Here is a 72,089-nt window from a genome sequence, read left to right on the forward strand (position 1 = left end):
TAAACAGTTCCCTAAGTCTTCTCCACCGTCTGGAACACACAGAGATTCACGGAGTTGGGTAGAGAAGAGAAGGCGGAAGGAGGAGACAGAGGCAACCTGGTGGAGAAAAAGGAGAGTTCAAAGGAGGAGAGAGCAGTCAAGCCAGTAATCTCACTCTCAAGTAAAAATGGGTACTGAAGATTGGGTTTTTAAGGGTACAAAATTGATAACAAATACCAAAAAGCAAAGATTAAAAATCTAAAGTAGAAGTTGGATTTTCAAAAATACAATATTAAAGAAAAGATGAAGAAGAAGAAAGAAAAAAAAAGTCACATGAAATTTAAACACACACACACACACACACAAAATATATATATGGCATTTGCTTTAAGAACTTAAAAGTTAAAAAAATGTTAAAATAAAATAAAAAGAAGAAAAAACCAAAATAAACAACAAAAAAGGAATGATCGTAAAAATAGTAAAGGTAAATCTGGGACTTCTCTGGTGGTGTTGTGGGCAGTGTGGGGTCAGTTCATTTTCAGAAAGTTCCTTGGTCTGGCTTATATTTCTTAAGATCTATACTTCCAAGGTGGTTCCCTCTCTTTTAGCTTCTTCTGTTTGCTGGTCTCTTCAGTGTCTGTTTTCCACCCTGACACAAGGGGGATGGTGGTGGACACTTTTTTTTTTTTTTTTAGGCTCACTTGTTCAGTTGTGCTGTGGGGAGGGAGGGATGCTGCAAACAAATAACACTGGCTTGTGTTCAAAGTGTCTCAGCCCCCCTGGGCCTGTCCCCACTCATGGCACACACTGCTCAGGCTCTAGGTTGCTCCACCGGGAACCGTCTGAGGCTGGCCCTGGGCTGCATGTACTTCCCCGGTCTAAGCCGCTCAGGCTCAGGCACTGCGTAGACCTCAGAGGTTCAGACTCGGTTGGGCCTGAGTTTTGTGCCCTTCCCAGGTCCAAGCAGCTCGGGAGTTTGGCAAGTGCAGTCGCTGCAACTTATCGCCTTTCCCGACCCTGTTGCTGAGTTCTCTGGGTGTACAACTGGCGTCCTTATTAGGCAGATGGTAACTGTCCAGAACCCCAAGAAGTCTTAGTTAGCAAAGAAGCTTGCTTGCAGTTTGGAAGTTTTTCTGGGGCTGCGATTGCCCCCTTCTGGCCCTTCTGGCTCTGGCTGCCTGTCACTGGAGGGGGATGGTCTGCAGCAGACTAATTCTGTTCTGTCCTTTGTTCTGTGCGCAGTCCTGGCAGTGTCTTATGTTAGAGCTTTTCACGCAGTAGCTATCCCACAATCTGGTTTGCTAGCCCAAGTTAGTTCGCTCTGGTTACGACTGGGCCATTCCAGCCCGATTCTTGAAAAGCACTGCAGCCTGTGCCTCCCTGCCCTGCCCCCGCTTGCTAGTGGTGGATGCAGGCATCTGTGCTGCTTCTCCACTGCTTCTCTGCTGACGGAGTTACCGTTCAGATCACAATCTGTTGCTTTTAATTATTTATTTATTTTTCCTCCCTGTTATGTTGCACTCTGTGCTTCCAAAGCTCACCACAGACTCAGCCGTGAGAGTGTTTCCTGGTGTTTGGAAACTTCTCTCTTTTTAAGACTCCCTTCCCACGACGGAGCTCCCCCCACCTCTTTTGTCTCTTTTTTCCATCTTTTATATTTTTCATACCTGTTTTTGAGACAATGATCTGCTTTTCTGGGTGCCTGATGTCCTCTGCCAGCATTCAGAAGTTGTTTTGTGAAGTTTACTCAGTGTTGAAATGTTCTTTTGATGAATTTGTGAGGGAGAAAGTGGTCTCCCCATCCTATTCCTCCACCATCTTCTCCTGTCCCCCATGTCTACAACTATTATGTGGTGGGGCCCTCTCCATTTTTGACCCTCAAGAAGCTTTCTTGCATGTGTGCAGGTAGAGAAGTCTTCCTTGACCTCAGGACTTTATCTCTTTAGTTGCTGCTGCTGCTGTGAAGCTGCTTCAGTCGTGTCTGACTCTGTGCAGCTCCATAGATGGCAGCCCATCAGGTTCCTCTGTCCCTGGGATTCTCCAGGCAAGAAAACTGGAATGGGTTGCCATTTCCTTCTTCAATGCACGCACGCATGCTAAGTCACTTCAACCATGTCCGATTCTGTGCAACCCTATGGACAGCAGCCTGCCAGGCTCCTCCGTCCATGGGATTCTCTAGGCAAGAATACTGGAGTGGGTTGCCATCTCCTACTCCTATCTCTTTAGCAGGGCTCAGCTTTTTCCACTAGCTTTGTCCTTGCAGTGTCTGAGTGACAACAAGGCTTGAATTTTATTACACTGGACATATACCAGGTGTTCAGCCCAGAGGCCCATCTATCTCCTACCTCAAAATCAGAGAACTAAATCTCTCAGCCAGAACTCAATCTTTAAAGTACACCAAGTAAACTTCTAGGTCAAAATGGAAGCAAAAATGAGAAAATACACTATAAAAGACTTTTGGAGTTTTGCTATAACTCACTGAAGTTCAAATTATTTTGTGATATTAATTTTTTTTTTAAAAAAAGAAAAAATATTCAAGCTGTGCTCTCATGATGGCTTTGAGAGGTAACCTATCTTTTCAAGGCAATAAAAGTGCTGAAGCATCAGGGACAGACTCTCAGTGAAGAGATAAAATTTATGAATCAAGTAGATAATGGGATTGTTAAGGCTTGAAGGGAAAGTAGTTGGCAAAATTCTCCTGAAGGGCTTTTAAAATTTAGTTTGGCTGCTAAATATGGAAAATCAAAAGTAGCTTTGCTTATTTCAGTTACATAGGTAATAGCAGAATGAAATATGTCTATGTTCTATGGATATTGTGGGCTAGACAATTGGAGAAATACCTACTAGACACATAGAAGTGTAGGAATAAATGTTCCAGAGGATTAAGGCCTTTTTGTATCCTGGACAACCAGTCACTCAAGTCAGTGTAATTTTATAAGAGAAAAATCTCAGACTTTAAGGGCAATGCTCAAGGTTATGTCTTTCATGATGCTGCTTAATGATTTGTTTCATGTCAATAGCTCATTGTAATCCCATACCCAGAGGCAAAACTAGAAATTTCTCCTCCTTACAACATCAATATTTTCAATTTTTAATTATTAACACTCCCAACTTTTGCAGTCAGAAAATAAATTACTGATCACAGCACACGAAAATGATGGTATTTGTCTGACATTGGCAAAAGGTACAGGTCAAGACTTCTAACTTGATATTTTGAAACCCGCCTTTGAAAAAAGAGAAAGAGTTATTTCTAGGACATATATTTACTTCTACAGGAGCTTCCAGAGAACTGCTAGTTGATTATATGGTCCTCTCAGGTATTACAGATGAGAAGTCCCAATGTAAAATCCTGAAACAGATATACACTTGATCTCTATTTCACTTATTCAAAATGTGTTCTCTCAAACATATGACTTGTCCCATGCAAGAAATGGATAAATATATGATAACTTGGATATAGAAATGGATAAATACATAATAACTTTAAATTTTAATATGAAATATTCTTATGGAAAGAGAAATATAATGCCATACAAATTACACCCAAATCATTGTACTACTTAAAAGAAGAAACCACTTTTTATTGTTTTGATCATTCACAATTATTGCAGTTTGGTAATTTTCATCTAATACCTGTCTTTGATATTCTCATAGTTATTTGTCCCTTCATTTGTATATTTTTGTTGTTGTTGTCATTGACATAGCATTTCACTAGGTTTCCATAAATTATTTGTTCTCTTCTATAATATTTCCTTAGCACAAACTTTATAGACTTCATACTACTTCCATATGACTCAGATCTTTCCTTAGGTAAATTACATCTCATAATCTATAACATGTCCCTTCTGACCTACTGTCTATTAATGTCAAACAACCTTTATGGATGAACAGATGAAGCACACTTGGTTTAATAGATAATTTCATCTTCCTTGATTTAACCATATGAAAATCATACCCAGTTGAAACTTTATGAAACATAAGAAAATACATGTATATGTATATATACATATATAAATCTATGAATTCTAATATTGTCTTAAAGTATATTATTTACCATTAACCTTTGGAAAAAATACTATTAGTTTTCCAAATCCTCCTCTAAATACTCATAGCTACCTCAAGTCCACCACAAAAATATAGAAAACATATGTTCAAAAAAATTCACAGGTTTTTTATTAGTAGTAAGAATTTTATATTTAAAACACATTTTGTTTCCAGCCCATTAACTATGCTGTATTTCAAGCACCTAATATAATGACACACATAGTAGGAATTCAATGAATTTTTTTATGAAGAAAAATGTGAATGGCCACTCACTTTTAAGATTGTTAGTATTTTTTGAATAGCTGGATTAATGGAAGCTCTAACTGTTCTATATCCACCTGGTTTTGATTAGATATTTTAAAGGCTAGATTGCTTCTTCTCAAGGGGATATTTCATCACATCAGCTATATGGGAGAAACTACTCACATTAATCTAAAATAAATTATCCTATTTAAAAGTTCTTTCATTAAAAGATCTGTAGTCAGAACCAACAGTGAGACTCAATTATAGAAACCAGTGGTAACTCCACTGGGAGATATACTGAGTTGGAGGTAGACTTGAGCTCAATAAGAGATTTAGAATGTGTTGTTATAGCCATGATGACATTTTAATCAATCTCTCTAGGTTACAGGATATGTATCCTTCTTTTGTCTACACTTAGGGCCATGCAGAGTTCTAAGAAAAATTTATGAAATATAATACAAACTCAACAGGTGTTAAATGTCCTGTGACAGTAATTATCCTATATGTCATCCACTGTAAGATGCAATATACTGAACATTTTATTGTCTTCAGAACTGAATTGCAATTTACCATTAACAGCATTGTATACTTTCTATTGACCAGAAGATAGTCATGACTTAAATACCATCTATGCAGGCATCAGTTTGGTCAGAGAGTTCATACTGTAGCCACTGCTATTGGCTTGCATGCATTTTTGGCATTTGCGATGCTGAGTGTAATTTCCATTAAAATTATTCAAACAATTATTTAAAAAATGAAATTCTATTCACTGTATTTGCATCAAAACAAAAAGCTATTGAGAATGCAAACAGTTACGGAAAATAATAGAAGGTGATACATTTTATTAATAAAACAAGTCAATTACAGAGTGATTTATGACACCCAAAAGAGGGAGATACAAGTACTTGAAACTATGTATATTTTGTTATTGAAATGAAATAAATGAGTTCATAAGAAATTTCCAGTATCTCAGACTAGAGAGGAGGTATTTCAAAGCAAGTAGAAGTTAATTAGTTCAAAACATATGCCATACTGGACTACTTTTATATTTTAGAATCATTATTTACTTGCTTTTAATAATTGGAATATAAAGTGTGTCTTACAAGTGGATAGCTTGGATTCAGTGAAATCAAATTTAAAATTTAGTTAAAATTTATTGAGCATCCTGCCTATGCTAAACAATCTATGAAATTATTTATTTGTTTCAGGACAAATTTAAGGCATCTTTAAACATTGTATTTAATCTCCAAAACATAATTCAAATTAGGTGCTATCTTGCCCATTTTATATTTATGTAGAATGGATTCCATAAATAAACTATGCAAAGAGTATATACTAGAACTAGGAATGGGATATAGTCCTTTTTGGCTCATAAACTTGTATAAACGTGCATCTATTTTAATTGAAATTAATGCCAATATGTACTATTCTAGTAGTCAAAATATAATGGTAAATTTAAGTGAAGAGTTTAGATTTTGCTTAGATATAGAAAGCACAACTACAGTCACACATATACATTCATGTACTTTTGTTTATACAGGCGTTCAACATTTTCTGAAATAAAACATACTTTTGTATACTTTAGTATTTGGCATATTGTTTTGAATTTTTGTATTTCTTCACTGATTTGGTTATATAGGAACCAACTATTGCCAATTTAATTCCATCAATTTAGTAAATTTTAATAATTTAAAAATTTTCAAAAGACAAGTCCATGACTAAATAGTTGGGGAAAATCTCTAAAACTGTTTCTTGTATGTCCCTGTATTCTGGGAAAGTCAGAGTATCTTCTAAGGACATTAAAGTGGATCTCATTTAGATTTAGAAATAGAGTACTCATGCTAGATTAAATAACAGTGCCACTCAGATGCCTGGGAAGTTTTGCAGATTCAGCCTTTCCATGAAAGAAAACTGATTTTCAGAAATTTTCACTTCTGATTAGAGTCAACTAGAAATCCCTTAGGGCTTCCATCTGAAGTGCACAGAAATTCCACAAAAGCCCTATGCTTACAATGTTCTGAGCACAATTATATTCCTTGTATACAATTCACTTCTTTTTTATCAAGAGTGATGATGTTATCTTGACTGTGTGTGTGGTGGGAAAAAATTATTTAAGGCCAAGGGATATTTACTGGTTTACAGTTTAGTACTGGTCCTTCAATATAGCATCTGTGGTATTAAAATGAAAGCTTTCTCATCCCCAAATAAATGCCATCAAGTATATTGTGTTGTGTTCTAATTTTATGATTTCATGGTTCCCAAACACACAGGTTTTGTTTTGCATACCAGTTCAGAATTCCAAATCAATTAAACTTTGTGGAAGAAAGAACTGATTTCTTAATGCATAGACATGGAAGAACTGATTAGGTATGTGCAGACTACAATTTGTTCTAATGGTTTATCTTTGTTTCTAACAATTCTTGCTTCTGTATATTTCCACCTGTTAAATTACTCTATAATTTACTGTTTCCTGCTATTTGACAAGAAAACATTACAATAACAATATAAAGTAATTTAAAGCTATTACCAATCAATGAAATATGTCCTGATCTAAAATGAGATTGAAATAATTTATGGGAATTTTACAGTCAAATTAGAATGGAGATTATTCCACAGGGGGGAATCAACTTCTGCAAAACTGCAAGCATCATATATTTCCTAATAAGTTCTCACAGCTGAAACGTGTCATTATTGGAAGGCAGCACAGGAAATTTGATGCAATCAGAAGAATCTTACAAATAAATGCTGGCAAAAAAAGGATATTGTGGACCCATAATTCAGTAATGACTTTGCAGTTAATGTGAGATGAAGTTAATGCAACATTAAACCTAAGAGGCACATCAACTTTAATGCTGGTGGTAACTCACCACAAATAATGTTTTTTGACTGACTTATTATACTTTTAACCCTAGAAAACCTTTCCTAACAGTAGTTAGCAACTTAACAATGGTGTCACGTTTGCCCACTGTGCACCAACACACAAAACTGAAATATCCTAGAGAGGAAACATTTTATTTCATTGTTGAAAAGCAATTAGTCAGTTCCTCTTTTTTCTGGCAAATGTAACCTCTGAGTTTGAAGGCTTCATGAGCAATGACAAGATTTGAATGCATTTGTTCACTATTTTATGTTGAGAGCTCATGCATTGAATTTTACTTATTTATAAAGCAACACACATTCATCAAAAATAGGACAATAATTGGAAAAGACAAAAATTTTAAGGAAATAAATTTTTAGGAACAGTTGGGCATGATAGACATGTATTGTAACCTTTTGTTTTCTTTATTCTCTACTCTCATTCTCCTTTCCCTCTGTTACTTGTTTTCACCTCCCACTTTAAGCGTGTGATGTTTTGTCAGTCACCTTATTGAGAGTAAAGAATTGAATTCCCCTAGTAATTCTGACAAATGGATACTACACTATTGTGGATAGGAGATCAAGATTGTTAACTAGTCATATTCCTTGAATGTGGAGTTACTTAATTCACTAATTTTTTTTTTTCAGCTTAGATCTGGACTCTTCCTACTTTCTATGAGATCTGTTAAACACAAGAAATGATCATGAGAGAATTAGTGGAATAAGGTGAGGGACAATACTTTAGTTCAGTTCAGTTCAGTCACTCAGTCATGTCCGACTCTTTGCGACCCCATGAATGAATAGCAGCAAGTCAGGCCTCCCTGTCCATCACCAACTCCTGGAGTTCACTCAGACTCACGTCCATCAAGTCAGTGATGCCATCCAGCCATTTCATCCTGTCGTCCCCTTCTCCTCCTGCCCCCAATCCCTCCAAGGACAATACTTAAATAGGAACAAAAGGAGCCAAGGAGCTTCTTAGGAGAATGCAAGTTGTACCAAGTATGAGATTATTTTAAGCAATTACTTTCAAACTAATCTTAACTCCCTTGAAGAAATATTGTACTTGGCTATTTCTATTTAAATTCAGATATAAAACTCTTTCTCCCAGAAAATCTAGAATTAGAGTTAAATCAGAATATATATAATAGATATTACTTTATATTCCTGCACATTATCCTGGATTTTTTTTTTCATTTAAAATTAAAACAAACAAACAAACAAAAAACCCAAAACCTCAAAATATCCACTGGGAAAAGTGTGCACTGATTTATTTATCCTTTAACTGAGAAGACACTTATTGTGCTGCTAAAAGGTAGTTGAAATAAAGACAAAGTGTAGCCTCTACATCCAAGGAAATGCCAAATGATAAGAATACAATGATATAACAAGCATAAAATCTCCTGTACATTTTCTTACAGAGTAATTTGAACTCTCATTTGCTTGATGTTTGAATAGACATATGTATGGTAGGTTATACCATTGTATCTTCTGATTTGTACATTAGCAGTGGAACTGTTGAGTAATGCCTTTGAATAATCACATAGGCACAGACTATTAGAAAAGATTATATTTGTCATAAGTTTCTTCAACTCAGTAAAGTTATTCATGCAATTATTAGAAGATGAAGATTGCCTGAGTGGACATAGGTCAAAGCCACTTTCAGCCTGCCACTGGATAAGCAAATAAACCCCTACCTAAATGACTCCAAGTCCTTCTAACTCATTGATTGTGAAGAAAATTAACAAAACTTACAAGTTCAGAACTATAGAGGAAAACAAAATTTATAGACTGCCATCCTCCTTTCTTATGATATAAATGTCAAGAAATTCATTTCCTTCATGGTAAATATCTCAGTCCCACTAGCCACAAAGTTTATTTGCATATAAAGAATATTTAAATGTCTATATTGATTTCTGACCATAATGTTCATAAAATAACAATGAAATGTTCTATTACTATTATTTGCCAAAGAGTTACATCTATTTTTCTTTATCTTCCCAAGAACACTATCAAGCATATATTAGTGTCATTCCCAATTTATACATGAAAAAAATAGGATATAGAATTAGAAAATTGCCCATACTCATGTATTCAATATTGGATGAATTGGGGCTTAGTTACAGATTTGTTACCAAAAGAATGTTTATGCCTCCCCTAGTCATTGTGCTTCCCTAGTGACCTAGACAGTACAGAATCTGCAGAAACCCAGGCTCAGTCGCTGGGTCAGAAGGATCCCCTGGAGAAGGGGGTGGCTACCCACTCCAGTGTTCTTGCCTGGAAAATTCCATGGACAGAAGAGCCTGGCAAGCTACAGTCCATAGGGTCACAAAAAATTGGACATGACTGAGCAACTAACACTTGTGTTCATATGTTGAAATCCTAACCTCCAGTGTCATGGTATTAGGAGGCAGAACCTTTAGGAGACAATTGTAGCTGACCTTGGACAACTCAACAGTTGTTGAGAAAAAAACAACAAAAACAAAAATACAAGTTTGTTTGTTTGTTTTTAATAACTACATACAGTGCTACATATCTGTGATTGTTTGAGTCTGAGGATGCAGAACCATATGGAAGGCCTGCTGTAAAGCTACGCTCAGCTTTTCCAACGTGGAAAGGGTCAAAACCCCTAACTCAGCTGTTCAAGGGTCAATTGTAGATTATGAAGATGGAACTCTGATGAGTAAAATTTATATCCTGTTAACAGATATGACCACATTCCAGGATGTCTGGCTGTAGGTGAGTGCTCAAACCATTGTGATTATCTTGGTCATGAAGATATTTTTGTGCAGTTCTGTGTATTCTTGCCACCTCTTCTTAATATCTTCTGCTTCTGTTAGGTCCATACCACTTCTGTCCTTTATCAAGCCCATCTTTGCATGAAATGTTCCCTTGGTATCTCTAATTTTCTTGAAGAGATCTCTAATCTTTCCCATTTTGTTGTTTTCCTCTATTTCTTTGCATTGATTGCTGAGGAAGGTTTTCTTATCTCTTCTTGTTATTCTTTGGAACTCTGGATTCAGATGCTTATCTTTCCTTTTCTCTTTTGCTTTTCACATCTCTTCTTTTCACAGCTATTTGTAATGCCTCCCCAGACAGCCATTTTGCTTTTTCACATTTCTTTTCCATGGGGATGGTCTTGATCCTTGTCTCCTGTACAATGTCATGAACCTCATTCCATAGTTCATCAGGCACTCTATCAGATCTAGTCCCTTAAATCTATTTCTCACTTCCACTGTATAATCATAAGGGATTTTATTTAGGTCATACCTAAATGGTATAGTGGTTTTCCCTACTTTCTTCAATTTAAGTCTAAATTTGGCAATAAGGAGTTCATGATCTGAGCCACATCAGCTCCCAGTCTTGTTTTTGCTGACTGAATAGAGCTTCTCCATCTTTGGCTGCAAAGAATATAATCAATCTGACTTTGGTGTTGACCATCTGATGATGTCCATGTGTAGAGTCTTCTCTTACATTATTGGGAGAGGGTGTTTGCTATGACCAGTGCGTTAGAGTCAGACATCCTGGAATGTGAAGTAAAGTGGGCCTTAGAAAGCATCACTACGAACAAAACTAGTGGAGGTAATGGAGTTCCAGTTGAGCTATTTCAAATCCTGAAAGATGATGCTATGAAAGTGCTGCACTCAATATGCCAGCAATTTTGGAAAACTCAGCAGTGGCCACAGGACTGGAAAAGGTCAGTTTTCATTCCAATCCCAAAGAAAGGCAATGCCAAAGAATGTTCAAACTACTGCACAATTGCACTCATCTCACATGCTACTAAAGGAACACTCAAAATTCTCCAAGCCAGGCTTCAGCAGTATGTGAACTGTGAACTTCCAGATGTTCAAGCTGGTTTTAGAAAAGGGAGAGGAACCAGAGGTCTAATTGCCAACATCTGCTGGATCATGGAAAAAGTAAAAGAGTTCCAGAAAAACATCTATTTCTGCTTTATTGACTATGCCAAAACCTTTGACTGTGTGGATCACAATAAACTGTGGAAAATTCTGAAAGAGATGGGAATACAAGACCACCTGACCTGCATCTTGAGAAACCTGTATGTAGGTCAGACAGCAACAGTTAGAACTGGACATGGAACAACAGACTGGTTCCAAATAGGAAAAGGAGTATGTCAAGGCTGTATATTGTCACCCTGCTTATTTAACGTGTATGCAAAATACATCATGAGAAAGGCTGGGCTGGAGGAAGCACAAGCTGGAATCAAGATTACAGGGGAAAATATCAATAACCTCAGATATGCAGATGAATACACCTTTATGGCAGAAAGTGAAGAACTAAAGAGCCTCTTGATTGAAAGAGGAGAGTGAAAGAGTTGGCTTAAAGCTCAACATTCAGAAAACGAAGATCATGGCATCTGGTCCCATCACTTCACGGGAAATAGATGGGGAAACAGTGTCAGGCTTTATTTTGGGGGCTCCAAAATCACTGCAGATGATGATTGCAGCCATGAAATTAAAAGACACTTACTCCTTGGAAGAAAGGTTATGACCAACCTAGATAGCATATTGAAAAGCAGAGATTACATTGCCTGCAAAGGTCCGTCTAGTCAAGGCTATGGTTTTTCCAGTGGTCAGGTATGATTGTGAGATTTGGACTGTGAAGAAAGCTGAGCGCCGAAGAATTGATGCGTTTGAACTGTGGTGTTGGAGAAGACGCTTGAGAGTCCCTTGGACTGCAAGGAGATCTAACCAGTCCATTTTAAAGGCAATCAGCCCTGGGTGTTCTTTGGAAGGAGTGATGCTGAAGCTGAAACTTCAGTACTTTGGCCACCTCATGCGAAGAGTTGACTCATTGGAAGACTCTGATGCTAGAAGGGATTGGAGGCAGGAGGAGCAGGGACGACAGCGGATGAGATGGCTGGACGGCATCACCGACTCAATGGATGTGAGCTTGAGTGAACTCCAGGAGATGGTGATGGACAGGGAGCCCTGGTGTGCTGCAATTCATGGGGTCGCAAAGAGTTGGACATGACTGAGCGACTGAACTGAACTGAACTGAAGAGACATGACCGATGATTTTTCAGTTGACCATGTGAAGATACTCCTAAAAGAAAGCCATGAGCAAACCTGGAGGTGTGTTCACATCATGCACCATGTCTGCCAGTACCTTGATGTTGGAGTTCCCAGTTCCCACTGTTCTTCAGAACAGTGATGAGAAAAACATTTTATTTATGTTGCACAGTCTATGGTAATCTATCTTAGCAGCCCATACTAAGACAAGGACTGAGCACTAAAAATAATTTTGAATGTTGCCTATGTTAAACTTGTGATTATCTCATGTGTAAAGTAGATAACACTTACATAGACTAAAATCCAAATTATTTTACTTTAAAAATTTGTAATATTTTCCATCTTCCTAGAGCATTTTATTTATTTATTTATTTTACCTATACTTACAAGTATTTTCTCAGGAATACACTACTTATGCATAAAAGTGGAAATGACATCATAAAGACTATAGGCTCTAAACAAAAGCTGTCCTATTCAATACTTCTATTTGGGTTTTGTTTACCTTCTGATATATAAGATAGAAGGATAACATTAGATCAAGAAAAAATACTAGATCAAATCACACATTTTCTTGGACAGAGAAAACATTTACTAAATTATTCTAGGTTGAACTATGCTTCATAATTTTCAGTGTAATCATGAGCATTTAAGAAGCATGTGAGAGAACGTAATTCAGTTCATTGTTTTTGAAAAGTTTACCATATAATGCTGCTGCTACTAGTCACGTCCATCTCTTTGCAACTCTATGGATTGTAGCCCACCAGGCTCCTCTGTCCCTAGATTCTCCAGGCAAGAATGCTGGAATGGTTTCCCAGGTCCTCCTCCAGGGGATCTTTCCAATCCAGGGATCAAACCCATGTCTCTTAAGTCTCCTGCTTTGGAAGATAGGTTCTTTACCACTAGTGCCTCTGGGGAAGCTCAAAAGTATAATGCACTCAAGTAAATGTTGTTATGATTGGAGGAAAATCAAAGCTTTGTATTTGTATTCCACAATGGTTCCCTGCCTGTGTCTAGATTCAGTCTGCCATTTACTCACTGTGATCTTGGGCAATATTCTTAACCTTTCTCTAATTACATCTTCTCATCTATTAAATGAAAAAAAATGGTATCATGTTTTATAGCAATATTCTAGTAATTAAATAAGATAATGTGTTTAAATTACTTAGGACTCTGTCACATGAAAGACATTAAGTATTCAGGGCAACAATTTCTACATCTATTATTACTAGAGTGCTACTTACTGTGTGTAACCCAAACCCTATTGAATAATTTTCTGTTTTTCAAAATAGCCATGTAAAGTTGAAAGTGATTCTTGGAATATTTAAGCTATTTATGCAGTATTAAATAGTCTTAGTTCCATTAAATTTTTTGAATATTTAATATTTTGCAGTTTTTTTCCACATATACATTATATATTTTTTATTTGACAAAATATGATTCTGAGAAGATATCTGAATAAAAAAGACCAGTGTATATTGGAAATAGTTTACATTTTTCATTGCTTAATACTCACCATTATTTCCTTTTTTTTTTTTAATGCACAGATGGCACTTCCAATTATGTTGAGGTATTTATGTCTTACCACAAAAAATTCTTTGCTTGAGGTCAAGAGAAAGCATATATTCTGGCTTATACCTTTATGAATTCCATAATTATCCTAATTTATAATGGACCACTTATTGATTTTTAAATATATCATTTCCCATTATAAAGCCTTAGCAATTTTAAGTTTAGCATATTATAAAAATTTAATGGGCATATTACCATTTCATCTACCAAATAAGGATAGAAATATTGAGTATTCTTATTGTATTTAAAGTCATTCCAAATACCTGCATAATTTGTTCAATGATAACTGCTTTATAGTTTCAGTTCAGTTCAGTTCAGTTCAGTTGCTCAGTCATGTCTGACTCTTTGTGACCCTATGGAATGCAGCACATCAGGCCTCTCACCAACTCCCAGAGTTCACCCAAACTCATGTGCATCAAGTCAGTGATGCCATCAAGCCATCTCATCCTCTGTTGCCCCCTTCTCCTTCTGCCCCCCATTCCCTCCCAGCATCAGGGTCTTTCCAATGAGTCAACTCTTCCCATGAGGTGGCCAAAGTATTGGAGTTTCAGCCTCAGAATCAGTCCTTCCAATGATCATCCAGGACTGGTCTCCTTTAGCATGGACTGGTTGGATCTCCTTGCAGTCCAAGGAACTCTCAAGAATCTTCTCCCACACCACAGTTCAAAAGCATCAATTCTTCGGTGCTCAGCTTTCTTCACAGTCCAACTCTCACATCCTTACATGACCACTGGGAAAACTATGGCCTTGACTAGATGGACATTTATAGATAAGATAATACTTAAAACTAAGATCACACCTTTCTAGTTTAATAGGGATATTATATTTTAAAATTAAATTTCACATAACCAAACTGTGTCTTTTATATACATATATATATTTCATAATATTTCATATTATAAAGCACATAAAGTGGTGTGAATTAGCTTTCTATTATATGTTATGTTGATAGATTTAAATTCTAAACGTGACTTTAACCTGCCAACAAAGTATAGGATTCCTTCAGTATCTGCAAGGGAATTGGTTCTAGGATAAGCCCATGGACACCAAAATCTGTATATGCTTAAGTTCATTACATAAAATGGCATCAGATTTGCATACAGCCTACCCACATCCTTCTGCATACTTTAGATCATGTCTTGATTACTTACATAATGTGATATAAATGTTACATAAATAGTTGCCAGAGTACATCAGATTCAAATTTTACTCTTTAGAACTGTCTTTTTCTAGATATTTTCAGACCACAGTTAGTTGCATCTGCAGATTTGGAAACCACAGATATGGAAGACCAACTGTATTAGCTGTTACAGTGATATCCTAGCAATGATCATTTATATTCCTAGTTCTAGAATTTGCTTTTAAATTAACTTTTAGTGTAATTATAGTAGAATATCATGTTTCAGTTCAGTCGCATCTGACTCTTTGCGACCCCATGGACTGCAGCACTCCAGGCCTCCATGTCCATCACCAACTCCCAGAGTTTACTCAAACTCACGTCCATTGAGTCAGTGATGCCATCCAACCATCTCATCTGCTGATCATGTTTAAAAATTGCATTTTAAAACTTCAAATTGTCTTACTATATATGTACCACTGTGTATAATGAAAACTTCGACTGTCACTGTTATTTCCTGGTTATAATTCTCCTTTTATTTGACATTGTTAAGATTTTTTTTCTTTATAATTAATGTTTGGTAGTCCAACTGTGACCTATCTTGGTCTGATTTTCATTATGTTTATTCTATTTAAAGTTTGCTGAGATTCTTGTACCAGTTTGATATTTTTAATCCAATTTGGAAAATTTCATCGATATCTCCATATTTTTTCAATCCCACTTTCATCTCTCATTTCCTTCTGGAATTCTAATTTCATATATGATAGCCCATTCAATACCCACAGATCATAGAGCTTTGTTTAGTTTTAATCAACTGAGTTTTAGATAATTAATATTAACTTATCTCCAAATTCACTTATTTTTTCTTCTATTGTTGGCAATACGGATATTCCCATACAATTAATGTTAATTTTAGATGGTGCAGTTATTAGTTTTAGAATTTTCATTTGGTTTAAGAGACTTTGTATCTTCCTCCAATTTCCCTAAGTCCTCAGTCCATTTTCTTTTTCATTTTTCCTGGAGGTTCTTTATTTATTATAATTACTTTAAAGTTTATGTATGTTAATTATGCCATTTGGATTATCTGTTAGTCTGTTTCTACTGTTTTGTTTTGTTTTACTATACATTATTTTACTTTTAAAAACATATCTAGTATCTTTTTGTTGTGTATTGCACATTACAGATGATATATGCTGCAATTCTGGATTCTATTAACTCTCTGTAGAATGTTGAATTGAATTAAATTACTTAAAACTAACCTTGACCTTGCAGAAGCTTGGTTTTAAATTTTCCTAGAGTGGATAGATTTCAACTTTGCTCATATTCCTAGGGTGAAAATTTAAGTCTTAGAATATGGTTCTTATCACTAAATTGTAACCATATCCAGAGTTTAATGGAATTATTAAGTCAAACTCCTTTTACTTCTCAAAAATTGAACTCTAAAATCTGGTTTCCCAGTGTTAAGTAGCTGCTTAAATCATTTCACAACTTTAAAATCATTTATCCATTTTTCCTCCCCCACTCTGAGTGGGACTCTTGCTTTATTCTTAGTTCAAACTGAGTGTAGTGTGCACATAAATTTGAAAGGTCTTACACTTTAGTTCTTACTTTGATTGAATATAAGCTCCTTTTTAGTTTTTGGCAGCCTGAAATTCTGACTTCTGATCTCCCACATCAATAAGATTATGTCTTTCTTATTAAACTTTCTTTTCTGTATGCCTTACTTTAAGTAGTTCCCTTATGGTGGAAACTGAATTAATATATTAACATCATGCAATGTGTTTCTTTCTTTTCTTGGGTTGAAGTTTCCCTAGTTTCTGTTTCTGATTTTTTCAAGTACCTGAAATATTGGCTCCTTCCTATTTCTTCTCTCTTTACTCCTTCTGGAATTATACTTTATTTATTTTTATTTATTTACTTATTATTATTTTTTAAATGTTTATTTTTACTTTATTTCGTTTTACAATACTGTATTGGTTTTGCCATATATTGACATGGATCAGCCACAGGTATACATGAGTTCGCAATCCTGAATCCCCCTCCCACATCCCACCCCATATCATCTCTCTGGATCATCCCCGTGCACCAGCCCCAAGCATCCTGTATCCTGCATTGAACATAGACTGGCGATTCGTTTCTTACATGATAGTATACATGTTTCAATGCCATTCTCCCAAATCATCCCACCCTCGCCTTCTCCCACAGAGTCCACAAGTCCGTTCTATACATCTCTGTGTCTCTTTTGCTGTCTCGCACACAGGGTTATCATTACCATCTTTCTAAATTCCATATATATATTTTAGTATACTGTATTGGTGTTTTTCTTTCTGGCTTACTTCACTCTGTATAATAGGCTCCAGTTTCATCAACCTCATTAGAACTGATTCAAATGTATTCTTTTTAATGGCTGAGTAATACTCCATTGTGTATATGTACCACAGCTTTCTTAACCATTCATCTGCTGATGGACATCTAGGTTGTTTCCATGTCCTGGCTATTATAAACAGTGCTGTGATGAACATTGGGGTACACGTGTCTCTTTCTATTTTGGTTTCTTCAGTGTGTATGCCCAGCAGTGGGATTGCTGGGTCATAAGGCAGTTTTATCTGCAATTTTTAAAGGAATATCCACTCTGTTCTCCATAGTGACTGCACTAGTTTGCATTCCCACCAACAGTGTAAGAGGGTTCCCTTTTCTCCATACTCTCTCCAGCATTTATTGCTTGTAGACTTTTGGATCGCTGCCATTCTGACTGGCATGAAATAGTACCTCATTGTGGTTTTGATTTGGAACAACAGACTCGTTCCAAATAGGAAAGGAGTACGTCAAGGCTGTATATTATCACCCTGCTTATTTAACTTATATGCAGAGTACATCATGAGAAATGCTGGACTGGAAGAAACACAAGCTGGAATCAAGAGTGCCAGGAGTAATATTAATAACCTCAGATATGCAGATGACACCACCCTTATGGCAGAAAGTGAAGAGGAGCTAAAAAGCCTCTTGATGAAAGTGAAAGAGGAGAGTGAAAAAGTTGGCTTAAAGCTCAACATTCAGAAAACGAAGATCATGGCATCAGGTCCCATCACTTCATGGGAAATAGATGGGGAAACAGTGGAAACAGTGTCAGACTTTATTTTGTGGTGGAGGGGGCCTCCAAAATTACTGCAGATGGTGATTGCAGCCATGAAATTAAAAGACCCTTACTCCTTGGAAGGAAAGTTATGACCAACCTAGATAGTATATTCAAAAGCAGAGACATTACTTTGCCGACTAAGGTCCGTCTCGTCAAGGCTATGGTTTTTCCTGTGGTCATGTATGGATGTGAGAGTTGGACTGTGAAGAAGGCTGAGCACCGAAGAATTGATGCTTTTGAACTTTGGTGTTGGAGAAGACTCTTGAGAGTCCCTTGGACTGCAAGGAGATCCATCCTTCCATTCTGAAGGAGATCAACCCTGGGATTTCTTTGGAAGGACTGATGCTAAAGCCAAAGCTCCAGTACTTTGGCCACCTCATGAGAAGAGTTGACTCACTGGAAAAGACTGTGATGCTGGGAGGGATTGGGGGTTGGAGGAGAAGGGGACGACAGAGGATGAGATGGCTGGATGGCATCACGAACTCGATGGACGTGAATCTCAGTGAACTCTGGTAGATGGTGATGTACAGGGAGGCCTGGCGTGCTGAGATTCATGGGGTCGCAAAGAGTCGGATAGGACTGAGCAACTGAACTGAACTGAACTGAACTGTGGTTTTGATTTGCATTTCTCTGATAATGAGTGATGCTGAACATCTTTTCATGTGTTTGTTAGCCATCCATATATCTTCTTTGGAGAAATGTCTATTTAGTTCTTTGGCCCATTTTTTGATTGGGTCGTTTATTTTTCTGGAATTGAGCTGCAGGTGTTGCTTGCATATTTTTGAAATTAGTTGTTTGTCAGTTGCTTCATTTGCTATTATTTTCTCCCATTCAGAAGGCTGTCTTTTTACCTTGCTTATAGTTTCCTTTGTTGTGCAGAAGCTTTTAATTTTAATTAAATCCCATTTGTTTATTTTTGCTTTTATTTCCAGTATTCTGGGAGGTGGATCATAGAGGATCCTGCCGTGATTTATGTCAGAGAGTGTTTTGCCTATCTTCTCCTCTAGGATTTTTATAGTTTCTGGTCTTACATTTAGATCTTTAATCCATTTTGAGTTTATTTTTGTGTATGGTGTTAGAAAATGATCTATTTTCATTCTTTTACAAGTGGTTGACCAGTTTTCCCAGCACCACTTGTTAAAGAGATTGTCTTTAATCCATTGTATATTCTTGCCTCCTTTGTCAAAGATAAGGTGTCCATAGGTGTGTGGATTTATCTCTGGGCTTTCTATTTTGTTCCATTGATCTATATTTCTGTCTTTGTGCCAGTACCATACTGTCTTGATGACTGTGGCTTTGTAGTAGAGCCAGAAGTCAGGCAGGTTGATTCCTCCAGTTCCATTCTTCTTTCTCAAGATTGCTTTGGCTATTCGAGGTTTTTTGCATTTCCATACAAATCTTGAAATTATTTGTTCTAGTTCTGTGAAAAATACTGCTGGTAGCTTGATAGGGATTGCATTGAATCTGTAGATTGCTTTGGGTCATATACTCATTTTCACTATATATATTCTTCCAATCATGAACATGGTATATTTCTCCATCTATTAGTGTCCTCTTTGATTTCTTTCATCAGTGTTTGATAGTTTTCTATATATAGGTCTTTAGTTTCTTTAGGTAGATATATTCCTAATTATTTTATTCTTTTCGTTGCTATGGTGAATGGAATTGTTTCCTTAATTTCTTTTTCTACTTTCTCATTATTAGTGTATAGGAATGCAAGGGAATCTTCTGTATTTCCCATTTATTTATCTTTCAATATTAAATTCTTAGTAACTTCTTCAGATATATTCTTTGTCTCACTTTGGTGTATCTAAACGTTTATTTTTTTAAGCTTCTTGCATGTTACTAATCATTTTATGTGCATGCTAAGTCACTTCAGTCATATTTGACTCTTTGTGATACTGTGGGCTGTAACCCTCCAGTCTCCTCTGTCCATGAGATTCTACAGGCAAGAATCCTGGGGTGAGTTGCCATGCCCTCCTCTAGGGAATATTCCAGACCCAGGGATGGAATTCACATTTTCTGTGTCTCCTGCATGCAAGCAGATTCTTTACTTCTAGTGCCACTTGGGAAACCCAGTAATTATTTTACCTCATTTATTTTAAAGTACTTTACACATAATTATTATATATCCTAAATTTGGTAATTCAGACACCTACAATATTTATTCATCTGATTTTGTTTCATGTTTCTGGATCTCATTAATGATCTATTGTAAATGTGTGTGTGCAGTTTTTTTTTTTTATTGTTGTTTGTTTGTTTTGATTTGCAACTGTATGCTCATGATTCTTGAAATTATTTCTGTGCAAATATTTTAAGACTATGGTTGGAAAAAAGTTTTGCATTTATATTGTAGCTTAGGAATCTTAACACACCCAAATCATGTGAATTTATGTTTATAAATTGATAGTGAATTTTTTTCCTGCTTAATCTAATGTCGAGTTTCAAGGCATGCATATGATGAATGTGTTTGGTCTCCACAGGTTCTTAACTTTTTACTGGATCATAAATACATTTATTTACTTTTTATGTAAGCTATTTACTTGTTTTCAACTAGGTATCTGTTAAACAGAATATGTAGTTTATACAGTCAAGTATTAGAAAGAAAAGTTTTTCATTATTTGTTGAACAGTTCCATGCTCCAAATTCTTCCACATTCCATGTAGCTAAGTCAACAAAGAAACAAGGCAGAAATATTTTCAAATGTTAAACCTCCTTTTTCCAGTAATAGCATTATCCTACAAAGTTACAAATTATACTAATTTTACCATAAAGATTTTTAAAGCATACTTAAAAAATGGAAGACTAGGTAAAGAGAGGTAAAATGATATATATTTTTTTCATAAATAGAGTATTTGTTGTGTACTTGTTGACTGGGCTTCTCAACTGGCTTAGTGGTTAAGAATTCATCTTCAATGCAGGAGACCTAGTTTCAATCCTTGGGTTAAAAGAGTCCCTGGAGAAGAAAATAGCAACTCACTGTAGTATTCTTCCTGGGAAATCCCATGGACAGAGGAGCCATTTTTAGTGACTAAACAAAACAAACAAACAAAAAACAAGTTGATTAGCATCAATGCATACAGGATAATATGGAGTAGGATTGGAAAATTTGGGATTAACTAAAAATAAGGAGATGACACCCCACTCCAGTACTCTTGTCTGGAAAATCCCATGGACAGAGGAGCCTGATGGACTGTAGCCCATGGGGTCGTTAAGAGTCGGATACGACTGAGCGACTTCACTTTCACTTTTCACTTTCATGCATTGGAGAAAGAAATGGCAACCCACTCCAGTGTTCTTGCTTGGAGAATCCCAAGGACTGGGGAGCCTGATGGGCTGCCGTCTATGGGGTTGCACAGAGTCAGACACGACTGAAGCAACTTAGCAGCAGCAGCAAAATAATATTAATTTATGGCCAAATCTCTAAAATTTTAAAGTTACAAGTATGACCAGTTGTAAATAAAAGCCCCAAAGTTCTGCTTCATCTAAATGTTGGAGAAACATTAGTTCTATATAGGAGTTACAGTGTGACTGGCCTAAAATGAAGATTAAAAGAAAAATTCTATATCTTGAGACCAGAAAGCATAGCTATTTTGTGATATTTTCAGCCTTGTAGAAATTCCTGTTCATCATATCCTCTGTCTTCTTCACTGAAATGGAAAGAACCAGAAACTTCAGTTATCAAACAAGAGAAATAATAGAGATGCCAAAGAAGGATTTCTATATAGGATGGAGAAAGTATTGAAATTATGGTTAATACCTTGGTAATAATAAGAAAAATATGGAATATTTAAAATTGTATTTTTGTACAGAGTTAATAAAGAATGGTACATGCCAGGGAATTTCAATAACCTCAATTACAGACAAAAAGGAGTCCTTATAAGAAGAAAGTGAGATCTGGCAGCTTTTACACTTTATGTGGATTTTTAGCCCAGGCAAAGTTAGGCAGAAAAGCAGACCTGTCATAAATAGAAAGACTTTGCAGGTATGAGTAAACATCTGCCAAGTCATGAGAACTCCAGGCAATGACTCTTCTCTAACTCAAATAGTGGCATTCTAAAAATGACAATAGCACCAATAATTGGATGTTGCTCATGGATAAATTTAACACATTTATAGCTGAAGGCCAAGAATCAGTTCAGTTTCATTCTTAGAGCAATCTGAATGACCATTACTATCCCCAGTAGAGGAGAGGAAAGAAATTTTACTTGTTAAACGTAATAATTGTGACTTATTTGCTACTGTCCTTTGACACAGTGTATGGAATATAATATAAAATATTTTAAAAAATTCAAGGAACCAAAGAAATTGGAACCATTAGAATCAAGAGAAAATCAACAGAAGCAGTTATTCAGATCATTCAATAACATAATTAACATGTGTGTTTGTGTGTATTCTGAAATAAGCCAAAAATATTTTAAATTTGAATTCAGACTAACCACAGGTATCCAGGAAGCTCAGTAGAGCTCAAGCATTAGAAATAGCTAGAAAACTATAAAGTAAGCTCACTATAGTGAAAATATTGGAAAACAAATGAATCACAAACCCTCACAGAATCAAGAATAAAAATACATAATATATACAGGGGAATAGACTCAGATGTGAATATCTTCTCAGATATCTTTCATTAGAAAATATTGAAATGGTATCTTTAAAGATCTAAGAGGAAAATGACCAATTCAGAACTTCATTTTCTTCAAATTTTCTTTTTATAATATGTAAATACAGGCTAAATCAAGACAGTTTTAGTTTAAATAAAACTTAGATCATTTGTTACTAGTACACTTTCATTACAAAAAATGTAAAAATGATTTTTTTCATACTGAAGAGAACAGGTACAGCTTGAAAGATCTACAGGAAGGAATCAAGATTTTAACAAAGGGTAAAAATGTGTCAAAACATGTTTTTTTTCATATTAAAAAATTGTCTACTTAATGATTAAATAATGACATGTACCAAGTTGCTTGTAATTTATGTAAAAGTTAAATACATGACAAAAATAAGACTAAACAGTGGAAAGAGTTAAATAAATAAAACAAATAATTGAAGCTGAAAATCTGAGAGACATAATGAAAAACTAAAAAATTGCTTTGTTAATCAAGAATAATGCAGGAAAAAACAATAAAACAAAAACCAGATGGGACAAACAGTAAAAAATAACAAGATGATTAACTTAATCCTAAATACATTAATAAATATGGAAATGTAAATTGACTAAACATTCCATAGGATTGTATGGTTGGGTTAAAAAGCAAGACCAATCTATGTGCTTATTAGAGAAAGGGTTTAAATATAAAATTACAGGTAGAATAAAATGATAAAGATGGAAAATATCTTACAGAAGTACTATTCATAAGAATGCTTCTATGTGAAAATCAGATAAAGTAAATTTCAAGACAAAGAAAGATAGAAGGGTAAAAGAATGAAACTTCACAAAGATAAAGTATCAATTCATTCAGAAAATATTAACATAATAATCTTTAATGTTTATTCACTGAACAGTTCAGTGCACTCAGTTGTGTCCGACTCTTTGCCACCCCATGGATGGCAGCACACTAAGCTTCCCTGTCCATCAACAACTCCTAGAGATGGCTCAACTCACGTCCATGGAGTCAGTGATGCCATCCAACAATGTCTTCCTCTGTCATCCCCTTCTCCTCTTGCTTTTAATCTTTCCTAGTATCAGGGTCTTTTCCAATGAGTCAATTCTTTGCATCAGGTGGTCAAAGTATTGGATTTCAGCTTCAGCATCCATCCTTTAAATGAATATTCAGGACTAATTTCCTTTCAATTCAGTTCAGTTCAGTCACTCATTGTGTCTGAGTCTTTGCGACCCCATGAACTACAGCATCCAAGCCTCCCTGTCCATCACCAACAAATGGAGTACATCCAAACCCATGTCCATCGAGTCCATGATGCCATTCAACCATCTCATCCTCTGTCTTCCCCTTCTGCCCTCAATCTTGCCCAGCATCAGGTTCTTTTCCAATGAGTCAGCTCTTCACATGAGGTGGCCAAAGTATCAGATTTTCAGCTTCAACATCAGTCTTTCCAATGAACATCCAGGACTGATCTCCTTTAGGATAGACTGGCTGGATCTCCTTGCAGTCCAAGGGACTCTCAAGAGTCTTCTCCAACACCACAGTTCAAAAGCATCCAATTCTTCTGTGCTCAGCTTTCTTTATAGTCCAACTCTCACATCCATACATGACCACAGGAAAAACCATAGCCTTGACTAGATTGACCTTTGTTGGCAAACTAATGTCTCTGCTTTTTAAAATGTTGTCTAGGTTGGTCATAACTTTCCTTCCAAGGACTAAGCATCTTTTAATTTCATGGCTGCAATCACTATCTTCAGTGATTTTGGAGCCCCCCAAAATAGAGTCAGCCACTGTTTCCACTGTTTCCCCATCTATTTCCCATGAAGTGATGGGACTAGATGCCATGATATTAGTTTTCTGAATGTTGAGCTTCAAGCCAACTTTTTCACTCTCCTCTTTCACTTTCATCAGGAGGTGCTTTAGTTCTTCTTTACTTTCTGCCATAAGGGCAGTGTCATCTGCATATCTGAGGTTATTGATATTTCTCCCGGCAATCTTGATTCCAGCTTATGCTTCCTCCAGCCCAGCGTTTCTCATGATGTACTCTGCATAGAAGTTAAATAAGCAGGGTGACAATATACAGCCTTGACGTACTCCTTTTCCTATTTGAAACCAGTCTGTTGTTTCATATCCAGTTCTAACTATTGTTTCCTGACCTGCATACAGATTTCTCAAGAGGCAGGGCAGGTGGTCTGGGATTCCCATGTCTTTCAGAATTTTCCACAGTTAATTGTGATCCACAGAGTCAAAGGCTTTGGCATAGTCTCTAAAGCAGACATAGATGTTTTTCTGGAACTCTCCTGCTTTTTCCATGATCCAGCAGATGTTGGCAATTTGATCTCTGGTTCCTCTGCTTTTTCTAAATCCACCTTGAACATCTGGAAGTTCATGGTTCACGTATTGCTGAAACCTAGCTTGGAGAATTTTGAACATTACTTTATTAGCGTGTGAGATGAGTGCAATTGTGCGGTAGTTTGAGCATTCTTTGGCATTGCCTTTCTTTAGGATTGGAATGAAAACTGACATTTTCCAGTCCTGTGGCCACTGCTGAGTTTTCCAAATTTGCTGGCATATTGAGTGCAGTACTTTCACAGCATCATCTTTCCAGATTTGAAATAGCTCCCCTGGAATTCCATCACCTCCACTAGCTTTTTCATAGTGATGCTTCCTAAGGCCCACTTGACCTCACATTCCAGGATGTCTGGCTCTAGGTCCGTGATCACACCATCATGATTATCTGGGTCATGAAGATCTTTTTTGTACTGTTCTTCTGTGTATTCTTGCCACCTCTTCTTAATATCTTCTGCTTCTGTTAGGTCGAGACAATTTCTGTCCTTTATCGAGCCCATCTTTGCATGAAATGTTCCCTTGGTATCTCTAATTTTCTTGAAGAGATCTCTAGTCTTTCCCATTCTATTGTTTTCCTCTATTTCCTTTAGGAGGCACTTAAAGGAGCTCCTCTCAGTCCAAGGGACTCTCAAGTCTTCTTCAAAACCACAGTTCAAAAGTATAATTTCTTTGGCACTCAGCTTTCTTGATAGTCCAACTCTCATATCCATGACTACTGGAAAAACCATAGCTCTTACTAGACAGACCTTTTTTGGCAAAGTAATGTCTCTGCTTTTTAATATGCTGTCTAGTTTTGTCATAGCTTTCCCTCCAAGGAGTAAGCATCTTTTAATTTCATGGCTACAGTCACCATCTTCAGTGATTTTGGATCCCAAGAAAATAAAGTCTCTCAGTGTTTCCTTTGCTTCCCCTTCTATTTGCCATAAAGTGATGGGACTTGATGCCATGATCTTCGTTTTTTGAATCTTGAGTTTTTAAACCAACTTTTTCACTCTTCTCTTTCATTTTCATCAATATTTCTTCAATCTGTTATTCACTTATATCATAGATTAAATGTGTGTAAAAGAAATGTTGCCAGAAGTAATGAAACAAAAGTAGAAGTAAAATTGTTACCTAACTCGGGCTCAGCTGCTTGCCACTGGAAAATCAATACGAGAGAAAAAGAAATGTTGGTAGAAGGAAAGTTGTTTTTAATGAATACTGACAATCTGGTGAGATGGTAGACTCAGTGTTCTCCAGAAACCACCTCCACAGATTCTGCTCAGCCAGGAAAATTTTTAAAGTGAAAAAGGGGGAGAAAACTCAGTTATTCATTGAGACAGAGGTTTAGAGTTATCAATATCCCTCGCTGGGTGCAGACCTGTTTGTAAGCTTTTGCAATTCTTGTGATTTGTTATTTACATACTATCTTGTTCACACATTTTGTTTATGAGATTACTAAAGCGGAAACTATGGAAGAGATCTGGTCATGTGTTAATTACTTATTCTTCATTTATTCTTCTTTGATCTATGGGAAGAAACAACACATTAGGCATGGTATTGTGTGGTCAAAATATTTGAAAGCTGTGGTATGGCTGGAGATTAGTGGAGCAAAAGGTGCCTGGTTTAAGGTTAGTAACAAGACAAAGGGGCCTCCTGAAAAAAACTGCTTGCAAAATTAATTTTTAAACTCTCCTGTTTCAGGAACTAAATAAGGAGACATATATGAACAAAGCTGTAAAAATTCTGATATTATCAACTGCTTGACCTAATTGGCCATTTAAATATAGCTATGTGACACCATACTCAGCTTATGCAAATAAACTGCTTTCTTAATATAAATGGAAAACTAAATGAGATAGACAGTATGAAAGACCCCAAAACAAATCTATTTAGACATTTTAAAGGATTTAAACCATACAGAATATATTCTTTGACTATAACTGAATTAAATTCAAAGCAATACAAAAGCTACCTAAAGCTTTTAAATTATATGGAAATTAAGTTCATTCTAAATAATCCATAGCTCTAATAAGAAGTAATAAGGCAAATTAGAAAACAATTCAAATTGACTGATAAGTATAGCATTAGAAAATATATCTATCTACAAATGTATTTAGCTATGTGTTTATCCATACATCTATCTATATCAATGTTTAAAAAAAAAGATATATTTTAGCTTTAAATCTTACAAGTTAAAATACTAATACTAGAATATAAGGATTTAATATTTCAAATTAAGGTGCTAGAAATGAAAGATGAAATTAAACTTAAAATAAGTAGAAAGGAGGAAATAATAAATTATGAATTGAAATCAATAAATTGTGCAAGTTATATACAAAAATTAAAAAAAAATATCTGTTTTAAAGATTAATGAAATTGATCCTGGACCAAAGTTAATTAAGATGAAAGAAACATCAGAGTGAGAAAACTAGAAGCGTCCAAAATGACTCCTTTTCCTAGGACAATTACCTGGCTGTTGCAGGCCTTAGATCATTGAGGTGAGAATCTACACTTTAAATTCATGAATTAATTAATTTCTGGGGCTGGTATTTTCAGCTACAAATTGGCCCTTGCCATAGGCACTTGAATCATGTGCTGCTGCAGCTGCTGACCTTCAACACCCCCTCGAAGGAGTTCAGGGTGGAGAGCACAAGTGAGTCACTCTGTGCTGGGGAAGGGGGAGGTGGTGACTTCAGATAGATAGTTTTAGGAGCCAATTTTGTGAATCCAGTTCTTGTGGCCCCGCTTCCCTGGTGGCTCAGAGGTTAAAGTGCCTGCCTGCAATGCAGGAGACCTGGGTTCGCGGGAAGATTCCTCCGGAGAAGGAAATGGCAACCCACTCTAGTATTCTTGCCTGGAGAATCCCATGGAGAGAGGAGCCTGGTAGGCTACAGTCCACGGGGTCGCAAAGAGTCGGACACGACTGAACGACTTCACTGTCACTTTTCTTATATGTCCATATATCTGTGCTGTATGCTCAGTTGTTCAGCCGTGTCTGACTCTTTGTGACCCCATGGACTGTAGCTCGCAGGCTCCTCTGTCAATGGGACTTCCCAGACGAAAATGGGTTGGAGTGGATATCCAACTCCAGTATAGATTTCTGGATCCAGTATTGCTTTCCCATACTGGAGTGGGTTGCCATGTCCTCCTCCAGGGGATCTTCCCAACCCAGGGATCGAACTCAGGTCTCCCACAGTGCAGGCAGATTCTTTACTGTCTGAATGACGAGGGAAGCCCAAGAGTACTGGTATGAGTAGCCTATCTCTTCTCCAAGCGATCTTCCCGACCCATGATCTTCTGGATTGCAGATGGATTCTTTACCAGCTGAGCAACCAGGGAGGCCCTCCTGAAAGACAATTTCAGAAGACAATTTTATGAACCCAATTCTTGTATCTCCTCATATCTAGAAAAGTACCAAAATCCTTAATGCTGATGGCTGTTCCTCATGACTAACAAACATCAGGAGACCAGCAGAAACCTTCTGGAAAAATATGTGCTTGAGTGCAAGTATCCCCTCTTCTCGAAAAATCACATATCTACTGACCTTCTCCTCTGCCTCCTTGGAGCAGTTTTTCAGAGCTGTCTGGTGATGCAGTCCTCATTTTGCCCCATACAAAACTTAACTTGCAATTCTCACATTGTGCATTTTATTTTAAATCAGCAGTATTTTAATTATCATGGACTTCCCAAGTGACCCAGTGGTAAAGAATTTGCCTGCCAATGAAGGAGACCCAGGAGACATGGGTTCAATCCCTAGGTTGGGAAGATCACCTGGAAAAGGAAATAGCAACCCTCTTCAGTATTCTTGCTGGGAAATCCCCTGGACAGAGAAGCCTGATGGGTTACATTCCATGGGGTCTCAAAGGAGTCAGACACAACTTAGTGACTAAGCAAGAGCAAAATTTTAATTATTAAGGCTGTGTTTATGATTTAAGTTGACATAGAACTATTAGTTACAAAAAAAAAAAATTCTACTAAAGTAATCATGGAAATTTCTCCAGTTCTCTTCTACTGTCAGGGTAAATATTCCATAAGCAGGTTGAATGAGACTGTGAGAAACTCAAAGTTTCTTATATTTTGTATCCTGTTGACTGCAAAAAACAAACAAACAAAAAAAAACCCTCAAACTAAAAGTTAAGAGTTAAACTTTATTCAGGAGGCTCAGAGAGAACTTAGCCTGAAAGACTTCTTCTCAGCTCTGAAGGACTGCTCAGAATAAGTAAAGGAGGAGACAGGATATATAGTAGCTTTTCAGAACAAGCAAACAATATCAACAAAACAGGAAGTAGAAAATCAAAATATTACTGCTAATTAAGGAAAAAACAGACATCTGAAGTTAATGAATTTAGCACTTTTCTATGTTTAGGAAGGTAAAAGAATCTGAGCCCATTGGGAACTCATGTACACCCATGGCGGATTCATGCTGATGTATGGAAAAACCAATGCAATATTGTAAAGTAAAATAAAGTAAAATATAAATAAATAAATAAATGAAACCATTCCCTTGATATGCACCTTAAATATCTAGGGCCAGTATTCTGTTTTTTGTTTTTTTTTTAATTCTTTTTTAAAATTTATTTATTTTAATTGGAGGCTAATTACTTTACAATATTGTAGCATTTTTTTTGCCATACATTGACATGAATCCACCGTGGGTGTACATGTGTTCCCCATCCTGAACCCCTCTCTTACCTCCCTCCCCATCCCATCCCTCTGGGTCATCCCAGTGCATCAGCGCTGAGCACTCTGTCTCATGCATCAAACCTGGACTGGCGATCTGTTTCACATATGATAATATACATATTCCAATGCTATTCTCTCAGATCATTCCACCCTCGCCTTCTCCCACAGAGTCCAAAAGACTGTTTTATACATCTGTGTCTCTTTTGCCATCTCGCATATAGGGTTATCATTACCATCTTTCTAAATTCCATATATATGTAGTTAGTATATTGTACTGGTGTTTTTCTTTCTGGCTTACTTCACTCTATATAATAGGCTCCAGTTTCATCCACCTCATTAGAACTGATTCAAATGTATTCTTTTTAATGGTTGAATAATATTCCATTGTGTATATGTACCACAGCTTTCTCATCCATTCGTCTGCTGATGGACATCTAGGTTGCTTCCATGTCCTGGCTATTATAAACAGTGCTTGGATGAACACTGGGGTACACGTGTCTCTTTTGATTCTGGTTTCCTTGGTGTGTATGCCCAGCAGTGGGATTGCTGGGTCATCTGGCAGTTCTGTTTCCAGTATTCTGTTTTTCTCCCTTCTGAATCCCCTCAGGATGCACAGCTGGGGGGTAGCTGCAGTGGCTGATAAGTTTCTTGACTGCTACATCTTTTGTTTACTGATGTGGCAGATGACATTTTCCATCTGCAGTCACACAAGAGTCCTTAGGATTTAGTTTCAAGTAACAGTATTTTTAGAGTGATACTCATATACACCAGGAATATAGAATTTTCCACATAGAAAAATTTGAAGTTAAAAACAGAACTTTAACATAATAAAGTCTCAGGTTGACGACTAATGTTTGTGATTGATGAGAAAATAAATTTAGTATTTTATTTTTGACTAATAATTATTTTCAATGCAGTATTCAGTAAATTTTAATTTTAATCCAAAGCTTCAGTTCAATTTTTTTTGATATGTTAAACTGTTTCTCCTAGATAAGATGTCCAGAACATTTTGTACAGATTTCTTACAGTTTCATAGGCTACTGAGCTGAAATTGTTTAGCTGCAAATACCTTTATTAATCTGGACTATTTTTCTTTCCATAGCTACTTCTAGTCACTAGAAGTTGAGATTTCTTCTGACTTTTATACTCTTTAGTAGTTCTTTTAGATTTTTTCTTCCCTGGAGCTGGTTGCTTGAGTTTAAGCTTTCTCACATATTCAGACATTTCTAGAGAAGGAAATGTAGAACTTCTAGTGAAAATATGATGATAGGTTCAAAAATTCGTTGCTAGTCAAAGACTAGAACAAGAGGAACGATTCTAAATCAGAACTAAGTCATTCAGAGATTCTTTCTCTGATCCCCTTCAAGTTTGTGTCTTAAAGGCCTGTAATTAACAACTGAATCAAAGTGCAAACTTCTCCTTGGGACTTTGAGAGCAGAAAGCAGCCATGGTACTGGTGCCAGCAACTTTTGTAGTAACAGCATTGCCAGCAACTTTGGCTGCAGCATTAAACATGGCAGGCATTAGCACCCTCAAGCATTGTTGGTGAAGGAGTTTGGCAGGTGTTCCCAGGATGCCCAGGAGGAAAGATTAACAGTGTGTTAAGAACATAAGCTTGGGAGTAGAGGTAGCTGGCTTGCCAACAGGATTTCAATAAGACTCTGTCAATGAGCACAGGTTAACTGATGAATCACCTCCCAAGAAATCTTAGAATTCTTTATGCTCAAGTTACAATTTAGCAGGAAGTCTTGAACCAAGGAAATGTTTCCTGTTAACATTTGTGAACTTTATTTTTACTCTGTTAATGCTTGTGTTTTCACTACTTTGATGTGGTCACTCAGAAACCAGAATATTCCAGTTCTCTATCCAATGAATCTAGCCACCAAAACTTCTGTCTAGTCTCAAGGACAAAATTGCCCAGTCATGTTTGAAGAACTCTTGCCCACCAATAATTGAGATGCTTGCTAATTAATGGATTATGATTAATGAAAATACTTTTCTAAGAAAAGAATGTTGGCCTACAGTTTCATTCTTATTAAGTAACATAATTCATACTTACTTTGGGTTTAGAATTGTTAACATAATTTTAAAACCTCATATGCTAGTTTTTAAAAAAGTTTATTTTTCAACCAAAGTAAAGCTTTAAAAAGATAATACAAAATATTTTAAAAGAAAACCTCAGGAGATTTTCAACAGTTTCATGGCAGCTAGAAAATTTACTCATATTACAAATCAGAGTCTGAATGATCTTACAATGAGTACTTGTGTCTAATTCATGAGGAAAAGCAGGATATGGATGCAGGAGTCTCTGTGTGTGTGTTAGTTGCTCAGTCATATCTGACTCTGCAACCCCATGGGCTGTAGCTTGCCAGGCTCCTCCATCCATGGAATTTTCCAGGCAAGAATACTAGAATGGATTGACATTTCCTTCTCCAGGGGATCTTCGTTACCCAGGGATCAAACCCAGGTCTCCCACATTGCAGATAGACTCTTTACCATCTGAGCAACCAGAGGAGCAGTAATTATGAGCTGAGTTTTCCATTTAGACCAGTATACATATATTTGGATATGATCACTAAATAGTTTAAGAAAATATAACACAAATTTTAATAATTTCAGTGATTTTCAGGCTGGCCATCTGACTGTGGAAACAGAGTGTGTGCAAATGTATTTGAAATATTTTCACTAAAAGGTGGGTTGTGCAACTACCTTATGACATATATATCCGAAAGACAATTTTAATATCTGTTTCCACCACCATCCCCCAAGGTTTAAAGGATGAAAATAGAATGGGTTAAGAATTTTAGAGCTGATTCTTTTTTCTTTTTTTTTACTTTATTTTACTTTACAATACTGTATTGGTTTTGTCATACATTGACATGAATCCGCCATGGGTGTACATGAGTTGATTCTTATGTTTCAAAGTCATCTAATACAAATTATGCAGGAATTTAGCAGTACATTCATTTCAAACATTAGGCCCCTCCAAGAATACATACAAGAATAAAGTACAAGATTCACATATTCCCCGAGGAAACAAATGGACAATTCTTGAGCTGTTATGGAAATAAAGGACAATGTGTTTACATAAAGCTGAAAGATCCTTACATTACTTTACATTATCTTTCAGTCATATTGAAGTTCTGAAATAAGTACTTACTTTAGGATAAAGAAATTCAGATAAATGAAATGTGTATGGCTGAGACAATTTGTTCTGTGTGAATTTTGAATACATTCCAAAGGACTATTTTTCACCTTCCTTTTTCAAATCTTACCCCTAGTGTGTGGAGTATTCCTTTAATTTTATTCTTCTTTTCTATGGCATTCCAAGGCAGATGATCCTGTTTCCCCACTGTCTTCAGTAGGACCTCTGTCCTTTGTAAATGATTCTTACTTGATTCCTGAGATTTGTCAGCCTCTTCATGATTGCTATGGTCATTCAGTAGAGCACAGGTATTTGTTTCCTCTTAGGTTAACTCCAGTGTAGTGGTCCAAATTCTTCATTCTCCCCTCATTTTAGCATAGTTTCCTGAACAAAAGTTTTTATTATGTCTTATCCAGAGAAACACCTTGTCTTGGGGGAGTGAAGAATTATAGTCAACAATCATTATTTATCCAGGCAATGATTCACATGTTGTTTCTGAAGTTTGAGAAAAATCTTGAAGTCTGCACGGCAGATATGATCTTAGCTTGAGGCAGTATTTTGACTTCAAACATTCTATACACTCCTGTGGAAAACTGGGCTACTCCTCTCAAGTAAAGCTTGTTTCAACAGATGGAATATAAATGCATATGATTTAGTAGTTTAGTTTTGATGATGCTATTAAGATGCTCAGTTCTGTTCACAATTCAAGAATTTACAAGTATGTTGCATGCTGCATATTTTTTCATAATAATAAATTGTAGATGTCTTTATTAATTATTCCTATAAATTTTACATATTTCAGAGCCAAATCATTTTCTTGCTACTCTTTACATCCCAGTCAATTAATAACTATAGTTTTGTACATGAAAGATGTTTAAATGAAAGCCAGAGGATCTGAGTGCTAATCCTTATTCTGCCATGACTAGTTATCTGTCTTGGGATAAGCGACCTCACCTCTTCAGAATTTTTTTTCCTCATGTATAAATTGAATATCAGATTTGGATGCAATCTATTATGTCTTCCCATATAAAAAATCTTTTTTTCCATGACAAAATAGGTAACCAGAGTCATAGATTTGCTAATCAAAGTTGTCTTTTCTCTCAGTGTTACATACAACCCCACACATATACCCTGTGTGTGTATGTGAATAGTATGAACATCGAGCTAAGGCATCACTCGAATAATTATGAATACATATGAAATAGCTCATACAAATATGAATGCATACTTATAAACTTTAAATTTTATAAATGGTCTTATATTGACCTAGCCTGCTCTGTTTTGGACCTCTGATTTGAATAATCTCTTTCTTAGTCAGATATCCCAGCCACACTGAATTCCTGAGGAATTTTGAATTTCCCACTTCCTGAAATGTTCTTTTTTTAGATATTTATATTTTTGTTCCTTGTTTTTCTTTAGGTCCCTGCTCTAATTTCACCTTATCCAAAAAGGCATCCTAATTAATCCTGTATAAAAATACACCCACCACATATATACATATACATGTTATGAAATAGAAGAAAGTAGGAGTGACTTGAAAAACATTATTTGGGTATCTTGAGGTAATGCATGAACTTGAGGTAACGGAATCAACGGTTGGCTTTCTCTTCTGTGTTTTAACTGTAGAACCATTGCCCCAACTATGCATATTGTTTTTTGGTAGAAGGAGCATTTGTGTGAAACATCATTACTGTGCTGAGTTCAACTCTACAAATTCATTATATTTTAATTTCTCCGTCTGCTAAACCATGAAGTGATAGAAAATATATAAGTGGCAACTGCAGCAAGGGAGGGCTAGAACAAACCACCAGGGAGAGCTCAGAATAACATAAGTCTCCAGGAAGTTTTAGAGGCCAGGAATACGCAGATTTCAGTAGAAAAACTCTGAGAGGCAAGAATTCCCCATGAACTCCCTAGGGTGAATGGGGGTCAGCATCCCTGGTGCCTGGACTCTTATCTTTAGAGAAGCCATTTCAAGTTCCAATTTAAAATACTAATAGAAAACCAGTGCAAAGGGTTACAAATATTAACATCAAAGGAAAGGAAAAAAGATTATTGAGAGAAGAAAGTTGATCTCTTTAACAAAAGCACTTTTCAATAAACTTTACTGGAAAAGTTGAAGACAGTGTGTCTCCATGGAAATGAATCACATCTCAGCTGTGGCATCTCACACATCATGTTGATGTATCCAGGTTGCAGGCTATCTGAAAGCACATCAGTTGAAATCATGACATAAAAACAATCTCTTCCAAAAGTCACAGTAAGATTGCCTGTTTTTTAAGCAGAAACTTGTAAGGTTTAAAAAGTCTCCTCCTTTTTCATATTTCCTTTTGAATATTAAAAGATGTCAATATAAAGAATGCAATTCCTCAAAAGTACATATGCATTCAAGACAAACATATATAAATAAATAAATATTCTTAATTTAAAATGTAAGATTTTAGGAAATATCTGAGACATACGGTGAAAAAAAAAAAAAAGATCCAAGTCACAAATCACATTTACCCTAATATTTATGTTTATTCAAAACACAGAAGGAAAAGAATTGTGAGTTTAATCAAGAGATATGTATTTTTACATATGCATATGTTTATGTATATTTATGTGAATGTGTACTTAGTCTAAATTAGTCTACTAATTAAATATTCAGATAAAAAGGTGTATTCTAATTAATATCTTTGACATTAATAAGCAAGAAATTTGAGAGTGAAAGAGGTCTTTTACATTTATCCTTCCTAATGTGCCTTCTAATTTGTTAAACCTTTTGCAAACGTGTGCATGAATGTTCCTTTACACATTCATATCCAGAGCTAATCTCTTCTTTTCCACCTTTCCCTATAGTAACATAGTCTAAGTCATGATCATGGATCGATGTCTTAGAATAGCTTCCTATATATTGTGTGTGTGTTATTAACATTAACCCACAGAGGAGGCATTCCTCACAGAGAGATCCTTTTAAATTGTCAGTTAGGTCAAGATTACCTTCCTCAGGGGCTCCCTCATAGCTCAGTTGGTAAAGAATCTGCCTGCATTGCAGGAGACCTCAGTTCGATCCCTGAATTAGGAAGATTTCCTGGAGAAGGGAAAGGCTACCCACTCCAGTATTCTGGCCTGGAGAATTCCATGGACTGTATAGTCCATGGGGTCTCAAAGAGCTGGGCATGACTAGGTACTTTTACGTTCACTTTACCCTCCTCAGAATCTCAAAATCTCTAGTAGCTTCTCATTTCACTCATAATAATACTCATGAGCTTAGGGTTTTATAAATGGTCCTAAACTCATCCCCCTCCCTGTTTGTTTTAGAACTTATATCTCAATACTCTCCTCCTCATTAAGATACTCCAGCCTCACTGGCCTCCAGTTATTAATCCTTAACACTGGGCCTGTTTCCACACCAAGAACTGAACTTGAATTTCTCATTTCCTGAAATGTTTTTTCCCCAGATAGTCATATCATTTTCCCCCCTTTTTTTCTAGATCTCTGCTCTAATCTCACCTTTTCTGATAAGCAACTCTTTTTCATCCACATAAAAAGACATCCATCTCCCTCAGACCTTATCTGCATATCCTGTTGCTTTTTCTTGTAACACAAATTTCTACCTTTCTTATTGTCACATATTTTTATGTATTTGTTTAATAACAAAGACAAGTGACCTATCAATTTATGTTTATGGTGATAGATTGAATACTCAGCAGCATCAGTTCTGGAGTAAACTTTGATTAGAAGTACCCCACGCTGTTGAACCAAAGCATATATTTTATCCCTTCTATAATCGATTCACTTTTTTAATGGCTTATCACACAAGTAGTGGTAAGGATGAGATGTAATGATCCTTTCTTTAAACAAAAGATTCTCTAGTCCCCCTGGTTGGTTAAGTGCTTTTTGTGCAGTGAATGGTCTTCCATGGGGATTAACATGAGATACAAAAATACACATGACTTTTTTATGTCATTCATATTTCTCTTGTCTCCTTTTATCAGATCTCCCAAGACCTCAACCATTCAAGATATTCGTTACTGACAAGACAGTTATGTATACAGTGGGATAATCTTTCCTCTATATTATATGCATATCAACAAATTATATATATGTATATAGGCAGATGCTTTAACCTCTGAGCCACCAGGGAAGCCCTATATATACAATATATGTATACACAACTCATAACTCAGAATATTCCTGCTGCTGCTGCTAAGTCACTTCAGTTGTGTCCAACTCTGTGCGACCCCAAAGATGGCAGCTCACCAGGCTCCCCTGTCCCTGAGATTTTCCAGGCAAGATGAGTAAGATTGTAAAGCAGCAGCAATCCCTTTTCAGACACAAAAGTGAGAGGCTGTGTCCCAGTCTAACCCAAATCACTGAGATAATGGTCTTTTTTAAACACTGCCTTGCAGAAATTCTGGATTTCACAGCATTTCCTAAGTTGATACTTGATTGAACTGAACTTGTCATTTCTCTTTATTCCTGACTTCTAAAAGAAATTAACAAAGCAGTTAATAGTTAACAAAGCAATGAATGAAGTTACCAAAGGAGTTACAGAAGAAAGCAAATAAAACATTTTCAAGTGCATAATCCACCTGTACTTTATCCCAAATTCATTATAGAGAGTGTCTTAGTGATTGTGAAGGGGTTATCATAATCTTGCTCCCCACCATCTGGGAAGTCTTCCTTTACTGTTTAATCAATGAGTAAAACAGTTCTAGAATCCTGAGCATCTGTTGTAGGGTTACTGCTATTAATAATATCATAGTTTGTGTTCCTCTGAATGAACATCTTGCAACAGGGAGTTGGGTGAAATTAGTTCATTATGTTACCCCAAGAGAATAAGAGTTGGAGAGAATAGAGTGAGATGGAGAAGGAAAACAATTCCATATAAAGGCAAATTATTCAGGTCATCGTCATGAAAGCCTTTAGCTGGGACCTTCTGAGAAGCACAGAGAATGACTCCCAATGCTATTTGCCTCTCCCACCAGCTCTTGTTTTCGATAGGTTGAGAACTGCCCCTGAATGACTCCTTCCCCATGTTTTAGAGGCCCTCCTGCTGCTAGAAGGGTCCACTGTGTAGGAGGAATCTCAGGGCTGAAAATGAAGTGCTGTCGGCACATGAAGGAAGGCCCTGCCAGCTTAAAGTGAATCTTGGACTCAGAGGTCTGCACTGGTACCATTTACCCCGATGTAAGGAATCAGAGATAAGCTCAATATGATGTGGCTGAACAACTGTTATCCTGGGCCCCATAAATCAACTATTTAACAGTTTGGGCACATTTTGTCTGTGTTAGTTGCTCAGTTGTGTCCAACTCCTGGCAACCCCATGGACTGTAGTCCGCCAAGCTCCTTTGTCCATGGGATTTTCCAGGCAAGAATACTGGAGTGGGTTGCCCTTTTCTTCAGGGGATCTCCCCAACCCAGGGATCAAACCCTGATCTCTTACACTGTGAGCAGATTCTTTACTGTCTGAGTCACCAGGGAAGACAGTCACCTTTTGTATGACATTAAATTCAGACATGTAAATGTAATTTTCAAAATTTACTTTCATTCCTGCTTTAATAAAAAATGTGTAGACAACACAGCCTCTCTCAAGGCATTCTGCAAGTCAGTATTTCTAAATGATGACAATAAAATTTAACAGATTGTGGAAAAAAAACAAGGTAGAAGATTTTAAGTCATAGTCTTCACATTAAAGAAAAGGAAGACTTTCCAGATGTTAGCAGAGGTGTGGATAGCAAACTCCATATTCTCAGTTCCACAAGTAGACTTTTCCAAAACTGAATCAATCTGCTAGCTGTTGATCTCCAGCTCTCCTTCCATGGCCATGCTTTTGTTTTGCAGAGGAAAGGCATTCTTCTCACTGGCATTTTATTATTGTGTGTTATGTCAGGTATGCAACACTCTAGGTGAATAACCGAAAGCAGTCAGGAATGCACTCTTCCTAAATCCAAGATCCTCTGAAGCAAAGTCAGAGAGATTTGCCAAGATATTCTGAGCAGGTTGGCATTTTTTTCTCTTTTGAAACTTGAATTTAGAAAAGGGAAGTTTTCACAGGATACTTAACCTATTTATTAGACTCAAAAAATGGATTATTCTGAGATAAATTATTTCTGATTTGGTTGAATGGTTTTATCATGTAAATGAACTTTGTCAACTCCTTTCTATAGCACATACTTTCCAGAAATAAAATGAACTATATATCCAGGTTCAAAGTTTAATAAATTTATATTTAATGACAGGTTACCACATATATTGAGATACAAGATACGAAACTAAACTCTTCAAACTTAAGTTAAATTTCTATATTCTGATGTTTAATTGTGTGAAAAATAAATTATTTATAAAATGAGAGATTAAAGAGATAACAGTTTAAGTGTAACTAAGGTTAGAAGAGGATTACTGATTATTACATTTACATTTATTAGAATATCATTAATAAATACTTTAATATTATAATACTGGAGGAAATACTTCCTAAGTCAACCAACATAAGCAGGTTAAAATGAAATATACTAGAATATCAGAGACTTAAACAGAAAGTGAGTTGAAGTTGAAGCCTGGCTTGATTCCTGTGATAACTCAGGAAAACAGGCCATGGATCAAAGGAAACAACTTATTGATTGAGGATGTGCCCCCTCCCCCACAAAGGAGCAGATGGTTGAAACTAAGCATTTATTCTCATCAGCGGCTTTGTTGATAACTTCATTCCATGGCGCACAATTTTAATTGAATGCTTAGATGGCAATCAGTGCCTGGCTTGGATTTCTTTGTTTTCTTGAATCTTGTCCATGGAAACAATGGCAACAAAAAGAACTACTTCTTTTAGCTTTGTTCACTTTTTTTAACCTATCTTATGACAGTTGCACCCTTAAGCTTTAGCTGACTTTATATCCATATGTCTGAAAATAAATTTGTGGGAAACAGTACAGTATATATAGCCATTATAACTTCATTAAAATTTACTATATAGATCTTTCTCTCTTTCTCTTTGGCTAGAATATAATAATCATGTATAAGACATTAAAAATTATTGATTCAAGTTTTGAATAAAGTGAAATTAATCTATTCTTTTGTTGTGGTTATGAAAGAACCCTGCCAAGTAGCAACCTTAAAGACATTCAGGCAATGAAGTCTATGGAAGATAGACATGGACCTTAAACAAAATAAACCAAACAAAGAAAATTGAGACTGCCAAGAAAAATAACTTTGAAAAAATGCTTCTTTTTTTTCATCATTTTAGTAAAGGTATTTGGTCATGTAATCTAGTGTGTACTTATGGGTATCTCTGCCTACATACTGCTGGTAAATTTCTAGATGCAAATAAGAATTACAACTATGTTAAAGTATGGTTTACTGGCATATATGTGCATGGAAGTGAAACATTCATTTCACAAAACATAATGTATAGTCCTTTGTGACAGTAAAATTTTAGAGGAGATAGTACATTTTTATATTAATCAATGATATAGAAATGACTTCCTGTGACATAGCTCTTACCATGTGCTAAGTTCTGTGCTACACTTTGTGCACATTATTTTATTTGTCTTACACTAAATGAGGTGTGAGGTGTTAGAATTATTCTGTCCTTGAAGAAACTGAGGTTGCTAAGTGGAATCATCTTTCCATATCTTACAAAAAATGAGAAAGCAGAATTTGAATGCTGTGCTGCATGATGTCCAAGCTTATATTTTTAACCACAACATTTGACAGGGATTTTCTCGGCTGTCTTTTACCTTATACTCAAGTTTCATCCATGAAAACAGTCACTATTACCACATTTCCTTGCTAATAAGAATTCAAAGAATCACTGGGGATGGTCTTTTGCTGTAAAACTTTGGTCTGAGAAAAGACAAAAGTAATCTGTTTTTATTCTTCTTAAGCACTGTTGATTCTGGCCAGAGTTTGCTAAGTGAAGTTTCTAAGTACAAAACTAGAAGAAACATACATGAGAATCATAACTTTACCAATCTTATATTGTTCAAGTATTCAAGTGTTTGTGTTGACTAGAAACCTTCCTCTGTTTAGGTAATCTACTTTGAGTACCTGGCTTCACTCTGACTTAAACCCTAACCCTCACTTAACAGATCAACTTCCTTCTTTTCTAGCTATGCATTTGATACCTGCTCACTTCTTACTTCCTGGGAACAATCTAGTAAAGCTCCTTTCCAGAGTCCTAACCTTTCTCCTGCACATTCTCCTAAGTTTTCTTTCTCCTTCCAGGAGCATAAGGAGTCTACCATCGATGACTAGCCTGACACTAGCCTGCCTATATTCTTTTTTTTTTTTTTTTTTTACTTTACAATTCTGTATTGGTTTTGCCATACATTGACATGAATCCACCACGGGTGTATATGCGCTCCCAAACCTGAACCCCCTTCCCACCCTCCTCCCCACAACATCTCCCTGGGTCATCCCCACGCACCAGCCCCAAGTGTGCCATATCCCGCATCGGACATAGACTGGCAATTCGATTCTTACATGATATTATACATGTTTCAATGCCATTCTCCCAAATCATCTCACCCTCTCCCTCTCCCTCTGAGTCCAAAAGTCCGCTATACACATCTGTGTCTTTTTTGCTGTCCTGCATACGGGGTCATCATTGCCATCTTTCTAAATTCCATATATATGTGTTAGTATACTGTATTGGTGTTTTTCTTTCTGGCTTACTTCACTCTGTATAATTGGCTCCAGTTTCATCCATCTCATCAGAACTGATTCAAATGTATTCTTTTTAACGGCTGAGTAATACTCCATTGTGTATATGTACCACAGCTTTCTTATCCATTCATCTGCTGATGGACATCTAGGTTGTTTCCATGTCCTGGCTATTATAAACAGTGCTGCGATTACTTCATCCAATTTCTTAGGGTTAGTGTGAGGTGAAAGAATGTCAGAGGTTTCTTTATGTGACTAAATATATGAATACTTTAATGAAAATTAAAAAAATAATTTTCATAAATAGGTTATTTGGATATAAGATGGAACTGAAGAAAATTCTGTGCAGTACCTTGGCTTCTCAATTATGCAGAGACTAGAACAAAAACATAAGCACAAGTCAATGCTTTATCCTGAAATTGTATTCTTTTAGCACTGATGATCAAGGGAAGACTTACTATGAATCTGCTGAGGCTGAAGCTGTGCAATTATCTAGACATTGGTTTGATACTGTTCTCTAAAGCTTGCTGGCTGTAATTTTTATATTTTTAGGTTTGATTCAGGTTGTTTCCTCTTTTATTCCATCTCATTCCAAACTCATTACCAAAGTTTATTTGTGTGCATATGTGTGATACATAGAGGTGCTTAGAGATAAAATAATATATTTGTTAATTTATTCATTAAATCAAGAAATATACTATTGAGTGTATACTATGAACTAGACACTGTTCAGGGTACTGGATCTATTCCAGTGCTGAAGACTGATGAAGTCTGTTCCCCTTGGCAGTATATATTCTCCTAGGAAATATATTTAACAAGGTAAAAAATAAAATGTAAAGCAATTTAAATGAACTAATAAATGAGATATACAATAAAGCAGGATAAAGGATGGAATGTGATATAAATTGGTGATGAATAGTTATATGATGGTTAATTTTATGTGTCAAACCTGACTGGGTCACAAGTGATGAAATATGTGATTAAACTTTATTCTGAGTCTATATGAAGGTGTTTTCAGAAGAGATTAGCATTTGAATCAGTATACTAAGTAAAGCAAATTGCACAATCTACTATGGGTACACATAATATATATACTTGTTTCTGTTTGTCTAAAGAACCCTTATTTGAACACTCATGATCAAGGAAGCCTCTGAAAAGCTCCTGAGGAGAGAATAAGATGGGTGTGTGAGGAGCAGTAAGAACAGTGGGACTGAAGCTAATCTTGTGGAAGGTGGAGAGTAGGAGAATATTGAGGCCAGATCAGAGAGCAAAGTTTACTTCATTCAGGATAAAATCATTAGGATTTTATGTTAAGTGTTTTGAAAGTCCAACATATATCTATTTTAAACATTTCTGTGATGACTGTGTGACAAATGAACTCCTGAGAGGCAAAATTGGAAGAACTGTGATAAACGCTCTATGAGTTATAATGGTGGGTTGAACTTGAGAGACAGTAAAAAGGGGAGATTAGGGATATGAAATTGAAGGTATAATGGATAGATGTGGGTAAAGGATTTAAGTAGGTGTATGAATAAAAAAGGGACTAAAGACAATGTAAAATCATTGTAGTCAATCTCTAAAGCTTCCCTGGTAGCTCAGCCAGTAATGAGTCTGCCTGCAATCAAGGCAGGAAACCTGGGTTCGATCCATGGGTCGGGAAGATTCCCTGGAGAAGGAAATGGCAACCCACTCCAGTATTCTTGCCAGGAGATTCCCATGGACAGAGGAGCCTGGCAGGCTATATAGTTCATGGGATCACAAGAGTCAGACATGACTTAGCAACTAAACCACCACCAATCTCTAAAGCAGGAAGGAACACCACTCAAAATTATCCTGACTGGTAATGCCAGATACATACTTAGAAAATAGGAAACATTTCCTTACTTATGTAATTGAGGACACTAGCGAGAGTAGGGCGGGCCTCTCAAGCAAGTCCAACATGTCTTGAGAACTCCAGGAAAAGAGACTGGCTTAGGATTTTATTGCAGGTAGGCTCTCGTTGGTCTTCCCTGGTGGCTCAAGCAGTAAAGAATCTGCCTGTGATGTGGGAGACCAAGTTTGATTCCTGAGTCGGGAAGATCCCCTGGAGAAAGGAATGTCTACCTACTCCAGTATTCTCCAATATGTTTACCTACTCCTGGAGAATCCTCTGGACAGAGAAGCCTAGTGGGCTACTGTCAATTGGATCACAAATAGGACATGGCTGGTCAACCAAGACACACACAGGCATGGGGCTGGAGAAAGAAGTCTCACATGTAGTGCAAATCTCTTGTTTGTGTCAAAAAGGGAACAGTGGGGCTTTCTTATCAGGTTGCTCAGAAGTGGGACACAATGGAAAAGGAGAAAGTTGATCATCAGTCAAGCATCAAAAATAGAGACAAATTCCTAGTTATAGTAGTCCAGATCTAGACAAATGAATGAAAGATTGTTCCATTTCAGGGGCCAAAAATATATGAGGAGGAACATTATTGATATGACTTGGAGAGTCAAGTGATCTGCTGTGTGCTTAGTATGTCTGAGATTTCTGTTTATTACCTACTACTCTCTGTCTCTCAGCTTTCCTTCCTTGATGCCTTTTGCCTCCATTTGTTATATATTCAGTTCAGTTCAGTCTTTCAGTGGTGTCCAACTCTTTGTGACTCCATGGACTGCAGCATGCCAAGCTTCACTGTCCATCAGCAACTCCTAGAGCATGCTAAAACTCTTGTTCATCAAGTTGGTGATGTCATCCAACCATCACATCATCTGCATCCAGTTTTCTTCCCACCTTCAATCTTTCCCAGCATCAGGGTCTTTTCAAGTGAATCAGTTCTTCCTATCCGGTGACCAAAGTATTGGAGTTTCAACTTCAGCATCAATCCTTCCAATGAATATTCAGGACTGATCTCCTTTAGGATGGATCTCCTTGTAGTCCAGGGGACTCTAAGAGTCTTCTTCAACACCACAGTTCAAAAGCATCATTTATTTGGCACTCAGCTTTCTCTATAGTTCAATTCTCACATCCATACATGACTACTGGAAAAAACATAGCTTTGACTAGACGGTCCTTTGTTGGCAAAGTAATGACTCTGCTTTTTAATATGCTGTCTAGGTTGGCCATAGCTTTTCTTCCAAAGAGCAAGCATCTTTTAATTTCATGGCTACAGTCACCATGAAATAGCTTAGCTGGAATTCCATCACTTCCACTAGCTTTGTGCTTACTGATGCTTCCTAAGGCCCACTTGACTTCGCATTCCAGGATATCTGACTCTAGGTGAGTGATCACATCATCATGGTTATCTGGGTCATGAGGATCTTTTTGCAGAATTCTGCTGTATATTCTTACCACCTCTTTTCAATATCTTCTTCTTCTGTTAGGTCCATGCCACTTATGTCCTTTATTGTGCCCATCTTTGCATGAAATGTTCCCTTGGTATCTCTAATTTTCTTGAGGATATCTCTAGTCTTTCCCATTCTATTGTTTTCATCCATTTCTTTGCATAGATCACTGAGGAATGCTTTGTTATCTCTCCTTGATATTCTTTGGAACTCTGCATTCAGATGGGTATATATTAACTTTCTTCCTTTGCCTTTAGCTTCTCTTCTTTCTCAGCTATTTGTAAGGCCTCCTCAGACAACCATTTTGCCTTTTTGTGTTTCTTTTTCTTGGGGATTGTCTTGATCTCTGCCTTCTGTACAATGTCACGAACCTCCATCCAAGGTTTTTCAGGCACTCTGTCTATCAGATCTAATCCCTTGAATCTTTGTGCCACTTCTACTGTAGTATCATAAGGGATTTGACTTAGGTCATAACTGAATGGTCTAGTGGTTTTCCCTACTTTATTCAATTTAAGTCTTAATTTGGCAATACGGAGTTTATGATCTGAAACACAGTCAGCTCCTGGTTTTGTTTTTGCTGACTGTATAGAGCTTCTCCATCTTTGGTTGCAATGAATTTAATCAATCTGATTTCTGCATTGACAAGTTTGTGGTGCCCATGTGTAGAGTCTTCTCTTGTGTTGTTGGAAGAGGGTGTTTTCTATAACCAGTGTGTTCACTTGGCAAAACTCTGTTAGCCTTTGACCTGCTTTGTTTTGTATTCCAAGGCCAAATTTCACTGTTACTGCAGGTATCTCTTGACTTCCTACTTTTGCATCCAGTCCTTTATAATGAAAAGGATATCTTTTTTGTGTGTTTGTTCTAGAACGTTTTATAAGTCTTCATAGAACCATTCAACTTCAGCTTCTTCAGCATGACTGGTTGGGGCATAGACTTGGATTACTGTGATATTGAATGGTTTGACTTAGAAACAAACAGAGATCATTCTGTCATTTTTGAGATTGCATCCATGTACTGCATTTCAGACTCTTTTGTTGACTATGATGGCTACTTCAATTCTTCAAAGGAATTCCTGCTCATAATGTAGATATAATGGTCATCTGAGTTAAATTCACCCATTCTAGTCCATTTTAGTTCACTGATTCCTAAAATGGTGATGTTCACTCTTGCCATCTCCTGTTTGACCACTTCCAATTCACTTATTTTGTGCACCTAACATTCCAAGTTCCTATTCACATCCACAACTGACTGTTGTTTTTGTTTGGCTCCATCTCTTCATTCTTTCTGCAGTTAGTTCTCCACTGATATCCAGTAGCATACTGGGCACCTATGCTGGGGAGTTCATCTTTCAGTGTCCTATCTTTTTGCTTTTTTCATACTGTTCATGGAGTTCTCAAGGCAAGAATACTGAAGTGGTTTGCCATTCCCTTCTCTAGTGGACCACATTTGTCAGAACTCTCCACCGTGACCTATCCATCTTGGGTGGCCCTACATGGCATGGCTCATAGTTTCATTGGGTTAAACAAGGCTGTGGTCCATGTGATCAGTTTGGTTAGTTTTCTGTGATTGTGCTTTTCAGTCTGTGTGCTCTCTGATGGAGAAGGATAAGAGACTTATGGAAGCTTCCTAATGGGATAGACTGATTGAGAAAGAAACTGGGTCTTGTCCTGGTGGGACAGCCCATGCTCAGTAAATCTTTAAGCCAATTTTCTGCTGAAGGGTAGGGCTGTGTTCCCTACCTGTTATTTGACCTGAGGCCAAACTATGGTGGAAGTAACAAAGATCCTGGCAATCTTCTTCAAAAGACCCCATGCATGCACTCCCACATTCTGTGCCCCCAACCCTGTAGCAGGCTACTGCTGACCCACGCCTCCTCTGGGGACTCCCGGACACTCATGGGCAAGTCTGGGTAAATTTCTTATGGGGTCACTGGTCTTTTCTCTTGGGTCCTGGTGCACACAAGTTTCTGTTTCTGTCCTTGCTGCATCTGTTTCCCCAGTCCTGTGTAAGTTCTGGCGGCTCTATGGTGGGTTAATGCCGACCTCCTCCAAGAGCGCTTATGCCATACCCAGGTCTACTGCACTCAGAGCCCCTCCCCCTGCAGCAGCCCACTGCGGATCCATACCATCTCAGGAGACACCCAGACACAGCTCTGTCTCAGTCTCTGTGGGGTCTCCGGTCCTGGTGTGCACAAGGCAAGTTTGAGCTTTCTGAGAATCTCTGGCAGGAATGAGGTTTGAGTCTAAATGTGATTTTGCCCATTCTACCACCTTGCTGGGGCTTCTCTGCCTTGGAACAGAAATATCTCCTCACAGTTACTCCAGCACCACACGGACTCCACTCCCGTCTATAAGCTGATCAATAATGCTGAAGAAGTTGAGGTTGAATGGTTCTGTGAAGACCTACAATAACTTCTAAAGCTAACATCCAAAGTAGATGTTTTCTTTATAGGAGATTACAATACAAAAGTAGGAAGTCAAGAGCTGAAATAATGGGAAAAATTGGCCTTGGAGTACAGAAGGAAGCAGGGCAAAGGCTAAAAGAGTTTTGCCAAGAGAACACACTGGTCATAGCAAACACCCTCTTCTAAAAAAACAAGAGAAGACTCTACACATGGACATCACTGGATGGTCAATGCAGAAATCAGATTTATTATATTCTTTGCAACCAAAAATGGAGAAGCTCTATACAGTCAGCAAAAACAAGACTGGGAGCTGACTGTGGCTCAGATCATGAACTCCTTATGCCATGCTATGCTGAGTTACTTCACTCGTGTCTTACTCTGTGTGACCCCATGTACAGCAGCCCAGCCCAGCCCAGCTCTGGGCAGCAGCCCCAGACAGCAGCCCAGCCCAGCAGGCTCCTCTGTCCACAGGATTCTCCAGGCAAGCTTTATGCCAAATTCAAACTCTAATTAAAGGAAGTAGGGAAAGCCACCTAGACCATTCAGGTATGACCTAAATAAAATCTCTTACAACTACATAGTGGAAGTGACAAATAGTTTCTAATAGAGTGCCTGAAATACTATGGATGGAGGTTCCTGACATTGTACAGGAGGCAGTGATCAAGACTATCCCCATGAAAAAGAGAATTGCAAAAAGGCAAAATGGCTGTCTGGGGAGGCTGTACAAACAGCTATGAAAAGAAGAGAAGGGAAAGCAAAGGAGGAAAGAAAACATATATCCATTTGAATGCAGAGTTCCAAAGAATAGCAGGAAGAGATAACAAAGCCTTCCTCAGTGATCAATGCAAAGATAGAGGAAAGCAATAGAATGGGAAAAACTAAATATCTCTTCAAAAACTTAGAGATACTAAGGGAAATTTTCATTCAAAGATGGGCACAATAAAGGGCAGAAATGGTATGGATATAACAGAAGCAGAAGATATTAAGAGGAGGTGGCAAGAATACACAGAAGAACTATGCAAAAAAAAAGATCTTCATAAACCCAATAATCACTATGATGTGTTCACTCGTCTAGAGTCAGACTTCCTGGAATGTGAAGTCAAGTGGGCCTTAGAAAGCATCACTATGAACAAAGCTAGTGGAGGTGATGGAATTCCAGTTGAGCTGTTTCAAATCCTGAAAGATGATGCTGTGAAAGTGCTGCACTCAATATGCCAGCAAGTTTGGAAAACTCAGCAGTGGCCACAGGACTGGAAAAGGTCAGTTTTCATTCCAGTCTCAAAGAAAGGCAATGCCAAAGAATGCTCAAACTACCACACAGTTGCACTCACCTCACATGCTAGTAAAATAATGCTCAAAATTCTCCAAGCCAGGCTTCAGCAATACGTGAACCATGAACTCCCTGATGTTCAAGTTGGTTTTAGAAAAGGTTGAGGAACCAGAGATCAAATTGCCAACATCCGCTGGATCATGGAAAAAGCAAGAGAGTTCCAGAAAAACATTGATTTCTCCTTTATTGACTATGCCAAAGCCTTTGACTGTGTGGATCACAATAAACTGTGGAAAATTCTGAGACAGATGGGAATACCAGACCACCTGACCTGCTTCTTGAGAAACCTATATGCAGGTCAGGAAGCAACAGTTAGAACTGGACATGGAACAACAGACTGGCTCCAAATAGGAAAAGGAATACGTCAAGGCTGTATATTGTCACCCTGCTTATTTAACTTCTATGCAGAGTACATCATGAGAAACTCTGGGCTGGAAGAAGCAGAAGCTGGAATCAAGATTGCCAGGAGAAATATCAATAACCTCAGATATGCAGATGGCATCAACCTTATGGCAGAAAGTGAAGAGGAACTAAAAAGTCTCTTGATGAAAGTGAAAGAGGAGAGCGAAAAAGTTGGCTAAATCTCAACATTCAGAAAACGAAGATCATGGCATCTGGTCCCATCACTTCATGGGAAATAGATGGGGAAACAGTGGAACCAGTGTCAGACTTTATTGTTTGGGGGCTCCAAAATCACTGCAGATGGTGATTGCAGCCATGAAATTAAAAGACATTTACTCCTTGAAAGAAAAGTTATGACCAACCTAGATAGCATATTGAAAAGCAGAGACATTACTTTGCCAACAAAGGTCCATCTATTCACTGGAAAAACTGGTCATAGCAAACTATGGTTTTTCCATTGGTCATGTATGGATATGAGAGTTGGACTGTGAAGAAAGCTGAGTGCCAAAGAATTGATGCTTTTGAACTGTGGTGTTGGAGAAGACTCTTGAGGGTCCCTTGGACTGCAAGGAGATCCAACCAGTCCATTCTGAAGGAGATCAGCCCTGTAATTTCTTTGGAAAGAATGATCCTGAAGCTAAATCTCCAGTACTTTGGCCACCTCATGTGAAGAGTTGACTCATTGGAAAAGACTCTGATGCTGGGAGGGATTGGGAGCAGGAGGAGAAGGGGACGACAGAGGATGAGATGGCTGGATGGCATCACTGACTCGATGGACGTGAATCTGAGTGAACTCCGGGAGTTGGTGATGGACAGGGAGGTCTGGTGTGCTGCGATTCATGAGGTTGCAAAGAGTCAGACACGACTGAGCAACTGAACTGAACTGAACTGAACTGAACAGTTCATGGTGTTCTCAAGGCAAGAATACTGAAGTGGCTTGCCATTCCATTCTCTAGTGGACCACATTTTGTCAGAATTCTCCACCATGACCATCCATCTTTGGTGGCCCTACATGGCATGGCTCGTAGTTTTATTTACTTAGACAAGGCTGTGGTCCATGTGATCAGTTTGGTTAGTTCTCCATGATTGTGGTTTCCATTCTGTCTCTGGGCTGATGGATAAGGATAAGAGGGTTATAGATGCTTCCAGATGGAAGAGACTGACTAGGGGGGAAGCTGGGTCTTATTCTGATGGGAGGGGCCATGCTCAGTTAGTCTTTAATCCAATTTTCTGTTGATTGGTGGAGCTGTGTTCCCTCCCTGTTTTTTGACCTGAGGGCAAATTATGGTGTAGTTATTGAAGATAATGGTGAAGTAATGTGAAGTCGCTCAGTCTTGTCTGACTCTGCGACCCTGTGGACTTGTAACCTAGCAGGCCTCTCTGTCCATGGGATTCTCCAGGCAAGAATACTGGAGTGGGTTTCCATTTCCTTCTCCAGGGAATCTTCCCAACCCAGGGATTGAACCTGAGTCTCCTGCATTGGAGGCAGAAGCTTTAACCTCTGAGCCACCAGGGATGAAGATAATGGTGACCTCCTTCAAAAGATCTCATGCATGCACTCCTGCACTCAGTACCCCCGACCCTGCCAGCAGGCCACTGCCAACTCATGACTCTGCCAGAGACTCCTGGACACTCATGGGCAAGTCTGGGTCAGTCTCTTGTGGGATCACTGCTCCTTTCTCTTGGGTCCTGGTACACACAAGTTTGTGTCTGTGCCCTCCAAGATTCTGTCTCCCCAGTCCTGTGTAAGTTCTGGTGGCTCTATGGTGGGGTTAAGGGCAACCTCCTCCAACAGGGTTTATGCCATACCCAGGTCTTCTGCACCCAGAACCGCTGACCCTGCAGCAGTCCATTGCTCAGTACCTCCACAGGAGACACTCAAACACAGTTCTGTTTCAGTCTCTGTGGGATCTCTGGGTCCTGGTGCGCATGAGTTTTGTTTGTTATATATTACCAGTTATCGGGCTTTTCTGGTGGCTCAGAGGTTAAAACGTCTGCCTACAATGCGGGACACCTGGGTTCGATCCCTGGGTCAGGAAGACCCACTGGAGAAGGAAATGGCAACCCACTCCAGTATTCTTGCCTGGAGAATCCCATGGAGGGAGCCTGGTAGGCTACAGTCCATGGGGTCGAAAAGAGTTGGACACAACTGAACGATTTCACTCACTCACCAGTTATAATTAAAAGTATCTCATAGAAATATGTTATATGCTTAAGGATCTCAGGGCTCATTGTGGTAAGGAAAGTACACCAAAAATAAACTCAGAACACATGAAAAATGCTATCAAAATAACATTTTTAGAATTTTAGAGGTTCCTGGATAATTGGTACTTGATGCTACTTGGGCTTTCCTCATAGCTCAGTTATTAAAGAATCTGTTTGCAATGCAGGAGACCCGGATTTGGCCCCTGTGTCAGGAAGATCCTCTGGAGAAGGAAATGGCAACTCACTCCAAAATTCTTGCTAGAGAATCCCCTGGACAGGGGATCCTGGCAGGCTACAGTCGATGGGGTCACAAGAGTCAGACACAACCTAGTGAGTAAACCACCAAACCAATGTTACCTGGACAAATGGGAAACAGTTCTGTGGGGGAAGTATAGTTTTAAATTGAATGCTATAGGAATCATATACTCGGGAGAGGTGGAAGCTGGGTAAAGTTTTATACACAGAGCAAGCAGCATCTTTAGACGTGGGTTAAATATGAGTCATTAAGTACAAAGTATTGATTATATCAACAATAATAAATTCTCAAGTTTTGATAGATATAGTTTGCTTACTTTTGAGGAATTTCATTTGATCTCCATTGTGTCATTCATAAAAGGTCTTTTTAAAACTGTTCCTATCATTAACTTGGAGATCAGTGGGTAAAATAGAGCAGATATTTTTAAAATCTTAGGATCCAGAACAATATTTTTAAAATCTTAGAATCCAGAACAAGAAGAAACTCTAGCATATTTTATGGATGTAAACATATGTCAGTGTTAGTTGATTACTCATATCTGATTCTTTGCAAACCCATGAACTGTACCCCACCAGGCTCCTCTGTCCATGAAATTCTCCAGGCAAGGATACCAGAGTGGGTTGCCATTTCCTTCTCCAGAGGATCTTCCCTACCCAGGGATTGAACCCAGGTTTCCTGCATAAGAATTGCTTAATGGCTCAGACGGTAAAGCGTCTGCCTGCAATGCGGGAGACCCGGGTTCGATTCCTGGGTCGGGAAGATCCCCTGGAGAAGGCAATGGCACCCCACTCCAGTACTCTTGCCTGAAAAACCCCATGGAGGGGAACGTGATAGGTTATAGTCCATGGGGTCGCAAAGAGTTGGACACGACTGAGCGACTTCACTTTCCTGCATTTCAGGCAGATTCTTTACAGTCTGAGCCACCAAAAACAGCCAAATGGTCCTCTGTTATTTAAACACCAGGATATCTGGGCATATCTGGGCATCTCTCGCCACCATACACAAAGCTTGACATTAACAAAATTCCTGGGTTGGGAAGATCCCCTGGAGGAAGGCATGATAACCCACGCCAGTATTCTTGCCTAGAGAATCCAATAGACAAAGGAGCCTGGTGGGCTACAGTCTACAGGGTTGCACAGAGTCAGAGATGCCTGAAGCAACTTAGCAAGTGCACCTGTTGCCAACATACACAAGGCTTGGCATTAACAAAACTTGTATTTTGGTAGTTCTGTACTATTCAGTCCTATATCTGGCCTGCTGATCTATAATAATACTGTACTAAGTGATTTAAGCCAGGTTTTTTTGGTTTAGTTTTTTGTTTTTCTGTTTCTTGTTATCTGTTGAATGTTTAGTCACTTAACTAGATTTCAGCTCATTTTGACCCATGCTGAGCCACAAAAGTGTATCAACAGTTGGATTGAAAAGCATCCAAGTTTGATGGAAACAAACAAACAAACAAACAAACCTCTGATCAACTAAAGATTGCCATAGTTAGAGGGCTGGGGTTAGAGGTTCCTTGTATTCCATATTTATCATTCCTGATTTAAGTGAAAGGGTAAAGTAAGTAAATTTTCATTTTACTTTATTCTCCTATTTCAATGCCGCTATTCTAACCTCTTCTCCCATGCCAAGAACTTATGCTATATCCAGTAATGACTTCAAATCATTTTTAAGATCTCAAAAATTTAAAAAAATGTTAGGATACCACCACCTGAAACATTTACCTTATAGAAGCCTATAATAACTTTATGTGTTGTCTGAATAATGGGCTGTTAAAATCTCTGCACTATTGTTCAGCATAGTGGCCCCTTCATAACATTTTCCAGTCCTTTGGCCATGCCCAACTGTTTTCTAACTGTTGGGCCACCACTGTGCTTCCTTTGTCTTATTTTAGGATTTAGAGTTGTCTGATTTCTCACTTGGTTACTCACCATTCCCTTAATTCCATTTTACTCATCCAATTTCTAGATTTTATAGGTCTTCTCCAGCTCTTATAACTCTATTGGCTATTATTTATATTAATTCTATATAGTAATTAGCTCAGCCCCTGGATCAACATAGGTTCCTATTCAATATTTGCTATGAATTTAGTAAGAGTTAATACTGTCAGAAGTGTAGGAGAGTTCAAATTACTATTCAAATCTGATTGTCCAAACAGGATGATACCATCTGAAATCTGTTGCTAAACTGTTGGTATAATTAGTGTTCATTATAACACACCAAATATATTCCTTATCACTACTCACAAGCAGAAATGGTTGTAATCCAGGGTATATTATATAGTAATGTATTGTATAGTAAATCTGTTTTATAGTTTCAATAGAAGTAACTTCCTTTGCCATCAGGGCAAATACCAAAAGCACAATCCTAAATAATGAGTGCAAAATGTTTCTCATCCTTCACGTGGCCTTCATTTAATTTTCAGTTAAAAATGAACCACTAGGAATAATTACTGTGAAGATAACTGGTTAAACTAAAAGTTTTTAAAATATCGACTTTTGTTAAAGAAATCTACAGAAATACCCTAAGTCAGAAACCATCATCTTATTGATTGAATGAAAGAATAATGCCAACATTAAAGCAGTAGTAACAAAAGATAGAATCAAAATTACAGATACAAATTCAGAATATAACCTACTTTAAGTTTATTCTAGAATTTATTTTTCTTACTTTTAAATTGACTTTTCTTTCTCCTAAAATCAGATTAAAAATAGATTTCTTCTATGTATTGGCATTGTTATAAACTGAAATTTTAATGCATCTTAAATTGATAGATATTCAGAATATATATGATTTTTGCCTACCTTCATGCAAACTTAGAATTTTGTTTCTACTGAATAATGCTGTTTTGGGAACAAGACAACTTTTTCTCTTTTAGTAAAATCTTTACCTTGAGCACATTTTTGTATTTACTTTTGATTGGTTTCTCAGAACCTTTCCTGAGGTTACATTCTTACAGTTGCAAATTTGTGAAAATCTCGTTTCAAGAAACAACCAAGAATATATTGGTTTTATGATCTGGTAATAGAATGTCTAGTTTTACATGCTCAATTTTAATGAAAATGTGGTGAATGTAAAAAGCCTTTCAAACTGTCACTGTGCATGTCAAACACATGCAGTTACTGTTTGTATATTAAAATCCCTTCTAGCCTGACAGCATGCCTATACATTTTTTTTTTTTAATTAGAGTATTCACATCTCTCACTCTCTTTGTGTATCACAGAGAGAACAACGTTCTCAGTTACTAGGAGCTCTAACCAGTTATGAACACTACCAGATCTTTTGAATTATCCAGTTATAAGCAAGATGCTTTCATATGTTCCTTGCTCTCTTTCAGACTCGGTTGCGTGGTCCATAAAAAGGTAATAGGAAGCACATTATCATCCATGTACAGTGTAATTCTGAAATAGTCAGGCAATAAGTGGAAGCCACTGTAGCTTTCTTAATTGTGACTAGTGCAGAGAACATTAAAAAAAAAATAGTAAAGGAGAACTTTTAGGGTCCCATTTCCCATGCCAGGCACACATCATCTGGGCTGAGATTACTTTACAAACAATTTTGACTTCTAATGGCAACTTTAGGACAAATGTGTGTGTGTGTGTATATATATATGTGTGTGTGTGTGTGTGGGTGTGTGTGTGTTTGTATAAAACCTCAAAAGAAATTGATGTATAAGGTTTGCTCTTTTAGAGTTTAAGCAAATTGTTGTCGTTTAGTTGCCAAGTCGTGTCTTACTCTCTTGCAACCCCATGGACTGTAGCCCACCAGGCTCCTCTGTTCATGAGATTTTCCAGGCAAGAATACTGGAATGGGTTGCCATTTCCTTCTAAAGGGGATCTTCCCCACCCAAGAGTCAAACATGCATCTCCTGCATGGCAGGCAGATTCTTTATCATCTGAGCCACCAGTGAAGCCCTTCAGCTAATTAGCATTATTCATATGTTTGGGGAAGTTGTTACTGTAGGTCATTATCTAAAGAAAAAAAGACATGCTTCTCAATATTAATTTCATACTACTCAGTAGCTCCTTTAATTCTCCAGAGTAATAAAATGATTGACACTGTGAAAGTTATGATAGTGGTGCCTGTTGAAAATCTGTTCTATTGCAGGAAAACAAATGGATATCTTTTGGTTGCAAAGCACAGAAATAAATTCCAACTTGCTTAAACCCAAAGGAGATTTTTTGTTGTTGTTATTTTTAACTGAATAAAATAATTCATTTTAAACAACAAAAGTCTGGAAAGTATATTGACAGGTTGAATTCATGTGCTTTTCTTCCAGAGTGCTGTTGATGTGCTCCCTGAAATCTAGATTAGCATTTTATATGAAAGTCTTAAATGTTTAGAAAATACAGAGTTTAAATAATACTGGAATTTGTGGCAGTCTGCCATAAAAAAATCAGATGAATTAAATTCCAAATTTATTGTATCCAAATTAGTAAGGCAAAGAAAATAGTCATTAGGGAAAAACACACCCAAAATATTCTTCAGAAGAATAAGAATAAAGGATTGGGAAGAAAGTGAACTTAAGCAGTACAAGAATTGAAAATGAAACATATACACAGCATATAGCTTCAGCAGGGTATGGGACAGAATGAGTTGGGATACTGTAATCGTAAAAACATATCTTCAGTCAGAGATCACAAGCCTCTGGAAATTAGAGTGATAAATAAAATAGGGTGGTTTCTCAGGGGACTTCCCAGGTGGCTAAGTGGTTAATATTCCACCTGCCAATGCAGGAGATGCCTGAGACACGGGTTTGAACCCTGGTTCAGGAAGATCCCCTGGAAGAGGAAATGGCAACCTGCTCCAGTTTTCTTGCCTGGACAATCCCATGAACAGAGGAGTCTGATGGGCTGCAGAGGAGCTAGAGAGTAGCAAAGGGATGGACACAACTGAGCCTCAGCATGCATACATAAAAGAGAGTACTGAGGAAGTTTTCAAAGACTGAATGAGGGCTACCTGATTACAATTGGCCTGGAACTATAGAATCACTGTCTAATTTAATGTAACCATAGTAGTAGCACTGTTAGTCACTCAGTTGTGTCTGACTCTTTGCGATTTCATGTACTGTAGCCCACCATGCTCCTCCCATGTCAATGGGATTTACCAGGCAAGAATACTGGAGTGGGTTGCCATTCCTAATTTAATGTAGCCATAAAATGTAGTTAATGGGAGAAAAAAATATGTCATCCTGGAAAAGAAAAAGGTGTGAGAAAAGTGAATTTACATACCGATGGGGCTCTATCAGAGAGAGTTTTTTGGCTCTACTGATGAAAGAGTAGCGTAACAGGCTTCTGGGGTTGGGAAGGACATCGCTCTCCCTTGCAAAGAGATGTGGATCAACACAACCACCTGGGCCCTCAACGCTGTCACCAGAGAAAAGATTCCTCTCCCTTGGTGCCAAAGCTTGAGAAAGGATCTCCATAGGAGAGAGTCATACTGAGAAATAAAAGTTTTTAAAGTTTGTTGTCTTATATAAAGGAAGTATCTCTTAAATTTATAGTGTTGCCAATGAAAGGAGTATCCATGTAAGCAACAAAAACAAAATACCAAATATTAATAATTCTGAAATATATACACAGTTAACTTACCCAAAATAAGGCATTTTCTAAAAGAATATAACTGTATTGTGACTCAACAGTCATAATAATAGCTTTAAAAAGAAATTCATATAAAGGCAAGGAGTTAGTATTAGACATTTATGAGTATACAATAAATATTTTGTCTTTGATTTTTATTTCAACATTTTAAAAATATTATTTAATGGTTTTGAGTGAATATCATAAAACAGATAATAAAATAAATACAGTATTGTAAAGTAAAATAAAGTAAAAATAAAAATTTAATTAAAAAAAGAATGTAAAAAAAATACAAAATTAAATCATCTTACTCAGTCCTTACAACACTTTTGAGGTCAAGCCTATTAACACTCAGTTATACCAACAGTTTGGTGAAGGAAATGGCAACTCACTCCAGTATTCTTGCCTAGAGAATCCTGAGGACAGAGGAGCCTGGTGGGCTGCTGTCCACAGGGTCTCACAGAGTCGGCCACAACTGAAGCGACTTAGCATGCATGCATGCATTGGAGAAGGAAATGGCAACCCACTCTAGTGTTCTTACCTGGAAAATCCCAGGGACAGAGGAGCCTGTTGGGCTGCCGTCTGTGGGGTCGCACACAGTCAGACACGACTAAAGCAACTTAGCAGCAGCATACCAACAATCATGTGACCCCATAAACTGTAGCCCTCCAGGCTCCTCTGTCCATGTGGATTCTCCAGGCAATAATACTGGAATGGGTTGCCATGCCCTCCTCCCGGGCATCTTCCCAACACAGGGTTCGAATCCAGGTCTCCTGTATTGCAGCCAGATTCTTTACCATCTGAATAACCAAGGAAGCTCAAGGACAGTAGTAGTACCTCCTATTTGATTCTTGAGATTGATAATTTGAATTTGTTCTCTTCTTTTTATTTGTTAGTCTAACTAAACTTTTTTTCAGTTCTATTGTTCTTATTGAAAAGTCAATTTTAGATTTCATCAATATTCTCTATTGTTTTTCCTAACATCTATTTTTTTTAATTTCCATTTTAATCTTTATTATTTACTTTTTCTTCTTGCTTTGGTTTAATTTGCTCTTATTTTTTTCAGTGTCTTAAAATGAAGGTTCAGTTCAGTTCAGTTCAGTTCAGTCACTCAGTCGTGTCTGACTCTTTGCGACACCATGAATTGCAGAATGCCAGGCCTCCCTGTCCATCACCATCTCCCGGAGTTCACTCAGACTCACGTCCATAGAGTCAGTGATGCCATCCAGCCATCTCATCCTCTGTCGTCCCCTTCTCCTCCTGCCCCCAATCCCTCCCAGCATCAGAGTCTTTTCCAATGAGTCAGCTCTTTGCATGAGGTGGCCAAAGTACTGGAGCTTCAGCTTTAGCATCATTCCTTCCAAAGAAATCCCAGGGCTGATCTCCTTCAGAATGGACTGGTTGGATCTCCTTGCAGTCCAAGGGACTCTCAAGAGTCTTCTCCAACACCACAGTTCAAAAGAATCCGTTCTTCGGCTCTCAGCCTTCTTCACAGTCTGACTCTCACATCCAAACATGACCACTGGAAAAACCATAGCCTTGACTAGATGGACCTTAGTTGGCAAAGTAATGTCTCTGCTTTTGAATATGCTATCTAGGTTGGTCATAACTTTTCTTCCAAGGAGTAAGGGTCTTTTAATTTCATGTCTGCAGTCACCATCTGCAATGATTTTGGAGCCCCCAAAAAATAAAGTCTGACACTGGTTCCACTGTTTCCCCATCTATTTCCCATGAAGTGATGGGACCAGATGCCATGATCTTCATTTTCTGAATATTGAGCTTCAAGCCAACTTTTTCACTCTCCACTTTCACTTTCATCAAGAGGCTTTTTAGTTCCTCTTCACTTTCTGCCATAAGGGTGGTGTCATCTGCATATCTGAGGTTATTGATATTTCTCCCAACAATCTTGATTCCAGCTTGTGTTTCTTCCAGTCCAGCATTTCTCATGATGTACTCTGCATAGAAGTTAAATAAGCAGGGTGACAATATACAGCCTTGATGTTCTCCTTTTCCTGTTTGGAACCAGTCTGTTGCTCCATGTCCTTTTTTAACTGTTGCTTCCTGACCTGCATACAGATTTCTCAAGAGGCAGGTCAGGTGGTCTGGTATTCCCATCTGTCTCAGAATTTTCCACAGTTTATTGTGATCCACACAGCCAAAGGCTTTGGCATAGTGAATAAAGCAGAAATAGATGTTTTTCTGGAAGGTTAGATTACTTATTTGAAATCTCTTTTTTAGTAATGGTATTTGTAGTTATAAATTTCTCTTTAAGCAGAGCCCTAGTTTCTTCTTATGATTTTTTTCACATATCTCATGGCATTTTAAAATTTACCTGTGATATATTGAGCTGTGATATCTTGAGCTATTAACTATTAAGATGTGGTATTTAATTTCCACGTGTTCAAGAGTGTTCCAAATCATCCTCTATTGTTGATTTCTAACTTATTTTCATTGTGGTCAGAAAATATACTTTGAAATATTTCAATCCTTTTTAATACCATTAGGTTTGCTTTATATACTAGCATATGTGTGTGTGTTTCCTGGAAAGTATTCATAGACACTTGAAAAGAACATGTATTCTGCTATTGTTGGGTGGAATATCTTATATGTACCTGTTAGATCTATTTTTTTTTTAATATTGTTCAAGTGTTCTATTTTCTTATTGACCTTCTGCCTACTTTTTCTATTTATTATCAAACGTGTTATACTAACATCTCTATTATTATTAAACTTTCTAGTCTTTTAATTTTGTGTTTTTACTTAATTAAATTTACCATGTTTCAGAGAATCTTATCATTTGATAAGTATCATATAAGAGATACATTTATTTTAATATAAATATTTATTCTTAACTAAAGCCTGACCAAATTTCCTCTAGGGAGGAAAAAGAGAAAATCCAGAAATTGCACCTAGGGAACATAGGAGAGATGTAACTATTAGAGCAAAAAGGACATCCAATTTTTTATGGTCCACTTGCCAAAACATTAGAAGACACAGGAAAGAATGCACCTGAATATTTCTGAAATTATTCATCTGGAACAGAAAGTGACCTTGTTGTAGTGGTTGCTATAGGTAATTTCTGTTACTAACTTTGAACAGTTTTGAACAAACATAAAAGGAGTAACTGAGAAAAAATTACTGTAGGAAAGACTAATGACTGATTTAAAAGACAATCTCTTTTATGTATAAAAATCTTTTTTTTTTCTTTTGGATTATGTCTTCCATCATCCTTATAAAACAGGCATAAAAATGAGAGTTCAAAATACATGATTGAGTGTTTGCCAACACTGACAATCATCTGCCCAATGATTCTGGTTTTGACAGTAACCAAGGAAATCAGAGAACAAAGGTAAACAATTATGTAAAGAAAGGAAATTTCATCATTGTGGGAAAAATATCAACTAGTTTTGATTCCTTTCACTTTCTTCACTAAAGAAAGATTGTCTTCAGTGCTCTCTCTGATTGTCAATAATATTGAGCACTAAAATTCTCTATTATTATTGACATTCTCAAGAGGATTGACCTGTATGTGGGTAAAACAGATATGCTTTTATAAGACAAACTTGTAGAAATATAACAGTAAACTACTGAAAAAAAAAAAAGAGAATTGTGCCATCATTTTGTGAACAGATAAAATAAAAAACTTCTCAAATATACTGTAGTATATAAAGCTTTATTCTACATTTACTGTCTCTTTTTAGTGCCATTTCTCCACTTGGATCCACCATATGAAGCATAAAGTTCCAGCACAGATTGCTACCAATTATTCTAAGAACTTGGTTCATACTTATTGATATCGCTTCACCTATTATTCTTGTGTGTGTGTTGAGTCCCTTCAATCACGTCTGACTATTTGCGACCTTATAGACTGTAGCCCACTGGACTCCTCTGTCAATGGGATTCTCCAGGCAAGAATACTGGAGTGGGTTGCCATGCCCTCCTTCAGGGGATCTTCCTAACCCAGGGAGCAAACCCACACCTGTCTCCCATATTGGTAGTCAGGTTCTTTACCATTAGTGTCATCTGAAACAAATTTTTTCAAAAGTGCTTAAGAAAGTAATTATCTACACGATGAAGGAAGGACAGAGTTGAAAATAATAATGGTTTAAAAATAAAGCAAATAGTTTCATATTTGAAAAACAGACATTTAAGAAGTCACATTCTTATATAAACATTCAAATTAAATCATTAAGGGATGGCTAAGATAGTTAATATTTGTTTTTTTATCTGGAGGAACAGAACAAAAAATCACATGTTAATCAAGGACAATGTATTTGCATAATTCTTTGTGATAAAAAATAGGTATCAAAAATATGAATAGTATTGGATTGCAGAAAAAGATTTGAAGAGGTTATTCTGAATGGATTACGAGGACACAATAGAAAATGTAAATCTGATAAAATGGAATTATTGCAGTAAACAGAATGAGAAAATTATTATAGGAAGCAGAAATGCATTGGTAAAATAGAGGTGGTTTGAGAACAGTGCATAGATTGGTTTGAACAAGTGTAGGCTTTTCTTCCAACCAGCATACAAATCTAACTCTGTGAGGTCAGGACAGGCCTCCAATGGTAGCTGACCAGATTTTCTAAGATGTCAAGAAGGGCCTCTTACAACTAAACCAGTTAATGTAGTCAGATTTGTCCTATAGCACTTCACAGGTTAGATTTGGGCAGCTTGGAGATGACAGGACTGGTGGATATTTTACAGAAAGATACCATCGCCTTTCAAAAGTAACTGCATAGGTAACCAAGAACATATATATATAGTTGTCAGTGAAAGCTACATACTTGAAAGAACAAAAGGAGCAAAAGGAAGCTACTAATATTTTAAGAAAAATGTGTTTGCACAATGGAATTAATCTTGGTTATCAACTTAACTAAAACAATTTTATGAAAGGGACAAGTATATTTTAAACATTTAGAAAAGACAATGTATTCCACATGCCTGATTTTCAACTCTAACCACACCATTTCCTAGAACTTGAATTTGGGTAAATGAACTAGTCTCTCATTTCCTTATTGCTAAAACAATATAGCAATAATAATACCTACTTCAAAGGGTTTTTGCAAAAATTGAATGAAAAAATTCATATAAAATGCATAGATTGGTGTCTTGAATATAAAAAAGTACTCAGGAACCTGGCTTATATAATTATGATTATTAGTAAAACTCATCGCATGTAGAAATCAGAATTTGTTTTTGGAATTTTCAACTTCAGTATTTTTCAACACAAAAACTGAGGCTTACTTAGGTAGTAAGTATATTTTGCTAAAGCATTTTCAATTGTATTTCTGGTCCCATCACTTCATGGGAAATAGATGGGGAAATAGTGGAAACAGTGTCAGACTTTATTTTGGGGGCTCCAAAATCACTGCAGATGGTGACTGCAGCCATGAAATTAAAAGACGCTTACTCCTTGGAAGAAAAATTATGACCAACCTAGATAGCATATTCAAAAGCAGAGACATTACTTTGCCAACTAAGGTCCGTCTAGTCAAGGCTATGGTTTTTCCAGTGGTCATGTATGGATGTGAGAGTTGGACTGTGAAGAAGGCTGAGTGCTGAAGAATTGATGCTTTTGAACTGTGGTGTTGGAGAAGACTCTTGAGAGTCCCTTGGACTGCAAGGAGATCCAACCAGTCCATTCTGAAGGAGATCAGCCCTGGGATTTCTTTGGAAGGAATGATGCTAAAGCTGAAGCTCCAGTACTTTGGCCACCTCATGCGAAGAGCTGACTCATTGGAGAAGACTCTGATGCTGGGAGGGAATGGGAGCAGGAGGAAAAGGGGACGACAGAGGATGAGATGGCTGGATGGCATCACGGACTCAATGGACGTGAGTCTGAGTGAACTCTGGGAGTTGGTGATGGACAGGAAGGCCTGGCGTGCTGCGATTCATGGGGTCGCAAAGAGTCAGACACGACTGAGCGACTGAACTGAACTGAACTGAACTGAACCACATTACATTGCATGGTGTCAATACAGTCATTTTAAAACTGTAAAACAGAGGAGCTGGGCCTGCAATCAAAGAAAAACATTTGCCATGCTAGTTATATCTCTTTTATTTAATATCCTGTAAGGCACATCCACATAGACTTTGTTTAAAGTTAACTGAAAAATTTAACATTCAGTATTGATAATTTTAGTATATCGAGTTTGACATTCCACTGAAATGGTGAGGTTCTTGAATTAAACCTTTCATTAAATTATAAGCCTCTTTTGGGCTCATTGTTCTAGAAAAGATTTGTTAAATAAATATGCCTTTTGAAAGTGGAGAAAAAATAAGCATTTGAGGGAAAAACAATTAGTCAACTATATTAGGAGTGCAAAGTTTTGATAGGATAAAGGCTTCTGTCAGATTAGTTGTAGAGAGATGACTAAGGCAAATAGGTGAACAGATTTATCTATCACCTACAAGGTAAACAGATGATTATGATCTGGTGACTGCTTCAGTATGGAGGGGTGAGAGAAATGAAAGTCTAAATGCCTCAGAGGTGTGATGGGGGGTTGACTCCCATTCATATCCTTGAATGCCTTAGTCCTCTGGGACTGAGACACTCGGTCATGTGGTAGTGCTGAGTATGTGTGTACAACCTCAGCTTAAGACAGCCGGCTCAGGATGGTGCTGGCATAGCTGCTGTTTAACTGGTGTGGCTTTAGCAGTTTTTACATGTTGCAAAATCTCTTTCCTGGATGCAGGCACTTCCTTGAGCCCTATGAGACCCAGTACTACCCTTGCCTTTCCCTGCAGGACTCTGCTTCAGCACTGCATGCAGCACCGATTCTGATAGTGCCTGTTCTGATAATTTGATCTCATCATATATTTTTTCTCCAAGTTTACTGAGGTATCATTGACAAATAAAAACTGTATGTATTTAAGATGGCTTGACATACAGTTGACTGTTGAACAACCCAGTTTTAAAATATGTGGGTCCACTTACAGGAGGATCTTTTAAAATAAATACATACACAGCCCACAGAACCAGTATTGATTGAATCTGGTGATGTGAGACTGTAGATACGGTAGTCCGACTGTAAAATTACACATACGTTTTCAACTGTGTGGAGTCTGCCCCAAACCCTGAGTTGTTCAAGAGTCAACTGTGTGTGTGTACATATATATGCATGTATATAAATGATTACCACAATCAAATTAATTCATACATACATTTCCTCATACACTTACCTTTATGCCTCTTGTGTGTTTGTGTATGTGTATGTAGTCCCATCATATTCTGAGTATCATTCCTGCCAAGATTTGTAGAATCTTGTTTTTACACAACAACTCATTCCGTTTCAAAGTCCATTTTTTAATTTAGCTCACCATTCTTTATCAGTGTCTACTTATTGGTACCAAGGGCCAATGTCTTGCAGGTTCTGGGCCTCATGTTGGCCTTTGTTTAGTTTAGCTGACACTGTTTATATACTTTACACATCCTAAGTTCTGATTTTTCTGTATCCACAGCTAGTGAAATAATAAGATAGTCTAACATTAAATTTGTGAAAGTGCGAGACATAAAAACAATAAAAATTTTACAAAGAGCAAGGCACACATAAGGTGATAGTGTGGCATTTCAAACTTATTGGAAATCTACATATATGATCTGATTACATCTCAAAATAGTAACAAACTAATATATGAGTGAATATTTTAAAAAATACCTGGTTATCTATGTAAATAAGGGTTGACTCAGGGGTTGAGGGCATTTAATGTTTCCCTGAGATACACCTTTATGAATCTCAGGGGCTACAAACTGCTGTGAGTTAATAAACAACAGTCTGGCTCTAGAAGAGTCAGGCTAATTATGTCAAGTCAATATGATGCATTCTCCATCAACAGGAGCATTTATGACAGCATTCTGAATATCTCTTGTTATCAACTGGGACCTTAGGCTTTCTACAATTTAGGTTGTCTCTAAAATATTTTCATTTCCATGATCTTTTCCCAAGCTAGTTTGGATTTCCTATTATAAACTGGGCAGGGAGAAATTATTAGGCAGTATTTCTTCACAGAAAGTTCTTATAGCTTCTCAGTTGTGTCTACAAAAAGTAGATCTCTTTTAATCTGTGTTCATCCCTGTAATACTGAAAACATTCACTGATGGTCCTAATAATGGCCCAGGGGAAACTGAAGAACACCAAAATCAAAAAGATGGCCTGGCTATGGGTGGATACTTCTCAGCCCAAAGGGACTTTCTTTCATCTGTCTTATTAAAAGGTAAACACTCTTTGAGGCATCTTCTTTCATCTATTAGGGATCAACTGTAAGAATAATGTAATTGTATAAAAACATTCTGGAAGGAAATTGAAGAGACGCTCAGTATTGTAAAATCTGGCCCTGTCTATTTATTATATTGCCAAAGTCCCTTGTTAGCTTTGGGACAATTGTTTTTCAAAAGTGGTGGCAAGGCCCTCACTGAGACAGAAGTCTTCATTTGCTGAATTTACTAGCAGCTCAGCATGTAACTGTGTTAAGCCATTCTTACCAAACAACAAATGAGATTCCAGAGGCCAAGGCTTACTGAGAAAAACACTTTTCCCTCACTTCATCTCAGTGTAGCTCAATAAAACAATCAAAGACCCTGATGGCCTAATTTTTATAACATTGTCTTTTTTCCTGGGTAAACCATCTGGCCCTTGACCTTATCAGGTTGGACTCTGAATACAAACAGCATCTCAGTTTAGCTTGACGGTGGTTACTTCTTCCAGTATTTACTCTGGACCAAGTAGTAAAATGTCTCTTTGTTTATTCTCAATAGTGAAGATTACCTGCATTTTTTTTTCTGCTTAGCTTCACTATAATATTTTATTTATAATATATTTATTATTAAATATTATAATTATATAATAAATATATAAATTATAAATTTATATTATATAATTATAGTTATATACAAATATAATTATATATAATAATATAGTGATAGTGAAGTCGCTTAGTCGTGTCCGACTCTTTGCGATCCCATGGACAGTAGCCAACCAGCCTCCTTCATCCATGGGATCTTCCAGGCAAGAATACTGGAGTGGGTTGCCATTTTATAATATATTAATAATATATTTTATATTATATTTTATTATTTTACTTATATTTTATTTCTTTAAATAATTAATAACCAGTGAAAACTTTACATAAATCAAACTTATTTTGTGTTTCAGTCTATGAATTCAAAACATAAAGTTTAGATTCAACTCTCTCTTTCAAGCAATTTGCAATTATAAACCCAGCCAACATTTTAACTTTTTTTTTTTTTTTTTAATTTTTTTTACTTTACAATTCTGTATTGGTTTTGGCATACATTGACATGAATCCACCACGGGTGTACATGCGTTCCCAAACATGAACCCCCCTCTCACCCCCCTTCCCCACAACATCTCTCTGGGTCATCCCCAAGTACCAGCCCCAAGCGTGCCATACCCTGCATCGGACATAGACTGGCAATTTGATTCTTACATGATATTATACATGTTTCAATGCCATTCTCCCAAATCGTCTCACCCTCTCCCTCTCCCACTGAGTCCAAAAGTCTGCTATACACATCTGTATCTTTTTTGCTTTCCTGCATACAGGGTCATCATTGCCATCTTTCTAAATTCCATATATATGTGTTAGTATACTATATTGGTGTTTTTCTTTCTGGCTTACTTCACTCTGTATAATCGGCTCCAGTTTCATCCATCTCATCAGAACTGATTCAAATGTATTCTTTTTAACGGCTGAGTAATACTCCATTGTGTACATGTACCACAGCTTTCTTATCCATTCATCTGCTGATGGACACATAGACATTTCTCCAAAGAAGACATACAGATGGCTAACACATGAAAAGATGCTCAACATCACTCATTATTAGAGAAATGCAAATCAAAACCACAATGAGGTACCACTTCACACCAGTCAGAATGGCTGTGATCCAAAAATCTGCAAGCAATAAATGCTGGAGAGGGTGTGGAGAGAAGTGAACCCTCCTACACTGTTGGTGGGAATGCATACTAGTACAGCCACTATGGAGAACAGTGTGGAGATTCCTTAAAAAATTGCAAATAGAACTGCCTTATGACCCAGCAATCCCACTGCTGGGCATACACACTGAGGAAACCAGAATTGAAAGAGACACATGTACCCCAATGTTCATCACAGCACTGTTTATAATAGCCAGGACATGGAAACAACATTTTAAAATTTAACTTATTAATTTTTAAAATTAAACTCACTTGTTTTTGAGAATTATATTTTATATGAAACCTGTACATGAATCCTTTAAACCTATTTTCTATATGAACTTCTCTGTTCTCAATGCTCCTTTTATTGGCTACAGTCATTACCTTTACCAAAATCTTGTTTTTTACTTTATACAAACCTGCAAATAATTTAATTTTTATGGTGACTCAGAGCAGATGATAAAGGTTAAATTAAGTAGCTTGATATCTAGGCATGATTTGAAAATTTTCTATGGAAGCATCTTTAATCCAAGACTTGTTCACCTTGATTTTCCTTCTTCTTTGAAGTTTTAAGTTGGTCTCAAGCCTAAGTATAAGCTGTGGTTCTTCTTGGAGTTGGAGCCATATTATCAGCTCATAGAACTAATACCTAATTTCATTACTTGCCTTCTCAATAGCATAACAGTTTCTTTAAAATCTCTAGAAGGAGGGTCAAGTGGCATTACAAATAGTTCTAGATTCTTTTTTGGTGACTTCTTCCCATAGAGTGCTGTGTTCAGTGAGGTATAGGATTAAAAGTGGTAATGGTATTTTATTTAAGAATTGCTTCTTGGCTAAACAAGGTCAAGGATTAAAAAAAAAGGTGAGACTAATGTTAATGTTTGGGGCTGATGAGTGTGGAAAGAATAGGACTGAAACAGTAATTCCAAAGATATCTGGGGAAGAAGTTTATAGATGGGTATTTTAGGATGGGCTGAGATACACAAATATCTGTGTTATAGGTGACTACTTAACAAAGGACATCTGCTTAATAGGAGGCTCTGAATAAGCATTTGTCAAGATAATACATTTTGTAAATGCTGATAAATCTCATTTCCCATCTTCCTTGATCAATGTGAGCATAGCAGCAAAAATATAAGCTCTGTATGAGCTCGACGCATGGAATTCCACTATTAAAGGTCTATTTAAGACTCAGTTTTGTTTTCAGTTGGGAGATAGAGTACTTAAATATAGTGGTTTTTTTTTTTTTTCCAGGCATGATTTATGCTTCTAACCAGTGACCATTATTGCTTTTTCATGAAAATAAATATAAAGGGGAAGGGGCAATGGAATACACGATATGAGTGAGCACTTATACAATTATGGCGTTCTGATAGCAAATAATCTAAGAAAAACAAGTTGATTTTTTTTTATAGAACATGAAATGTAGCACATATAAGAAAATGTAATTGCAGTAAGTTTTTTGGCTCTGCAGTGAACATTATTTTTTTGAAATGAAAAAAAATATAAACATTGGTGATTCATTCATCAAGATAAATAAATTAGGAGTCTGGGGAGGAAGTAGGAAATTAAATAAGTATATGTTAATCCTCCATAAAGAAGCACCTATAATATTTTTTAAATTGATAAATCATTAAATAACAATATTAGCATATTTTTAGAAACACAGAATTAATGCTTAATGAAACATCTGAAGAAGTGACTGGTGATATCTTCTTGAAGGCAGGATTGAAGGGGTAGAAATAGAAAGAAAGGAACTACTTTTGTATTGTAATCAGTCTTTGTGTTGATTTTATAACTTTATATGTTTATTCCTTTGTTAAAAAATATTTTAATTTTGATTAACAATCTGTATACTGCAGCTACCAGGAGGAATCAGTCCCCTTCCTCTCTTTGCAATTCCATTTGTTGATATTTAGTGCTCATTAAGGGCTTCCCTGGTGCCTCAGAGGTTTAAGCATCTGCCTGCAATGCAGGAGACCCGGGTTCAATTCCCAGGTGGGGAAGATCCCCTGGAGAAGGAAATGGCAACCCACTCCAGTATTCTTGCCTGGGAAACCCCATGGATGGAGGAGCCTGGTGGGCTACAGTCCATGGGGTCGCAAAGAGTGGGACACAACTGAGCGACTTCACTCACTCGCTCAGTGCTCATTAAACCTATTGTAGACCCTTTATACAATCATCAGCCTGCAAGGATTGGTCTGGGCTGGAGGTGCACACACAGTAGGGCTCTCACTCCGTTCTTATTCACCTGGACTTCAAAGAAGTTACATCTGAAATCATTAACGTGTGAGCATTAGAAGATTCTGGTCATGAATACAGTTCAGTATTTGTTATTGATGTTCAGTCTCGAAGTCATGTCTGCCTCTTTGCACCCCATGGACTAAAAAACACCAGGCTCCCCTGTCCTTCACTATTTCCCAGAGCTTACTCAAATTCATGTCCATTGAGTCAGTGATGCTATATAACCATCCCACTTATGAACCCCGTTCTCCTTTTATCTTCAATTTTTCCCAGTATCAGGGTCTTTTCCAGTGAGTCAGCTCTCAATGAGTCATATTTGAGGACACTGAAATCATGTTATCCTCTATAGTCATCTTTCCTTTTGACTTAAGGATCAGTCAAATTTCTTATTAGAAAATAAAAGTGCACACATGAATATCAGTGTCTGTGATCATGTATCCAGTTTAGGGCAGAGGGAGACACTGAGTTCAAATAGTGTAAATGTCCTACTATAACATAGTTAATTCCTTTACTATCTCTAAAAATGCATCAATGCTATGTAGTTTAGCTCAGTCTCTAATCATTTCTCACCAGAATCATGACCAAAAAAAAAAACAACCTGGCCTTGAAACCTCTTGTAAGTCTTGCATATTGCTTTCAGACAGAATTTTCTTTTTTTTTTAAGGAAAATGACTCAAACTTTGTTTAAAAGCCTGAACTATTTCAAACTGCTTTAAGGATGTTGTCTAACTTATTAGCTTGGCCAGAAAAATCTTACCCATGCTTATCCTTCTTACAATTTTATACTGTTTTTCTACTACATTCAACAATACAGCTTGAGTGTTTTTTTCTCTCTCTCTCTTTCTTTTTTTCTTTTTTTTTTGGTAGTCAATACTCATGGTGAGGCATTTTGTTGGGTAGACTCTCTATTTAGATGCTTAACTTTTAAGTTTCTGAGTTAGTTCCTAGTTCCTGTTTTATCGATTTTCCAGAGTGAGTGCTCAAGACAAAGCAAAACAACTTTGGCAACTCTTGTTTTTATATAAAAATATGTAGTCTTGACTGTTCATCCCAGATTCTCCCCTTCATGCTAGATCACATGCTAACAGCCTCTTTTGACCATCTCTAGTATCCTCACCAGTTACTTTCAGTCTTGCACTTAATTTTCCAGTTATACTAAACCATTTGTCTTTGAATGTGCTGTTCCTCTGCCTACTCTCTTCTCTGTTCTTCACATTCCACTTAGATAACAACTGTTTATGCTCTAGCACTTCCCTTCTCCCTGACTGCCTATGATTCAGGTGGGGACTTTGTGATGTGTTTCAATACCAGCAAAGACTTTCATTGTATTAATAGCAAGGTCATCTTACTTTCTAATATTTGCTTTGTCCCTGGCTCTCCTTAGAATACAAGCTCCTGGAGGATGAAGTGCTGAATGACTGATTTTAAATGAATAAATGTTTGTCAACATCATTAATAGGCAAATCCAAATACAGGCCTCTTATACTTATTCCTGAAGCCTCAGCTTGGGGGGTGTTTCAGGAATCTAGGACCTAGAAGAGCTATAGATCCTCTTCTGAACTCGAGGCCTAATTTAAAGAAAATCATCCACTAAGAGCCCCCAAAAGAAACACATTCTCTCACAAGTTTAGAAGAAAAGTTAAGAGAGATGTAAAATTACATGCGGTCATGTCCATTATATTAAGATCTAAAGAACAAAGGTCATGTGCAGTTTTTGCCTTAAATAGCTAGTACATGCTATGGACCTAACTTCTCCTAAGTATTTGAAACACAAATTTTATTTACCTCTCACAATGGCTCTGTGAGATAAGTCCTACAATTGTAAATTTTTTTACAGATGTAAAAATACAGACATTCTTTAATATTACCTGATGGCAAAAAGTACATCTACTAGTGGAGGAGTCTGGAGACATTTACTCCTGTGGGCCTCGGTTCTTGGTAAGGATGCAAAGAAGAATCTGAGGTCTTGCCTCAGAGAGTTTATTGAAGATAAGGAAAAAGAGAACAGAGGGAACACCTCCAAGGAGAGGTGGGACACAGTAAGGGCAATGGCTCCAGAGGACTGGGGTGCAGAGTTTTTAGGGCAAGGTTATTTGCATAATCAAAGAGATTGTTGATTGGCGGTCTTGACTGACAGCTGCAGGTTATATAACAAAATGCTCTAATGTGTGTGTATTTCCCATAATTCAATCTGTTGTAATTATATATATGTATACGTGGAATGTGTATGAACATTTAATGAGCCCGATGGCTGCCAGAGGTTACCTAAGTAAATGATAATGTGAGCTGTGCACATGTGTCAGAGTAGGGAACGTCCCACCAGTCGCCAGTGGGAGATTTTTCCAGTCCCCTGACAATTTTGGAGTACTGATGGGGTATTGTATTTGGAGTGGGGTTGGTAAATAACTTTGTTTGATTAGGCAGCCATTGGACGTTTGGCCTATGGAGCCACCTCTCATTGCTCTTGGCTAACTTGCTGCCTAATAGATCCAGGATATAGAACTATTCAATTGGTTTCAGAGCCATTTGACTAATGTTGGAAGGCATTGAATAATGAGGAGATATTGAATGATATCCTTTGAACTGAGAAGTTATTTTGAACCAAAAAACAAAGCAGGTACCTCCATAAAACACAGTCATAAAGTTTGTTGTGGATAGCTTACTTACAGGCAGGGTTGGGCAGACAAGGATCCACAGGCATTTGCAGCTGTATTCCCACAGGTCAAAAGGAGTACTGGAGAAGGTGGAGATGCCAAAGCTAAAAACAGAATCTGACTACTGGGGAGAAGTGTGTGTGCCTGACTCTTTGTGACACCCTGGACTGTAGCCAACCAGGCTCCTCTGTTGATGGAATTTCCCAGACAAGAATCCTGGAGTGGGTTTTCATTTCCTCCTTTAAGGAATCTTCTTGACCCAAGGTTTGAACCTGCATCTCCTGAGTCTCCTGCATTGATAAGTGGATTCTTTACCACCTGAGCCTCCAGGGAAGCCCAAGGAGAAGTGTACTGCTACTAAATGGAACCTGGGGATATC

This window comes from Oryx dammah, unplaced genomic scaffold (genome assembly GCF_014754425.2).
Source record: "Oryx dammah isolate SB20612 unplaced genomic scaffold, SCBI_Odam_1.1 HiC_scaffold_2, whole genome shotgun sequence".
Taxonomy (NCBI): Eukaryota; Metazoa; Chordata; class Mammalia; order Artiodactyla; family Bovidae; genus Oryx; species Oryx dammah.